The sequence below is a fragment of the Salvelinus sp. IW2-2015 genome, linkage group LG4q.2, assembly GCF_002910315.2.
Source record: "Salvelinus sp. IW2-2015 linkage group LG4q.2, ASM291031v2, whole genome shotgun sequence".
Taxonomy (NCBI): Eukaryota; Metazoa; Chordata; class Actinopteri; order Salmoniformes; family Salmonidae; genus Salvelinus; species Salvelinus sp. IW2-2015.
The window spans coordinates 27,770,341-27,842,429 of NC_036843.1; the positions used below are offsets into that span (position 1 = coordinate 27,770,341).

General features: G+C 43.8%; 2 protein-coding genes across 2 annotated transcripts; one reads left to right on the forward strand and one right to left on the reverse strand.

Annotated features, from left to right (window-relative positions):
• Positions 1-9,862: 9,862 nt before the first annotated feature.
• On the reverse strand, positions 9,863-17,115 carry LOC111963580 (thioredoxin-related transmembrane protein 1). Its single transcript, XM_023987123.2, has 8 exons — positions 16,730-17,115; positions 16,105-16,220; positions 15,637-15,682; positions 15,018-15,146; positions 13,858-13,903; positions 12,995-13,096; positions 12,558-12,624; positions 9,863-12,231 (listed from the first exon to the last, which is right to left on the reverse strand). The coding sequence occupies exons 1-8, from the start codon at positions 16,930-16,932 to the stop codon at positions 12,026-12,028; spliced, it is 915 nt and encodes a 304-aa protein (XP_023842891.1). The 5' UTR covers positions 16,933-17,115; the 3' UTR covers positions 9,863-12,025.
• Positions 17,116-18,139: 1,024 nt separating this feature from the next.
• On the forward strand, positions 18,140-38,413 carry cenpf (centromere protein F). The gene is given in 22 exon segments (XM_070443466.1): positions 18,140-18,223; positions 19,132-19,342; positions 19,461-19,657; positions 19,800-19,915; positions 20,320-20,411; positions 21,433-21,715; positions 22,420-22,622; positions 22,741-22,866; positions 23,034-23,162; positions 23,274-23,396; positions 23,648-23,783; positions 24,025-26,563; positions 26,566-26,965; positions 27,132-27,291; positions 27,426-27,857; positions 28,208-28,324; positions 28,525-30,032; positions 30,272-30,496; positions 30,643-30,799; positions 35,584-36,342; positions 36,533-36,663; positions 37,641-38,413. Coding segments are annotated over 21 exon segments (8,211 nt in total). The 5' UTR covers positions 18,140-18,223; positions 19,132-19,180; the 3' UTR covers positions 37,857-38,413.
• Positions 38,414-72,089: the final 33,676 nt, after the last annotated feature.

A 72,089-nucleotide genomic window follows, 5' to 3' on the forward strand; every position in this document is an offset into this window, starting at 1 on the left:
CTATGCAATGATATGGGCAGCGACCTTGTAGCGCTTTTACAGCGTGCGCTGGTTATCAAGGGGCAAAGAATTTACACGTTTTTTTGAATTGAGAGACGAGCTTAAAGTTTTCTTTACTGACCATAATTTTCACTTGTCTGACCGCTGGTATGATGATGAGTTTCTCACACGACTGGCCTATCTGGGTGATGTTTTTTCTCGCCTGAATGATCTGAATCTAGGATTACAGGGACTCTCCGCAACTATATTCAACGTGTGGGACAAAATTGAGGCTATGATTAAGAAGTTGGAGCTCTTCTCTGTCTGCATTAACAAGGACAACACACAGGTCTTTCCATCATTGTATGATTTTTTTGTGTGCAAATGAACTCAAGCTTACGGACAATGTCAAATGTGATACAGCGAAGCACCTGAGTAAGTTGGGTGCGCAATTACGCTGGTACTTTCCCGAAACGGATGAGACAAACAACTGGATTCCTTATCCCTTTCATGCCCTGCCTCCAGTCCACTTACTGATATCTGAACAAGAGAGCCTCATAGAAATTGCAACAAGCGGTTCTGTGAAAATGTAATTTAATCAGAAGCCACTGCCAGATTTCTGGATTGGGCTGCGCTCAAAGTATCCTGCCTTGGCAAATCGCCCTGTTAACACACTGATGCCCTTTGCAACCACGTACCTATGTGAGAGTAGATTCTCGGCCCTCACCAGCATGAAAACTAAATACTGGCACAGACTGTGTGTGGAAAAGGATTTTAGACTGAGACTCTCTCCAATACAACCCAACATTGCAGAGCTATGTACATCCTTTCAAGCACACCCTTCTCATTAACCTGTGGTGAGTTATTCACAATTTTCGATGAACAAATAAGGTTTTACATGTAAGATGGTTAAATAAAGAGCAAAATTATTAATTATTATTCTAATATTATTTGTGCCCTGGTCCTATAAGAGCTCTTTGTCACTTCCCACGAGCCGGATTGTGACAAAAACTCACACTCATTCTTATGTTTAATAAATGTAATGTATAGTGTGTGTGTGGCAGACTAACAATGATGACAAAAAACAACACTGACCCTGGTGCTAAAGGGGGTACGCAGCTGGAGGTTGAATGTTTGAACGGGTAAGGGGCTATAAAAAGTTTGGGAACCACTGGTCTAGGGCAATTCAGGAAGCTGATTGAGGAACTTATAACTGATGACTGTGTCTGGTTTTTGTTATGATTTTGACGTGTGTTTTTATGTAATTTATGTAATTCAGGGCTCATCTGTAAAATAGATATTGACCTCAGTATGACTCCCTGATAAAATAAAGGTTAAATAAGTCAAATGTATCTCTCTATTCTGCATACACACTGATTTGACGTATGAAGTTTGTTCTGCCTGCCTGTCATCTTACATGATCTATGCGCTCGTTGCTCTCACATGCCGTTCAATACAGTAATAGCTTTACCTCTGCAGACTGAGGTGAATTCAAAGTTACTGTGTCCTTAAATAGTAGCCTACTCCTTATACAGTGCAGGTCAAAGGTAGGGAGTAGGGTGCTATTTGGGAGGTGCCACTGTGCACAGGACAGTCCTAAAGGGCATAACAACCTGTCACTATCGGTTACAGGGAGCACTCAAATCAAATCACATTTTATTGTCACGTGTGACGAATACAACAGGTGTAGACCTTACCGTGAAATGTTTACTTACAAGCCCTTAACCAACAATGCAGTTAAGAAAAAAAATAAGTATTTACTAAAATAAACTAAAGTAAAAAAAAAAATGTTTTGACAAAAATGTAAAAATAAGAAAAATGACTAATAATTAAGGAGCAACAATAAAATAACATTAGCGAGGCTATATACAGGGGTTACCGGTACAGAGTCAATGTGTGGGGGCACCAGTTAGTCGAGGTAATTGAGGTAATATGTACATGTCGGTACACTTTGATGCCACATCTCACTGAGGGTGCTTCCCAAATGGCACCCTATTCCCTATATGGGCCTTGGTCAAACGTAGTGCACTATCAAGGGAATATGGTGGCATTCGGGCCGGAGCGCTGAGTAAAGGTAGCCCTAGAGCGCCAGGCTAACGCCAGTAGTAGTGCGCTAAATAGGGAATAGGGTTCCATTTGGGATGCAAGCCCAGCTGTTTGGCGAAGACCTCCGCACATCATTATCTCTGGGTCTGAATAAACATAAACCGCATTCCAACCAGAAACAACTATCTCTTTACATCCTGGTCACCACAACCCACCTCAAATCCCCAAGTTACGACTTACCTAGCAGGGTACCTCGATCACGAAGGAGGTTCCCCCAGGCCAAGGCTCGGGCCATTGATGACCCCTGCAAATTTCACAAACGTAGGAATCTCGACTGCATAATTAGTGGTAGTGGCGCACTGCGTCCACAACCTCCCCTGAGTAAAAAACAAAAACAAACAAACAAGGGTAGGCTTTACTATGGCGTCACTCAAAGAGCTGAGACATCTTCATAGGAAGTTCTGTCATTATAGAGTTTCTTTCCCCGTGTTTCCCACCTCCAGTTGTCTATTAGACCTGTGTGAAACCCAGCAGTTACATTTCCCTATCTGCGTCTCAGATGGCACCCTATTCCCTATATAGTGCACTACTTTTGACCATGGCTCTGGTCAAAAGTAGTGCACTATAAAGGGCGTAGGGTGCCATCTGGGATGCAACCCCTGTGTTTATTCTCACAGGAGCCCATACTGCTATTTTAGTCCAGTGTACATATACACAGAGAGACAGACGCATGGATGGAGACAGAAACAAGGGCATGATTTTCTCCCTAAAAATACTATCTGAGGTTTAACAGCCTGCACTTATAGAGAGAGGAGACCTGTTAGCAGAGTCCATTTCTCAACAACATGTATTCATGAAACAACGGAGTTTCACAAATTCATACCACAAACACACAATTACTCACAGACAGTCATGCTTATTGAGAAATGTTACTGTATACAAAAGGCATAAGCCCGAAAACACTATCCCCTGAAGGCAAACACCAGTCCAGACTTAACAAAACAAGTGATGCCTTGTCCGTCTCCTACACCCCTTGCACCTCGCACACACACACACACACACACACACACACACACACACACACACACACACACACACACACACACACACACACACACACACACACACACACACACACACACACACACACACACACACACACACACACACACACACACACACACACACGTAAGAGGCAGAAAATACTCCCTATGTACTGATGTCATCCAGCTCCTTAAACAGGGTAAGTGTAGCAGGAGAGAGTGAGGACAGCGTTAATGGGGACCATAGCTACTATTGGCTGTACCACATGCTCAGGTATTGTTTTCCACCTCCCTCTACGGAAGCCCCCTGAAAGCACAGTGTCACAGTACAGAATGACCATGCTGCTGGATGTGTTAGGCCAAGGCGGGGGGGCAGGAGGGGGGGGGGGTAGAAGGTGTATTGAGACTCGCTCCTCTTGTTGCCGGATGAGCTGTCATTCTACTCGGGAAGCACTTCCCTTTACATGGGTGGGGAGGAGGACATCTGTGAAACCACCCTGCATGGGTAGGAATGGGGGGGGAGCACCCTAACCCGAGTCACTGTTTCCACCCCAGTGGTGGTGTTGGTGAGAGCACCAGACCATTAAAGAAAACAGTGATTTTAGAGGTCCTGCTTTTCCCATCTTCTGCTCAATGGTTGGATATATTACATGGGCTGTTTCAGGGCTGCGTTTCAGAATACAACTTAGGAAGAAACCACATGGAATTAGTGGTAGGCAAGTTAGGTCCAAAAAACAGTTTTTTAACTGTAGTAACTGTAATTAATGTATTGTATTAAAGGTTTCATGATGCTTGTATCTAAACCAAAGTAGATATTTTTAAGATTGTTCTATACATCAGTTGGGGTCTCTAAAAGCTTTAATATGAGGTCATAAACCTAGCATGAAAGTGCATCCTTGTAGCTGTTTGGGCTAATATAGTCAAAATGTTTGCCTTGGGTAAGTTGAGCCGATGGCCATGGGGCCTGGCCTATGTTAAAAGAGTTTTTAAAAAGTACAAAGTAATTTGTTAGGTGTTAATTAGCCTGTGTTAAAATATGCTTAAAATGATTAAAATACAAAAAATGATTGTTAGAGCCGATTTGGACATATTTGTATAAAAGACTGAACATACTGAGCTCCATGTACATTTGTGTAAATATATTAAATGTTAATGTATATGATGAAATATTAGGTACGTACCTTTATGATTTATTTACCTGATTGAGATATATTCATTTGTTATTAGTGTAACTCAGTTTTTGGCCCCCCCTCTTGCCCATTCATTGTACTGTGTTAATTGTGTTAGTATAAAGGCAGGAAGTTGGGCCTTCGGGGGAAGGAGTCCTTGCTAGATGCGGGAGCGGTATAGTTTTTTGACCATACAGACATACATACAGAAATACAGACAGACAGACAGGTCATATTATATTATGTATTTGCATTTCAAGTAATCTCTGCTTTAAGTTGATTGGAGAATACCTTTTTGTTAGATAAGAAGAATAAACATTTTTTGTTGCACCATATCCCTGGATCTCATTGAATGTTTGGCCGTTTGGAAATGTTGAGTGTGGACTGTATGCGTCCGAAACAACCCCGCTTCAGGCTTGGGCAGTGGCTATGGTAAAGAGGAAAGGAAGCCACTACAATGATTATGATTGTGTTGAATTGTGTTTGGGAAATAAAGATAGACATGGTTTTAAAAACTTGGTAGTACAGTATATATGGTATAGTGTAGTATAATACGGTGTACTACAATATAATGTAGTAAAATATAGTGTAGTGTAGTATAATATAATGTAGTATAATATAGTGTAGTGTAGTATAATATAGTGTAGTGTAGTATAATATAATGTAGCATAATATAGTGTAGTATAATATAATGTAGTATTATATAGTGTAGTGTAGTATAATATAATGTAGTATAATATAGTGTAGTATAATGGTGAGTAGTGTAGTATAGTATAGTGTAGAATAATATAGTATAGCGTAGTATAATATAGTTTAGTGTAGTATAATATAGTATAGTGTTGTATAATATAATATAGTGTAGTGTAGTATAATATTATGTAGTATAGTTTAGATTCTGGGTTGGAGTCCAGGCTCTGTCACAGCCGGCCACGACCGGGAGGCCCATGGGGTGGCGCACAATTGGCCCAGCGTCGTTAGGGAGGGTTTGGCCGGCAGGGATATCCTTGTCTCATTGCGCACTAGCGACTCCTGTGGTGGGCCGGGTGCAGTGCACGCTGACACGGTCGCCAGTTGGACTGTGTTTCCTCCGACACATTGGTGCAGCTGGCTTCTGGGTTGGATGGGCAGTGCGGCTTGGTTGGGTTGTGTTTCGGAGGACGCATGGCTCTTGACCTTCGCCTCCCCGAGTCCGCACGGGAGTTGCAGCGATGAGACTAGACTGTAACTACTACCAATTGGATACCATGAAATTGGGGTAAAATAAATAAATAAATAAATATCTGACAAAAATATCTAGACACTGAAGCACCAAACTTTGTGAAAATGTATATTTGTGTCATTCTCAAAACTTTTGGCCATGACTGTAGTATAGTGTAGTATAATATAGTGTAGTGTGGTATAGTGCAGTACACTATAATATAGTGTAATATAATATAGTGTAGTATAACATAGTGTAGTGTCACAATAGATGTGTAGTACTGAGCTGTAGTGTTGTGTTAGGTCACCCCTGGTGCTTGTTTCCTGAGTGTCCCTCCTCATTAATCACACAGGAGGCAGAAGGGCACACACACAACCTCTCTGTGGTTGAGTCAGCCAGTGAGAGAGGCAGGATCATATAACACAAGGTTGTTTTTCAGTTTGAGGCAAACAACCCCGTCTGGTCTCTGGCCCAGGGGCTTCAAGTCAAACAGGCCTCTCTTCCCCACAACTTACCCCCCCTCTGGTCTCTGGCCCAGGGGCTTCAAGTCAAACAGGCCTCTTTCCCCACAACTTACCCCCCGTCTGGTCTCTGGCCAGTGGCTTCAAGTCAAACAGGCCTCTCTTCCCCACAACTTACCCCCCCTCTGGTCTCTGGCCCAGGGGCTTCAAGTCAAACAGGCCTCTCTTCCCCACAACTTACCCCCCTTCTGGTCTCTGGCCCAGGGGTTTCAAGTCAAACAGGCCTCTCTTCCCCACAACCAACTTAAATACATGTGTGCTGTGCTGTATAGAAGTCAAAAGGACTGGACTTCCAGAGTTCTCCCATGGATGTTGGGTAGTAGGGGAGAGTGGGGTACGTTGAGCCATGTTGTACATTCAGCATCACTCCATCAAGGGAAATAGGATATTCTTTCTAACAAAGACATCTACATACCGTATATTTCAGGATGTTGTGTGATCCTGTAAATAATGAGAATTTATGTAAACATTACAAATTTGAAAACATTACTGGTCCGAAATAAGTGGTCTCTTGGTACACTCATGATAACATACACACTGTACACACACATGATAACATACACACTGTACCCACACATAACATACACACACATGATAACATACATGATAACATACTCACTGTACACAAACATGATTACATACACACACATGATAACATACACACTGTACACACACATGATAACATACACACTGTACCCACACATAACATACACACACATGGTAACATACGCCCTATACACACAACATACACACTATACACACACATAACATACGCGCTATACACACATGATAACATAAAACCTTGTCTATCTTTGTTTCCCAAACACAATTCAATACAATTCAACAATCAGAATAATTTGTTGGTATTTTTAATAATTTTAAGCATCTTTTAACACACTTTTTCCATTATACTCTTGAGTCCTCTCTCTGCACCTTCACCAGCTCCAGTCTGAGTCCTCTCTCTGGACCTTCACCAGCTCCAGTCCCTGAGTCCTCTCTCTGCACCTTCACCAGCTCCAGTCTGAGTCCTCTCTCTGCACCTTCACCAGCTCCAGTCCCTGAGTCCTCTCTCTGCACCTTCACCAGCTCCAGTCCCTAAGTACTCTCTCTGCACCCTCCCTCAGCTCTAGTCAGTGACTATAACAAATGATTCCCTATATAGTGTACTACATTTAAGGGTAGTGCACTATATAGGGAATAGGGTGCCATTTGGGACGTACTAAAAGGTATCCCCCAGAGGCCAGAGAGCACAGCAAGCTTCAAGTTTTATTAGCCGTATGTATAGGATACGCATGGTATACATCATCCAACGAAATGTTAACTTGCAGGTTCCTTCTGAACAATGCAACAATAATAAGAAATAAGAAAAGATAAGAAAACCAACACAAAGTAAATGGCTCAGCAGAATAAACATTGTAATAACCCCACCCCCCAACAACAACAAAATCTAGTAAAAATCAACATGAGTAGGATTGCAATTTCCTGTTTCCAATTCCCATTTTTATTAAAGCTACTAACACATTGACCTAGCAAGTACCAGTATGCACTGAACATTTACAGTAGGGTTTTCGGCATTACTGAAAAGTATGCAGGATAAATAGCTACTATAGTAGCACAAATGCAATTGTTTCAAGACAGTGGAAAACATTGCCACCTATTGGACATTAGTAGTATTACAAAACTGCTATAACACTAAGCTGTACTGTAGGCCAACTCGGGCTCAAACCCTGTCATGAATACAGGAATTAAAAGCTTGGGGTCTGTCATTGTACAACTCTAAAGGTACATACATCTAGAAGAGTGGTCTCGCTCTCTCTCCCCTCGCGGAGGACCTGAGCCCTAGGACCATGCCTCAAGACTACCTGACCTGATGACTCCTGGCTGTACCCCATTCCACCTGGTTGTATGGCTGCTCTGCCTGCAGCTATGGAACCCTGACCTTGTCCCGGACCTGCTATTTCAACTCCCTCTGTCTCTATTTCGCTCTCTCACCTGCTGTCTCGACCTCTGAATGCTCAGCTACAAAAAGCCAACTGACTTTTACTCCTGACCTGTTGCACCCTCTATAACCACTGGTACTATTATCTGACCCTGCTGGTCATCTATGAATGTTTGAACATCTTGAAGAATTATCTGGCCTTAACGGCCACATACTCTTATAATCTCCACCCGGCACAGCTAGAAGAGGACTGGCCACCTCTCAGAGCCTGGTTCCTCTCTAGATTTCTTCCTAGGTTCCTGCATTTTCTAGGGAGTTTTTCCCAGCCACCGTGCTTCTGCCTCTGCATTGCTTGCTCTTTGGGGTTTTCAGCTGTGTATCTGTAAAGCACTTTGTGACAAATTATGATGTAAAAAGGGCATTATAGAATACATTTGATTGAGTTCATCAATACGCAATTTCTAGAAGTTATTGTAAAACCTCACAGTATTTAACTCACTGTGAGTCACATAATAAAAAAATGGACATTGCAGTCACACAGAGTGCTAAGTACAGATCGATTCAAACATGAGTTGATTCTTTATTGAAAGAGCGCTCGTTGGACACAGGTAAGAACATAGTTGTCTCAGTGTCCTACGTGCATCTCTCTATGACTCAAACGGCACCCTATTCCCTATATAAATGCACTACTATTGACCTGCACTCTATAAGGAGCCATTTAGGATAAGCCCTGCAGCTGAAGCGAGGAAAGCTAGAAGCCACAGTTAGATTTCAAACCAAATGAATCCATGTTAAATGTCCAGGTGAGCGTATTTTGATGTGGTACCCTTGTCACAACATGAGGAAATAGCTTGTAGGAAAGAAATAATAGCATTTAAAAAAAAGAGAAGTCAAAAGAAAAGTCATTGCTAAAAATGTGGAACGTCAACACAGGTCATAGGTCATAGGCCTAAACCGGTCTGTTATACAAAGCTGAAATACATAAACAGGTTTTTGTGAGCATCTGTCAGTTTTGACAGATAATGAAATGTCAGTAAAATACTCGTCCCGGTTACAATGCCACTTCTACTGCCCACTCAGAAAATGTAAAACTACATGTCCTATACGCACAACACTATTTTATGAACGATGCACAGTACAGTCACAAAGTCATTCTTGTTTGACGTCCTGTTCTTCTGAAAGAACAAGACCAAACTATATCCATAAAGCGTCTCAGAGTAGGAGTGCTGATCTAGGATCAGTTGCCCCATCTTATTCATATGATTCAAAAGGTAAAACTGATCTCAGATCAGCACTCCTACTCAGACGCTTTACGGGCCCTGGCTTTGACCATTGGTATTCTGCATCGACTGCCCTGGGGATTTACTTTAGCCTCTTTTCAAACCATGAAAATAGGTTAACGACCTTGAGTTCAAACTCTTAGGGGACAGTTTCCTGGACACCAATTAAGCATAGTCCTGAAGAATGTACATTGAAATAGCATTTAAATCCAGGATTAGGCTTAAAATCGGCATCCAGGAAATTTCAGTTAAACTTCAAAAAACACTCTCTCTCTCTCACACACACACACACACCTCTACCCCCATCCCCCTTCTCTCTCCACCCCATCCCCCTTCTCTCTCCACCCCATCCCCCTTCTCTCTCCACCCCCCTCCCCCCACTCTCTCTACCCCCCTCCCCCCACTCTCTCTACCCCCCTCCCCCCACTCTCTCACACAGAGTAAAGCAGGAGCCAGAAGACTAAGGAGCAGAAGTAGGGTTAAAATAACATCACCTCTCACACATCCCAAATGGCTCCCTGTTCCCTATATAATGCACTACTTTTGACCAGACCTATATGGGTCTTGGTCAACAGTAGTTAACTATATAGGGGATAGAGTGCCATTTGTGACCAGGATATTGAAGAACCCCCATAATAATTGTAAAGACGGCATGCATTGTGTCTGACGACTGACAGCACATTAATAAACTATTTTCTGATTTATATGGAAGAACTTCTCACACAGAGATGAACACAACATAAGATACAAATCTCATGTTGTCATGCTGCCAGCTTTACAAAGGGGCCTTACAGCAGAGATCAACAAAACAAGGTTATTAAACATTTTAACACCACAATATCTTCGTATCATGCTGGGGTTGTGAACGCACCCCTGTGCAGCCCTGTTCTAGCAAAACAAGGGGCGTCTTCGCCACTCCAAAACAGTTAAATCCTTAATGATCCATACTGACCAATATCCACCTCCAGGGAGGTTTAGTAAGCACCACGATATTTGTATAAAGTGGAGTGAGACTTCATCAAAACCAGGCAGGTAGCAAATAGCAGTTCCCTTCCACCAGAGATGAAAGCAACAACTGTACAACATCTTGGTGTCGACCAAACAGAAACATATGAAGGACCCCGAAGAGATTTGATCTTAGTTGCCTGTAGAAAAGCATGCAAACTGCACTGCGTTCACTAAAGCATTATGAAGTTCAATGGTGGGCGGATACAAGGTCTGTCAAGGAAGACTTGGATGAAAACAAACAATAGGCTTTGAGGTAAAAAATAATAATAAAGTGGAAAAGGAGAAACAGAAATATACATCAGATGGAAGATATACACTGAGTGGACAAAACATTAAGAACACCTGCTCTTTCCATGACAGACTGACCATGTCACTTATTAAATCCACTTCATTCAGTGTAGATGAAGGGACGAAGACAGGTTAAAGAAGGATGTTTAAGCCTCGAGACAATTGAGACATGGATTGTGTATGTGTGCCATTCAGAGGGTGAATGGGCAAGACAAAAGATTTAAGTGTCTTCGAAAGGGGTATGGTAGTAGGTGCCAGGCCGCTGGCGCACCGGTTTGTGTCAAGAACTGCACCGCTGCTGGGTTTTTCACACTCAACAGTTTCCTGTGTATCAAGAATGGTCCACCACCCAAAGGACATCCAGCCAACTTGACACAACTGTAGGAAGCATTGGAGTCAACATGGGCCAGCATCCCTGTGGAACGCTTTCAACGCCTTGAAGAGTCCATGCCTCAACGAATTGAGGCTGTTCTGAGGTCAAAAGGGGGTGAAACTCTATATTAGGAAGGTGTTCCTAATGTTTTGGACACACAGTGTACAATGAAATAATGCTCAAAAGCTGTATATAATTTGTTAAAACAGGGATTAATGTAGAATACAAAAAAAAAAAAAAAAATGCATAACACACAAAGCGGTAAAATTATCCTGTTCCAGTGCACTCCATACCTTCAGGTAAACTCAACCCAAACACAATCCTTTGGTATTTGTTTCATTAGTCCATTGTTGACATAAGCAAAACATTTTGTGACTGTCAGCACTCAAGTTTTCAAGATTTGCAACTTTCAAAATACAGAAATCATCCCCGCATGACGCAGTTTGTATCATATGATGCAAAAAAGTAGCCTCATATGAGGCTAAATGCATCACACGGGGATGATTTCTGTATTTTGAAAGTTACATATCTTTTGGGACTATGTCAACAATGGACTAATAAAACAAAAAACAAAATATTTTTGGGTGGAATTTTCCTTGAAACCTCAACCACCCAATCGATCAGTTTCAAAAGAAATAGGATGAACAGCTTTGTGTTCATTAGGGACAACAATTTTTTTTAGTTTACCAACGGAAAATGAAAAAGGAGCATTTCATATTGGACATGGATAAACCCTTCCTGTTCCTGTCTGTTTCCTTCATTTGATGCCTAAAGAACATGATAATGGTGTTGGGAGTCTGCAGTAGCACCTCCAATCCAGGGGAGGGTGCTGGTGGTGAGAGCAGAGCGGTCAGAATACGGGGCACTCCCGGTGAAGCTGAAGGGAGAAGAAGCAAGGCGTTGCTGAGGCCTTGCCAGCGCGTTGCTAGGGCTCTGTAAGCCGTCTGCTGTAAACTACTGCTGCTCAGGACCAGGTCCCGTATTCATAGAGCACCTCAGAGTAGGAGTACTGATCTAGGATCAGTTCCACCTGTCCATGTCATCTTAGTTATCATGATCAAAAAATCCTAGATCAGTACTCCTATTCTGAGGCACTTTATAAAAACAAGCTTAGGCCCCAAACCAGGCCCCCTCCCCTTCCTCGCTGTTTGAAGGGGCATCTTCAATTCCCCTCCAGGCCTCTAGGAGTCCTCATCCTGGTCCTCACGGTTGCCCACCACCCTCTTTCGCAGCACCTCCTCTGGACGCCCCTCGGGAGATGCTCTCCTCCTCCTCCAGACATCTTCCTGTTCTCCATCTTCATCGTCCTCATCATCCTCTTCTCCGTCCGCCTCCTGCTCCTCCTCCAGCTGCTGAATCAGCCTGGCTTGTTCCATCGTCTGTTTCTCTGGAATGGGACAATAAAGACTATATGAATAACAGGCCAATAAGAATAACAGGATAAAGACTATATGAATAACAGGACAATAAAGACTATATGAATAACAGTACAGGACAATAACAAAGTCATTATATTACATACTGCACCCTCCATGCCACTGCTCCTACACTAAAAACAGAACTGTCCACAACTTAAGAATACAAAAAAGTCTGTTCTCTGTAAAGACAAACGATAAAAGACTACCATAATCCTCTACTACTATATCCGCTCCAAGAGTTCAGCACATAACACAGAGTTACATTTGCATGGATTCTCTGTCATCTCGTACTCACTCTGGTAGTAGTTTGGGGAGTTAAATCGTCGTGATGGGAAGACAAAATCTGCAATGAACACCAGTATCTGGAAGAGAAGGCACAAGAGAAGTTGTCTCGATTGGTGAGGAGAGCAGAGTTGATGTTACTGGAAGATATTGACATCTCTCTTTGTTTGCCTCCAATAACTTCCACAGCCTGTCATTTTTCCAACAAAATATAAAATGGGATGCATTTGCTCCATTGTTTACATGTGTCTTGGTGGTCCACTATGTGAGGGCACGCACATAATACTAACTAATAACAACACTTTATATGACCAGACGCCTTTCAGGACACCTTACATTAAAAAGTACATTAAAATCAAAAGTGCAAGATAAATCAAATCCTAGCTCAATTAAAATCAAACAAAGACACATCACATAGGGATTGAATATCGAGGAGTATGACTAACGTACCAGTCCCAGGACGAGGCCAGAGAAGAGAGTGGCCAGTCCAAAGATGACATATGAGCCCCACACTGGAATCCCCAAATGCTCTATCAGGTAGTTATGGCAATGCTGGAGGGGACAGAACAACGAGAAGTCAACTGTCAGTTACAACTTGGCAATGTCTTTGCAAACAGGCGAAGGATAAAATATGCTTCAAATGAAGACTGAGATGACGGCATTAAGAGATAAATAGTGTAACTACAATATAGGCTTTTCACACTCAACAGTTTCCTGTGTATCAAGAATGGTCCACCACCCAAAGGACATCCAGCTAACTTGACACAACTGTGGGAAGCATTGGAGTCAACATGGGCCAGCATCCCTGTGGAACACTTTCGACACCTTGTAGAGTCCATGTCCCGACGAATTGAGGCTGTTCTGAGGGCAAAGGTTAAGGTGGGATTTGAATGGAGAAACCTGATCTGAGAGCAGCACTGCCTTTCGTTCCATTCTATCAGTATCAACACATGCCTCAACGACACACTTATGGAACGTTCTCTCCGCATGGTGTTCTGGGAAATATGTTACATCTTTGGCGTTGTAGGAAAGATGCATCGTTAAAAAACACTCTGTAAGCCTAAATTCCATCGCTATCGGGAAACCGGGCCCTGGTCAAAGGTCAAAGGTGGTGCACTACATAGGGAGCCATTTGGGATGCAGCCATAGTGTTGGTGTGGTGTTGTGTTGGTGTTGGTGTGGTGTTGGTGTGGTGTGGGTGTGGTGTTGGTGTGGTGTGGTGTGGGTGTGGGTGTGGTGTGGGTGTGGTGTGGGTGTGGTGTTGGTGTGTGGCGTCTGACAGCTCACAGAGTGAAGGCAAAAGCAGCACTCACCCTAATGAACATTGACAGCTTGAAGAGAGCGGACATTGTGTTCATCCTTCAGGGGGAGAAAAGGGAGAAATACCTTTTAGACATTTTAATTTAGATAATTTAAGAATTACCAGCTAACCTGATTAAAGTGTCAAACTATCATGGTCCAAACACACCAAGAAAGTTGTGAAGAGGGCACGACAACGCATTTTCCCCCCTCAGGAGACTGAAAAGATACGGCATCGGCCCCAGATCCTCAAAAAGTTCTACATCTGCACCATTGAGAGCATCCTGACCGGTTGCATCACCACCTGGTATGGCAACTGCTCGGCATCCGACTGTAAGGCGCTACAGAGGGTAGTGCGTACAGCCCAGTACATCACTGGGAACAAGCATCCTGCCATCCAGGACCTATATACTAGGCTGTGTCAGAGGAAGGCCCAAAAAATTGCAAAAGACTCAGGTCACCCAGGTCATAGACTGTTCGCTCTGCTACCGCACGGAAAGCAGTACCGGAGCGCCAAGTCTAGGTCTAAAAGACTCCTTAACAGCTTCTACCCCCAAACCATAAGACTGCTGAACAACTAATCAAGTCGCCAACCAGACTATTGCATTGACCCCCCCCTTTGTTTTTACTCTGCTGCTACTCACTGTTTATTATCTATGCAGTCACTTTACCCCTACCTACATGTACAAATTACCTCTAACCTGTACCTCCGCACATTGATTCGGTACCGGTACCCCCTGTATATAGCTGCATTATAGTTTATTTATTGTGTTACTTTTTAAAACTTTATTTAGTAAATATTTTCTTAACTCCATTTTCTTAAAACTGCATTGTTGGTTATCTTCTATAGTTAACTATATAACATTTCTATATATATATATAGGTCTCAACTTACTGTTAAGAGTTAGAATAGTAGAATACACAAGGTGCAATTTCAAAATATGGTTGTGCGTCAGCAGTTTTGCCCTTAAAGCCCATGTCAGCAAAATGTCAGGAGGGAGGGAGGGCTCTGACTGCATGTGTGGGTATGGATGTGGGAACGCAGACCCGCGAGCGGGACCTTTTCATGCATTACATTTCAGTATTTTTCCCCCTCCAGTTTCACACATTAAGGCCCCGTAATGAGAGGAGACTCACATCAATCACTCAATCAATTAATCATGAATCCACTCACATGAAGGAAGATGGTCCAAACCAGGAAGACACAGGCTCAATGCCCTGCCACTTCTTCTCATCAATAAAGCTTAGCAAGTCATCTTTGGTGCGAGCCCCCTGGTACCTCCTGAACAAACCATCCTTACAGCTGACACACACACACACACACACACACACACACACACACACACACACACACAGTGTCATCATAGAGATCTACCACAATTAAAGCCAATATTGTGGCATTAAGCACAATAAAGAAACAGTCAGATTATTTGCCCATTGTGCCACATAGTAAGTACCTTATAGTAAGGTCATATATTTACAGTTCTTCTACCATTGACAGACAACATTTTATAGCAACATATAAGGCTAGTGTGTAAACTGGGTCTAGAATCATAACAGTAGCAACAACAACAAAAAGAACATGTTAGAAAGACACTTCCTCTTCCCGACAAAGTCTGAAGCTAAAGTATATAACAGCATCTCACATTCCAGTGAGGGTTATTGGTTAAAATGTGGTTGTAAGATTTTCACATTTCCTGATTAGTCTAAATAGGATGATGGGTGGTGGTTGAGTTTTGTTGGCCTGCGTCTGTGAGAGGAACAGGATGTGAGACATTGCTTGAGGCACTTACTGGTAGACGGTCGGAAGTGAAGTGATGATGAATCGCCCGCTCAAACCTAAGGCGTGGGTGGTGGGGGCGGGAGGAGAGAGCAGAATATTAGTGAATATGACTAAATATCTCTCTGAATGAGTCCAACACCATCTTGTTCTTGACTGATATTACAAAGGGCCTACAAAAACATGAGATAGACCTAACAAATTATATCAATGGTAATAGTGGACTATAGCTGGATCAGATTAGATGCATTGTCTCAACTACAAAACATAGTGGACCTCTCCCCTCCTCATTCCTCTGAAAGCAGTAGGGTGCAGCTGGCCCAAGAGACAGTGATCTTTGGTCTGTTTAGCATTTTACCCACTAAAGGTTAAGATTTGGATTGGAGAAGCTAGGATGATCTGTACCATGGGAAACTTCGTGAAACGTGAAGGGAAATTATTGATAGGCAGTCAGGAAGCCAGGGAGATATACATAACGTACCAGGCTGTTCAGTAACGTCCACCTTCGCTATGTTGACGCCCATGTCCTCACCCCAGTCGGCAAACTCATTCCACACCGGCTGGAGCTGTTGGCACGCCGGACACCACGGAGCAAAACTGCCGGGGACGAGTGAGGTGGGGCCAAACATTGGCATGACAATAACATTAACATTAGATACCGTTTTTCAACAACAGACATATCTGACACGGCTATCCAAGATTCAATGACAACAGGTGTCAACATGTTATGAGTGACAGGTCAACATGTCTTAACTACACCATACAACTAACGTTAGCTACCTAACAAAAACACTCAGTAGTCCAGCAGCCTAGCTCTATCTTTCCAACTCCACCATGCCATGGTCTGTCACATCATTTGAGATTAATCTGAAAGCATGGATTTTAGATTGTTAGCTGCAAGCCTATGAAACGATGTAACGTTAGCAAGCTATCTATCTAAGATAAACTATCTAGCTAGGTGTGCCCTCTCCGCGTGGCGTGGTAATCAACAAGTGCCGATTCAAGACTAGAAAACGACCTATTGCAAAGTAACGTTAGCTGTATGTATTGCCAGTTTAACTAAGCAGTTAGCTTATCATGCTTGCTACCTAGCTAGATGGACTTACAATTCAATCATCCATTCCCCTGCCAAGATGTCTTCCCAGTTTCCGTCAGTGATCTCTTTGAGGCTGCTCGGTTTGGCCAAGGCTGGATGCGACGTCAGGTAAATAAGCAAAAGGAGTGAACATGTCAAGAGATTCGATTTTGATCGCCAAGGTAAAGAAGATAACATAGCGTCGCCAATTTTGTGATCCAGCAAAGGCGCCATGTTTAGGTCTACCGTTTCTACTTCCGTTTACCTAGTTACCTCTGAAACCGCCCTTCTCAGCAGTTTTCTAAACAACTGTAAAATATACTGCTCACATTGACAGGTCTCTAATGTCACAGAAAAACACACAATGTGTGGTATTTTATTTTCTAGTTTAGCAATTTAGCAATGCTAAATATGTGTGTTTATTGCATCTTCCCTTGCCGCTTTTGGCACGCAAATGAAATGTTCCATTCAAGACCGCAACGTTTTGCAACGTCTTGAAAGAATCAGTTTCTGCTTTATGTTTACCACCAGAAAGTGGTACTGTGGCACATAAAGTGTTTGTGTGTGTGATGAGGTTTGAATAAAGAGGAAACAATGCATTAAAAATACCTAAATGTATCATTTTTTTGTTCATATCAATATCAATTCATATCAATAGGCTACATTAGGTGTTTCTTTCATTATTTTTTATCTGATGTTAGTGCGTCACCTATGCCTAAACTTTAGGGCATAACTGTACTTTAGCCAAATACATGCCAATTGCAAATGCTTTTTGGAACTTGGGCAGAACAATTTAGTCGATCCACTGAGGCAAAAAAGACAATGGGAAAGGGGGATGTTTATTATCTATCTCAGTTGGTTTGGCAATGTGAACATGTTTCCCATGTCAATAAAGCCCTTTGAATTGAATTTGATATTAAAGCCACGTTCACGTGTTAGTCGGAACTAGGAAACTCTGAAATGTTCTACTTGTTAACTGGTTGTAGTTATACACGTGCCGCGTTCAACCTGTAGCGAGTCGAAAAGGTTCGAGTTTCCTAGTTCCGAGTAGCACATGAATGCGGCATTAGCTATAATGAAACAACTGAATGCAAATTCCCATAAATGAAAACAATGCAAACCATAGTAGTTGTAATGTGCATAAACTGAGTTTAGGAAACGTTACAACAATCTACCAGTTGAGGGTGAGTAACTACAAACCAATACAGTACCAATACAATACACGATTTTCAAGACTGATCCCTCCCTCGGATACAATACACGATTTTCAAGACTGATCCCTCCCTCGGATCAACCCTTTAGTCCCTTGGCTAGTCATGTGACAAATAAACTGCCGCAATATTCTGGGGGCGGGGACTTGTTCAAATTCAAGCGTCCAATCAATGGTGGGTTTCTGACAAAATCACTATAATCATCCAATCAAACGCCATATCGGAGATTACTGGGCGCGTTGGGAGATTTTGAATTTTCAGCAGCATTTTGTCTTTCGGAGCGAAATCGCAAGAACAAGAATCAACGCTTTTAGGTGAGTTCGGATTTCTACCTAAAACTTTTTTTTTTGTTGCAACAAATTGGTAAAGCAGATAGTTAATTTGGACACAATATTGTTTTGAACAGTTTTGGAAGTTGCAAAAACTACTCTCTGTTCGTCCGCTGTGACTTTTACTTTGTTTACATTCGATATGAAAAGCGGTCTAGCTAGCGCTAAATTAGGCTAACGTTAGCTTGATTAGCTAGCGTTAGCTATCTAAGCTAAAGTGCATAAACGCAGAGAAATAATATATTTGATAAAAGGCAGTAGTTATGCCTCATTTATAACCAAGACATATGATTCAAAACGAGTCAGTAGCAGAGAGTTTGAGATTTCTTTTAGTTTTTGATAGTTCATGATTCTCCACTAACGAAAGTATGTGATACATTTGATAAAAAAATCTTGCTAAATATCACATCCATAAAAATATATTTATTTGTGGGGGAAACATCTTATTCAATATATTTTAAGGTGTACTTAAATAATGACTTTGCCACATTGAATAGTATGAATAAGGTATTGAAATCAATTGATACTGTTAATTAAGCTTTTCCCAAAAATGTTTTATGTAAATACCCTTTATGTGTTTTTGTCTTTATCTGTTTGATGTGGTGTAAAAACAATTTATAGATTTTTGTAACACATTCGAATTTGTAACCTTCAAAATGTCACTAGTAGCCCTATAAATATGACTAATTCCTGATAATTTTACATGCACTTTTACATTTGGATATTGTATATATATATATTTTTTAACATCAATCAAATAAATATCAGAATTGTGAAATTCAATATAAAACATTATGAATCTGGTGTACTATTTAGTGCCATGTCACTAGCACTGCCTCCATTCGAATATGCTTAGCTAGCTAACTTTAGTTTTGGTACTTCTCCCCTCCCAGGATATGCCGGTTGAGGCTTGACGTAGCTAGCTACAGATATTGAAGCAGTATGAGCTGGGTAGTGGAGGAGTGGAAGGATGGTCTTTCAGGTAAAGCCCTGCAGAAGATACAAGAGATTGAGGGACAGCTGGACAAGCTGAAGAAGGAGAGGACTCAGAAACAGTTCCAGCTCGACTCACTGGAGGCTGCTCTACAAAAACAGAAACAAAAGGTTGCTGACTTAAGTTATGGTGTTGAATTCCAAAACATTAACAATACTTTATCCTAGGGGAATTTCTGTTTTTACATTCAGTTTGTGTGTTTGACATTCAAAGTTGTGTGTTCTCCAGGTTGACAGTGAGAAGAGCGAGGCGTCTGCCATTAAGAGGGAGAACCAGGCCTTAGTAGAGTCATGTGACGCCGTGGAGAAGGCCCGTCAGAAGGCGACCCACGATCTGGGGGTCAAAGTGCAACAGGTCAGCAACCTGGAGGGTCAGCTCAGCACCAGCAAGAAGACCATAGAACGACTGGAGCAGGAACTCAGGAAGTGAGTCGCTTGCTCAGTACTACTGTACACTAGGGCTGTATGAGAAATCCGTTGGCTTTGTGCACATACTGGAGATGCTTAGCTAGCCTAGGAATCGGATGGTTACAACATAATAATAATAACACTGTATTCCTCTCTACAGATATAAGAATGAAAAGGACCGTTCGCAGCCCTCTCACTCCTCTGATCTACAGTCCTACAGCACTCCTCAGAAGACCTTTGCCACTCCTGCTGCTACTCCCAGTTACAGGCAGCATGGTAGAGTACCACAATATGGCCCACTTACATTCTGTGCAATTGGCTCATTCACCCTCGCCCCCGTAACTGGTCGTTGCTGTAAATGAGAATGTGTTCTCAGTCAACTTACCTGGTAAAAATGTGTCACGGTGCAGTTGTAGCCATGGTTGGAGTCCATTCCATTTAAATTCAGAAAGTAAACCAAATTCTGTTTTGGCTGATGTAAAAAGGGCTTTATAAATACATTTGATTCCAATTCCAAATATTACTAATTGAAAAAAATTGGAGGGAATTTTAGTGTACTTCCTGAATCGACTGGAATTTAAAGGAAATTGACCCGAACCCTGGTAGAGGCCTCCATAACTAGTATCATCTGTCTATTTTAAGTGCATGGTTGTGGTGTGAACAGTTCCTCTCCCTCCCAGACTCCAGACTGGAGGATCTTCAGGAGAGATACAACCAGGAGGTGGAAGAGAGGAAGAGACTGGAAGCCGAACTGAAAATCACACAGGTCAAAGTGAGTTGAAATGCTCAGTAGCACAACCACACAGTCAGATGCAGTGCAGGGACTACAATTGGAGTGGTTTTGTTAGCATGATAATCCTTTATGACACTCTGGAACTGAAAGGTCCCTGTTTCAAATACCAGAGTCTTTTGATGTGCCTTTGAGCAAGGCACTTAACCCTAATTTGATCCAGGGGCGCCGTACTACTATTGCTGACCCTGTAAAACAACACATTTCACTGCACCTATCCGGTGTATGTGACAATAAAACATCTATACCTGTTGAACTAGTCATACAAATCAAAGCGTTGTTGTTGCTTTGAAGTAGCATAACATAGATGCGGTCAACAGTATTGGCACCCTTGCATAATTCACAATTTCTTCTAAAATAGTTTGAAATGGAAAACACTGTTGGTGTTTACAGATGTAATTGTTTGATTTCCAACTGCACAGGAGCAAGAAGAACAAATCGAAACTGACACTGTTATTTTTCACTTTAAAGTTAAAACATTTTTTGCCTGGACTAAATTATTCTAAGTTATAGTTAGTTTGGTTGGAGGCTGATTCTCGTTTATTGTGTAATTTAATTCACCTGTAGTGCAGGTGCCTGTATGTAAAAATAGCAATTAAACATGTTTTTTTTTTTATATAAGATTGCAGCGTTGACAATACCAGCCCCTCCAGGATGTACTGCGTTTTTCTGTTATATTTGTGGGCAGACATGTTTTATTTTGCTATTGCAGCTCTTAGACTTTGCATGGCAATTTACTATGATTTTTATCCAATTGTCCCAAAACTCCGCTGACTCATTTTATGTGGTTAAAGTGCAGCGATAAGCTAAAATTGCGAGCCCTCATTTTGTAATGCGGTTTTATGTTGTTTTATGCTGTAATATTGCAGTGATTTTTCCCATTTGCAAGCCCTCGTAATATGCAGGGATTGTTGATTTTGCACACAGAAGAGTTGCAATTGCAAAATCCTGGAGGGACTTTAATACGATGCATACTGATGCATGGTTCTGTCTCGTCTTCTAGCTGTTGAACCAGTCGTCCGTCAGTCATAAGGACATTGCCACCCGGCAACAAGCAGGCTCCTCCATATTCCCATGGCAACAGCAGGACAAGAACCGCCAGTCCCAGGGCACCATTGAAACACCCCTGGCTAGGCGGGCAGGGGGCGGGACATCCGCTGGCGGCTTCCTGTGGAACACGGAGGATACACCAATCAAATCCATCCAGCGAATCAGCACATCTGTATCCCAGTTTGATTCTGATGGCTCCTCCCAGCAGATGGAACAGCTGAGGATGCTGAATCAAGGTTAGGCCACTCCCTGTTATACTAATGCTATCCTTTAGGCCACGCCCTGTTATACTAATGCTATCCTTTAGGCCACACCCTGTTATACTAATGCTATCCTTTAGGACACATCCTGTTATACTAATGCTATCCTTTAGGCCACAGCCCTGTTATACTAATGCTATCCTTTAGCCACACCTGTTATACTAATGCTATCCTTTAGACCACACCCTGTTATACTAATGCTATCCTTTAGACCACACCCTGTTATATCTAATGCTAATCCTTTAGGCCACCCCTGTTATACTAATGCTATCCTTTAGGCACGTCCTGTAACTAATTGCTATCCTTTAGGCCACGTCCTGTTATACTAATGCTATCCTTTAGGCCACACCCCGTTATACTAATATTATCCTTTAGGCCACGTCCTGTTATACTAATGCTATCCTTTAGGCCACACCCTGTTATACTAATACTATCCTTTAGGCCACACCCTGTTATACTAATGCTATCCTTTAGGCCACACCCTGTTATACTAATACTATCCTTTAGGCCACACCCTGTTATACTAATACTATCTTTACAAACCCTGTCAGTAGGCACATTTGTGAGAAAACGCGTTGTAACGGAAAAACAAAATGTTCTGACTGGGAAAACCCCGGTGGTGTATTCGCGTCTCCTTGTTTCTCAATGTTTGGTCCTGTTTTTTTTTAATGTCCTGTCAGAGCTGAAGAGTAAAGTGTCTGAGCTGGAGCAGCGTCTGCAGTCACAGGAGAAGGACGCGAGGATGCAGAGCGGAAGGCTCCAGGAGCTCCAAGGCCAGCTGGACCAGGCTAGGAGAGACCTGACCGACAGAGACAGGACCCTGGGCAAGAGCATAGATGATCTTAGCAAGGCTACCACTCAGCACGAACAAGCTGTCGCCAAGGTAGGGGATATATGGAGTATTAAAAAATGTAATAATTTGCTAATGCATTCCTGTTGTGTTTTTGAGGGCTGTTTTGACCACAAGAAAATGTATGAATCATTACTGTGCCTCCTCCCAGTGTGTGTCAATGGAGCAGAAATTGAAACAGGTCTCTGAGGAGATGTCCTGCCAGAGGCACAACGCTGAGAGCTGCAGACGAGCTCTGGAACAGAAGGTCAAGGACCAGGAGAAGGAGAGCCAGAAGGTCTGCTCCATTTGTCCTCTGTTCTTTCAGACTTTGTAGTTACAATTAATACTGTGAATCCACCTGTGGCAACTTCAATCTCTGTTACCCATGTTTTTATTTTTTTGTGGAACAGCTGTTGCTGAAGGGAGGTGTATAAATGTATGTTTTCTTGTGTTTGTGTGTAGGAGCTGTCCCACCTCCAGAGCAGCCACCACGCCTTAGAGCAGCAGTTTAACCAGACCAAGACCAAGCTGAACCAGGAGATACAGCAAGCCAAGAAAGACCACAACATCCTGCAGGCTGAGATGGACAAGGTAATGTAAAACGTTGTGATTATGGGCCGGAGTTATTCATTTCTACACGTCACTGACAACCACTCAAAGTTCACTTCCTGTTACCAAGTATGTCACTTCCCTCTCTGCCAGGTGTCATGCCAGAGGAGCCAGCTGGAGAGAGACCAGGAGGAGCAGAAACAGAAGCTGCTGAGGTCAGAACAGAGCCAACAGGCCAGCCAAAACAAGGAGCAGGACCTCAGGAAGAAATTTGAGGTGGGCCATGATTCATGGAATTTCTCTTTAAACCTATTATGTATTCTTCTGTAACGTGTTAATTTGTGGGGAAATGTGCTGGACAAATTTTTTTTTTAAACACAATGAAACCACACACACCAAAAAAAATAAACTATTTTAATATACGCACACAATGTTTCACCCCTAGCCTGGGTGGTCATTAAGGACATTGGATGTCCTCTATCTTGGAACCAGAGGTAATCTGACTGTTGTGTTTTTAACTTGTCCAGGAGCTGCAGAGAGAGAAGAACATTGTGAGCGCCCAGCTGGACCAAGGTAGCAAGAGGCTGTCTCAGCTGGAGGAGGAGAGGAAGACCTCCGAGCAGAACCTCAAACGCACCCAGAGCATGCTGGATGACTTCAGAGGTAGGTTGTTGGTTTTGTTTAACATTTATTTATCCAGGTACTCATTGATATAAAATCTCTTGTTTAAGGGAGACTTTGTGCATGGTTTCCAAACCTATCGATTATGATTTAGCAATGTAAAAGTAATGTTTTAAATCCTGTTTGATGTGGAATGAGCTCATTTTCATTCCATGCCTTGTCATTTCTATGGTTTTGGCTTCCCCACATTAGATGTTGTTTCTTTGTGTCTGTTGTTCAACAGCCAAAAATGAAGGTCAGTCCGAAGAGCTGAAAGGACTTGTCACTAAACTTGAAAGCCAGACCAGATCGTCAGCCCAAGATCTAGAGAACCTAAAGAAAACGCTCGCAGACGCAGAGACCAAGAATGACAAGACTCAGAGTGAACTGAATACCCAAAAACAGGAAGTGGAACAGATCACAAACAAACACAGAGCTCTGGAGAAGGAGATCCAGGAACTGAAGACAACCCTGACCACCACTCAGAGCGAGTTTGTGCAGCTGAAGAAGGAGTACGAGACACTTCAGGGATGGAAAACGGAGAAGGAGACGCTCGTTAACGAGACTGAGGCTGTGCAGCAAGGCTTTGCCGACAAAATCACTGAGCTGGAGAAGAGTCTGGGCTCGTTGAACGACGATAACAGAGGTCTAAAGGAGCAGCTGAAGACTCTGGAGGCTGAGAAGGCTTGTCTATCGGGGCAGATTGACTCCCTGAAGGGAGAACTCCTCAACAAGTGTACCGACCTGGAGGAGAAGGGCTGCATGTACGAAGAGCTTCAGAAACAGCTGGTGGAGTCTGACCAGAAACACTCAAAAAACCTGGAAAACGTTGGTTTGCAGGTGACCCAGCTCGAGGGACAAGTGAAGGACATGGAGTCCAGGCTGCAGGTGGAGACTGGCAGGGCGAAGCGGGCCGAAATGTTTCACACTGAGCTCCAGGAGCAGTACCAGGCGGCCTGCGACCTGGCCCGGTCCAAAGATGCTCTGGTAGAGTTAGGCCAGAGCGAAGCAGCCCAGCTCAGGGAGAGCCTGGCTCAGACCACGGCCCTACAGGAGGAACAGCTGGCCAGGTTTACCCAGGAGAAGACCGCCCTCCTGAAGGAGTGTGAGGAAAGCGTAGCATCGAAGGCAGACGAGGTTGAGCAGGCCAAGCTGAGTCTGGTTAAGATTCAGCAGGAGCTGCCGTTCCTCCAGGACCAGGTGTCTTCACTGGAGTCCAACCTGAAGATCCAGAAAATTTTGGGTGTTAAACTACAGGCCAAGTATGACAACATTGTCAATACTAAAGAGGATCTTGTGCAGAAGCTTTCCGAGGCAGAAAAGAGAGGGGAAAGTCTTCAGGGTGAAGTCAATAGCCTCTCAGAGCAGGCGAAAACTGTTGGCTCTCTACAGGAGCGCTGTGATAATCTGACGGCTGCGGCACAGGAGTCCATAAGCGCTCTGCAGAACATGACCGAGACCCTGACCCAGACTGAGACAGAGCTGCAGAAACTGAGAGACGTAGTTGAGAAACTAGAGGCTCAGGTGAACGAAGCTGAGACCAAGGCCTCAGATCTTGAGAGGGAAAAGGCAGAGATGGCAGAGAAAGTAGAGAAAATCCAGAGGGAAGCTGAAGAGGTTTCTGTGAAGTATCAAAGCCTTCAGGACTCCCAGGAAGAGGAGAGGAAGGGTTTGCTGAAGCAGATCTCTACATTGAAGGACAGACTCGCTGAGAATAATGCTGCTTCCACCCAGCTGTCTTCTGACCTGAATAACTCCCTGGAAGCTCTGCAGAAGACCCACTCGGCTGCCGTGGAGCTCAACTCCAACCTGGAGAGCAGCCTGGTGGAGAAAACAAACCTAATCTCTTCTCAGGAGATGCAAGTCAAAGAGCTCTCAGAGAGACTCCGTAAGGAAGCCGAGAGCCATGTCACAGAGCTGGAGACTTACCTCCAGAAACAAAGAGGCCTGAAGGAGCAGCTTGAGATTGTAAAGAGCCAGCTGGAGAGTAAAAGCCAGGAGGCAGCCGAGGCTAAGGAGAAATGGGAGAAGGCCTCACTAGAACTGTCTAAGCTGAGAGAAGATTTGTCTTCTGCCAGAAACGGTGTCGATGAGAAAGACCGTAAGATTAAGAGTCTGAAAGAGAGGTTGAACCAGGCTGAGTCTGAACAAGACAAAGCTACCGACGCCCTGAAAGAGAAGGTCATCAGCATGAAGAAGATCAAGGTCCAGCTGGAGATGCTTCAGATGGACCTGGAGGACAACGAGGCCTGCATGAACACCTTTGACACCCAGATAGAGGAGCTTAAAGGAACTGTGGAGGAACTCAGAGGAACCGTGGCCTCTCTGAACGGGAGACTGGAGGAGAGCGTGACGCAAAGGGGCACCTTGGAGACCGAGCTGGGCTCTGTCAAAGAGCAGCTGTCTGAGAAGAGCTGTGAAGTCACCCAGATGACAGCAACTCTTGAAGACACTCGCCAGCAGATGCAGGCTGCCTTGTCCACAGCAGGTTTAGTGGAATCACTCCAGGCCACTGTTGATGGGCTGATGGAGACCCTGGAGGAGGAGGTTAGAAAACACGGCCAACTGGAGATGGACATCATTCAGCTCACTGTGGAGAAGGAGCAGTTGACTGTGGGGAGGGAGCAGTTGACCGTGGGGAGGGAGCAGTTGACCGTGGAGAGGGAGCAGTTGACCGTGGAGAGGGAGCAGTTGACCGTGGTGAGGGAGCAGTTGACCGTGGAGAGGGAGCAGTTGACCGTGGAGAGGGAGCAGTTGACCGTGGAGAGGAAAGCAGGTTGACCGTCGTGAGAGGAGCAGCTGTGACCGTGGAGAGGGAGCAGTTGACCGTGGAGAGGGAGCAGTTGACCGTGGAGAGGGAGCAGTTGACCGTGGAGAGGGAGCAGTTGACCGTGGAGAAGGAGCAACTTGAGGCTGACTTGCAGAGGCACAGTCTGAACGCTGGGGATGAGAGGGAAGCGGTCAAACAGGAGAACGAGTGTCTCCAGCGTACGCTACAGAGCCTGGCGGAGAACTACGAGGCTGTTCAGTCTGCGTTTGAGAGAGCGACCCGGCAGAGCGAGGACGAGGCCAGAGAGAGGATCGGAACGTTTGAGAGGGAACAAACCGAGCTCCAGCAGAGACTGAGCGGACTGCAGGGTGAACTAGCCCTGTTCAAGGAACACTATGACAGCCTGATGACTCAGGTAAATCGGAAAGTGGGAGAGCTAATTGTGTATGTAATTTGGGGATTTAGTTTTTAGTGTTTATTTTACAAGGCAGGTCAAATTCTTATTTACAACGATGGCCTGTATTGTATAGGTCCTTGGAAGTAAAATGTATTTTGTAAATGTATTATAATTATTATGACAGGCAAGCCAGCAGCAGTCTCTCATAGAGCAGCTTCAGACCAAGAGAGACCAGAAGGTCTCTACAGGAGAGGCGGACGGACCGACTTCCAGACAGACGTCAGGCTCTTTCTTCAACGTCAGCTTACCCGTAAAAGAAGATACCGTGGAGATGAAACCAACAGGTTTGTTGATGATGATGATATGATAAGACATTGAATTTCTAGTAGTTATGCTTTCCATTTACATAAATCTTGATGTTAATATAATATATGCTTCGGGTTCACAAGGATTTACTTTATTTCATTGATCTCATCAGCTGAGCAATCAGATGACCTCCACAACTCTGAGGTACCTCTACAGGCAGGAAGTGACGGCAACGAGGAGCCAGCTGTAGATTTCAGTGACTGCATGGATAAAGTCCCTGTAGAGCAGCAGATAGCGCTCAGTGAAAGCCTAGATAATGATGATGTGACCCTCAGCGGTGAACATCCAGCAGTCTCTGAAACTCTCCGTGACCAGGACCAGCTGGCCCAGAGCAGGGAGGCGCTCAGAAAGCTAGAGGAGGAGCTACAGACCCTCCACTCCCAGCTTGACCTCGCTACCTCTGAGATGACCCTCAGGAAGGAGCTGTGCTCTGAGCTGGAGGTCAAAGTTGAAGAGTTAGAGGTGAAGGTCCAACAGATGGAGGAGGAGAGGTGTGGTGCTGCAGAGAAGATTAGCGCTGCTATAGTGGAGAGACGGACGCTAGGTTGGTTTTTAACTAAACACTATCTCTCCTTTGTTGACCCACCCGCCCCCCTCCCTAATATAAACAAACAAACACCATACTGTTGTATTTGTCTTTCTTGCACTAACACTTACTAGCACTGATTTGGCTTATAGCTGCTTTTATGTGGAAGGTTTCTACTCTCAATAAAGTTGATACGTGATTGTCTTACTGCATTAAACTAAGGTTGGTAACTAAGTTCCTCTGGATAAGAGCCGACGTTAAATGACCAATATGTCAAAAAAAGGTTGCTGTCTCAGTCTTTTGTCCTGTGTATTATGTTTACTCTCAAGGGTGTTTTAATGATGACAATAACATGTATTTATTATCAGGTGACCAGATCTCAGAGTTGACAGAGGAGTCAGAGTCCCTGAGACTGGCGCTGCAGACCTCTAAATGTCAGCTGTCTGATGTCATGGAGATGCTGGAGACGCTGGAGCTGGCCAAAGGTAAGGACCAGAAACCCAAATTGTGGAACTCTGGAAATGACAAATTCTATTATCTAATTTTATCTTTGTAATATGCCTCATTTTAATAGTGCTAGCATCTAATTGGTTTAATTTTTAGTGCTTTAGGCAAATGTATAGAATGTGAAAAGCTTTTTATTTTATTTATGAATTAATGAAGATATGATTCTTCCATCCTGAAGGTGGTTGGAGCGAGAGGTTCTTCCAGGTGGAAAGCGAACTGAAGAGGGTTCGTTCTGAGAAGGCAAATCTGGAGAAACACATCCTCTCCATGGAGGCTGATTTGGAGTGCCTGACAGAGCAGAAGGTCACGCTGGAGAGGGAGATGGAGGCTAGCCGCAAAGCTAAATGTGACCTGGCCCAGCAGCTGGCCACCCTCACCTCAGAGAACGGACAACTCAGACAGGAGCTAGTGTCCTGCAGCGAAGATAGAGATGAGCTGGAACAGTCAGTGGCACAGTGGAAGGATAAGGCAGAGAGTCTGGAGAAGACAAACGTGGATACTAGAGAGGTTATTAAGATCTTAGAGGAAGATATCAGAAACGGGAAGAGGGAATCTGATGTGACGTCCGCTAACCTGGAGAGTCTGCAGAAGGAGAGAGGTCAGCTGGTGCTGCAGTGTCAGACGCTAGAGAAGACCATCACCCTGCAGAGCGGGGAAAAGGACAACCTGATTAACCAACTGAACAGCTTCAAAGATAACCAGAGCTCTGCGAGCAGAGACACTGAGTCCATGGCCTCTAAGATCCAGTCTCTGGAAGGGGAGATATCTAGACTAGCTCAGTCTCTGGAGTCTTCTCTACTAGAGAAAGGAGAGATAGCCTCACGCCTCAACTCAACCCAGGAGGAGGTGGCCCAAATGAGGTCGGGCATCGAGAGGCTCCAGGTCCGCATAGAGTCCGACGAGAGAAAGAAAAAACACATGAGCGAACTGCTGAATGCTGCCCGGAGGAAAGCTGATGCTCTTCAGGACCAGATTGACAAACAGGAGAGGGAGAGGGAAGACGCTGACCAAAACCTAGAGGAGGCTGTGCTTCAGGCCGAGACGGCCATGGCTCAACTGGAAGAGTTGGAGGAAGAGAAGAAGGAACTGGCCAGGAAGATTGAGGAGATGACCGCCGAACTGGACAGCCTGAGAAATGAGAAGGAGAGGCTTGAGGGAGCGCTCTCCCTGAAGAACGCAGAGATTGAGGAGCTGAAGGCAGCAAACCGAGCTGCCACTGAGGAACTGGAGAGAGGGATGAGAGAGGCGGAGGACAAACAGAGGGCAATGGTGGAAGAGTTACAGGCCCAGCTTGGCTCTGTGAGCTCTGAGCTGCAGAAATGCAGAGAAGACCTGGGGGGAGAGAAGGAGAGAAGGCGGTCTCTAACGGAGGAATGGGAGAAAGAGCGCGAGAGGCTGCAGTACTTAGTAGGTGAATGGAAGACTGAGGGGGAGAGGCTGGAGAAAGAGGTGGATCGCCTGCAGGCTTTGGAGGTCGAGCGGCAGAAGGAGAGAGAGATGCTGACTCTGAGACTGCAGGAGGACCTGGAGGCACAGCAGAACGAGATGGGGGACATCAGAGAGAACAACAACACCCTGCAGCAAGAGATGGAGAAGCTGCAGGCGCTACTGTCGGAGTGGGAGCAGAAAGAACAGGCTCGGTCTGCAGAGAGACTAGAACTACAGCAGCAGGCAGAAAGCTACAAGGTCAGTGGTTTTCTATAGTTCTATTGATATCATGTAGAATAGCCTATATTCTTAGTATTTGGGGTTTTCATTCATCCATACGAGACTGGAATGATCTTGGTACTTTGTACTTTTCAACCATGGTTAATGTGTTGGAAACAGAGACGTGTTCACCTGTGCCAGTCTTCTGGTTTAGCAATGCAGTGTGTCAGTCACACTATGTATGTCCTCTTTCTAACACACTACGGACTCCTCCCTAGTTATCCCTGGAGGAGGTTACCTCAGAGAAGGAGGTGCTGAAGGGACAGCAGGAGGAGGAGGTGGCAGCCCTTAGGGGTGAGCTGACCTCGGAGCAGGAGGTGCTGAGGGGACAGTTGGCTGCAGCGGAGGAGGAGGTCAGAGGTCATCTGTCAGAGCTGAGCAGCCTGAGAACCAGAATGGAGGAGCTCAGCACTACCATCACACAGCAGGACAGCAGCAAACAGGTATACAGCCCTTGTCACATTGTTGCTTTATGGCCTGGAAATTCATTGCATTAAATTAGGAGTGAAAACCCCTTGAAAATGTATTACTTTTTTCTGTGAGTGATTATTATGGTGACTAATATTATTTATCTGTGTCCTGTCTGGAGGTATCTGAGCTGAGCTCCAGAGTGGCCCGTCTGTCTAAGGAGAGGGACTCAGCCCTCAGTAAGGTTAACCTGTGGATGAACTCCTGTAAACAGCTGGAGAAGGAGTGGGAGGCTCTTGTACTGGAGACCCAGCAACTACAGGCCAGCCAGACACCAGGTACCATTATCTACTACATTATCATCAATAATAAATATCATTGATATATGAAAACAGTAGGTGCCGAAGAATTAAACCTTGGGGAACCCCACATGAATACTTACATTATTTGAAACAAGTGGTGGAAAATGTACCCAATATGTAATACTTGAGTAAAAGTAAAGATACCTTTAATAGAACATTTCTCAAGTGAAAGTCACCCAGTAAAACACTACTTGAGTAAAACTATTTGGTTTTAAATATACTTAAGTATCAAAAGTAAATGTAATTGCTAAAATATACTTAAGTATTGGAAGTAAATTGTAAATTGCAAACCAGGCGGCACCATGTATTTATTTATTTTATTTACGGATAGCCAGGTGCACACTCCAACACTCAGACATAATTTACAGTGCATTTGGCAGGGATACAAACATTTGCCGTTTTGAATCCAAAATAGGTGACCTACATGATTCGTGTCGATCCGATGAGAAAGTTGGGGGGGGGGGGGGGTGCTTTGAATCACTAAGGCTCAGCCAAACATTCACATAACAACAGAATGCAACGCGACTGAAGAGAAGAGATTCTCTAGTTACAGCATCAGCTTTGTAAAGTCGAGAGTATAAAGGCAGTTTGGCAGTTAACAGCAGCGCGTCCCCTGAACCATAACCAAGAGGTAACGTTAGGTGAGAAGCCTGACCACGGAGACCAGGGGTAAGAAGGTGATGAAAGCGTACTTCATGAGCTGTAACCGAAAAACAACTGGCATTTGGAAAGTTTGAGGTGAGGGAGAAAGTGTGGTGGAACAAGTATTGTTAGCATTGTTAAGTAACGTTATCCTGCCAGCTTGATCGAATTATCTGTTAGCTAGCCAGAGAAATGTTGAACAACATTAGCCAACTTAACTGAACAAATAATTTAGTTTATGGTGTGACAATTCCAGGCTAATAACGTCAGACAGCTAACGCCAGCTAGCTAACGTTACAACATCAGATGAGCTAACGTTGTAAACCAAACCAATTCGCTATAGTATTAACTGGTCTACGACTCCTTGCCGTTTCTCACTTGCGTTAGTTTCTTACTGGACTTGGTAATCTGGTGTGAAATGTTAACTAGCTAACAAACTAACTAATATCTGTGAACTAATGTTTTCCCTCTACAGTATGTGGTTAATTTTCAGAATGAGAGAGTTAGGTGAAAATAAGGCGTTTGTTGTTAAAACTTCTTGACGCACGGATCCCTTTAGCGGGATCATTTTCGTAAACAACCGCTGAATTGCAGAGCGCCAAATCCCCAAAAATACAAAAAATATTTATTTCCATGAAATCACAAGTGAAATATACCAAAACACAGCTTAGCTTGTTGTTAATCCCCTGTCGCGTCAGATTTTGAAAATATGCTTACAGCGAAAGCAATCCAAGCGTTTGAGTTTTTCGATCACTAGACAAAAACAGTAAGAACACCTAGCAGCCATGTAGAATGGTCACGAAAGCCAGAAAAGCAATCAAATTAATCGCTTACCTTTGATGATCTTCGGATGTTTGRARTCACGAGACTCCCAGTTACACAATAAATGTTKRTTTTGTTCGATAAAGATTTTTTTTWTATCAAAATACRTCCATTTGTTTGGCGRGTTATGTTCAGTATTCCACAGRCTTAGGCAAGTCATCAAGGCTTGACGAAAATTCCATATAGTATCCGTAAAGGTCGTAAAAACATGTCAAACGTTTTTAATAATCAATCCTCAGGTTGTTTTTAACATCAATAATCGATAATATTTCAACCGGACTGTAAACTATTCAATACTGAAGAGAAAGAAAATGTCGAGCAACGAGTGTCTGGCGCAACAACTAATGGAGGGACATCCGCCTATCCACTGACGCGTTTTGATAAATCTCGCTCATTTTATTTAAAAATATATATATATAAAAAAGCTTGAAACTATGTCTAAAGACTGTTCACACCCTGAGGAAAACATAGGAAAATGAATCTGGTTGATATCCCTTTAAATGGACGAAAGGCAGGCAATGGAACTTTTTTTAAATAGAAGTCACTTCCGGGTTGGATTTTCTCAGGTTTTCGCCTGCAAAATCAGTTCTGTTATACTCACAGACAATATTTTGACAGTTTTGGAAACTTTAGAGTGTTTTCTATCCTACTCTGTCAATTATATGCATATTCTAGCATCTGGACCTGAGAAATAGGCAGCTTACAATGGGAACGTTATTTTTCAAAACATAAAAATTCTGCCCCCTAGCTTCAAGAGGTTAATTAAACAAGTGTATTTAGGGATCAAGTGGAGCTGGGCTTGGCTTAAGCTGGATGCCACTATAGAGGTGAAAGGAACACCACACACTTTCCCCTTTTCTCACTTGTTCAATATTGTGGATAAAAAGGGCTATGCCAGGTGTACTCTGCCTGAAAGAGATGAATTATGTCAACAAAGAGTATCATGCTCTGCTGGCACATTGTAGAACAGATGTCCACAGGCAGAAAGTGTAATAATGTGCAGTGTAGTCCAAAGACATTGCTTTTGTTGTGTTGAACTTGACAGTTACACGTGTGAGTGAAGGGGGATTATAAAATGATTTACTCAGTGAACGTTATTTTTGCACACATGTAGCCTTGTGCACTTGATCGTCGTCTACTATAGTGGCCAGTATAATAGAGCAACAGTAGAATGCCTGTTTGTTTTATTATATTTCTACTTTAAGATTGTTTTTTTTCTTTCCCAAGTACAATATTTAGATGTGTGTGTGTGTGTGGTCACAAGCGTTCTATTATAAAGGCTGTCGTGGGTAACTGTTATATTAGTGTATCGTTCTCATTTGCAGTAAAGTCAAGGCAACAAATAACCTTGGATTGCTTTCTTTACATTTTTTGAAGTTAAGCCTTGAGTTTGAGCCTTGAGTTAGGTTCACATTAGCCACTTTTTCTTTTACACACACAGACTGATCATGTAGATCGTATTCGTTGTTGTTTAATTAGTTAAAACCTGCATTTCCCCCTAGCAGGGATTTGTTGCATGTTTCACCTTTTTGGGCCTTCAGCCGTTTGCATCCCTGATTTGGAAAGTGTTCAAACCACTTTACTTTTTTCACATTTTGTTACGTTACAGCCATATTCTAAAATGGATTAAATGAATAAAAAATTATTACGAGGAAAAAATATAAATAACAGATACCTTGATTACATAAGTATTCAGACCCTTTGCTATGAGACTCTAAATTGACCTCTGGTGCATCCTGTTTCCATTGATCATCCTTGAGATGTTTCTACAACTTGATTGGAGTCCTCCTGTGGTAATTCAATTGATTGGACATGATTTGGAAAAGAACACACCTGTCTATGTAAGGTCCCACAGTTGACAGTATGTCAGAGCAAAACCCAATCCATGAGGTTGACAAAATTGTCCGTAGAGCTTCGAGACAGGATTGTGTCGAGGCACATCTAGGGAAGGTTACCAACAAGAACACAGTGGCCTCAATCATTCTGAAATGGAAGAAGTTTGGAACCACCAAGACTCTTCTTAGAGCTGGCCGCCCGGCCAAACTGATCAATCAGGGGAGAAGAGCCTTGGTCAGGGAGGTGACCAAGAACCCGATGGTCACTCTGACAGAGCTCCTGAGTTCCTCTGTGAAGATGGGAGAACCTTCCAGAAGGACAACCATCTCTGCAGCACTTGCTTGAAGTTTGCAACCTAAAGGACTCTCAGACCATGATTAACAAGATTCTCTGGTCTGATGAAGCCAAGATTGAACTCTTTGGCCTGAATGCCAAGTGTCACGTCTGGAGGAAACCTGGCACCATCCCTACGGTGAAGCATGGTGGTGGCAACCTCATGCTGTAGGGATGTTTTTCAGAGGCAGGGACTGGGAGACTAGTCAGGATCGAGGCAAAGATAAACAGAGCAAAGTACAGACAGATCCTTGATGAAAACCTGCTCCAGAGTGCTCAGGTCCTCAGACTGGGGCGAAGGTTCACCTTCCAACAGGACAACGACCCTAAGCACACAGCCAAGACAACGCAGGAGTGGCTTCAGAACAGGTCTCTGAATGTGCTTGAGTGGCCCAGTCAAAGCCCGGACTTGAACCCAATCGAACATCTCTGGAGAGACCTGAAAATAGCTGTGCAGCGACTATCCCCAGTCAACCTGACAAAGCTTGAGAGGATCTGCAGAGAAGATTTGGAGAAACTCCTCAAATACAGGTGTGCCAAGCTTGTGCGTCATACTCGAGGCTGTAGTCGCTGCCAAAGGTGCGCCAACAAAGTACTGATGAGGAAAAATAACTATTTCACCCATTTTCAGAATAATGCTGTAACATAACAATGTGGAAAATGTCAAGGGGTCTGAATACTTTCTGAATTCACTGTACAAACTAAGCACTTGTGTTTAGTGAGTCCTCCAGACCAGAGACAATGGGGATGACCCATGACCCATTTTCCTGTCCCACTAGCCATACAAAATGCAAGGAGTACTTTTGGGTGTCAGCGAAAATGCATGGAGTAAAAAGTACATTATTTTCTTTAGGGATGTAGTGAAATAAAAGTAATTGGTCAAAAATATTAATAGTAAAGTACAGATACCCAAAAAAACTACTTAAGTAGTACTTTAAAGTATTTTTTCCTAAGTACTTTACACCGCTGTTTGAAACAAGTTCAGATTGTGGAACGTCATATTAGATGTAATTGACAGTATAATGCACATTAATCATAATTTCTGTAAATGTTGCTAAAACAGATTTAGATTTTTCTCCATGTAAGTCACAAACCCATTTTCATGTAAAATGTCCCTGTCGTTCCAGCTGGTGAAGAGAGCAGTGATGAGGCACAGAAGAGGAGCGTTGAGGAGGTGCAGACTGAACTCAAAGAGTTGAAGAAAGCTCTAGAGGAGAGGAGTGAGGAGGTACAGGTGCTCAGCAAGACTCTAGCAGAGAGAAGCAGGGAGTTGGAGGTGCAGAAGAGGAGCAGTGAGGCTGAACTGGAGGAGCTTACTGAAGCCTTGGAGGAGAGGAGCAGGGAGGCGGACGAGAGCATGGATAAATACTGCAGCATGATGGTCCGTGTCCACAAGCTGGAGGAGACCAACGACACGCTGAAAACACGCCTGGAGCGCTTTGTCACGCAAACCACTAGCAGCACGGCTAACAATGCTAGCATCACGGCTAACAATGCTAGCAACATTCCTAGCAACACGGCTAACAATGCTAGCAACACGGCTAGCAATACTAGCAACACGGCTAACAATGCTAGCAACAACACACCCAGGCGAAAGTTAGGCAGGAGGTCAGCCGCCAGGGCACAGGAAGCATTCATACCGTCGTGTCCCGCAAAGATGGACTCTGAGAACACAGTGCCTGCTGGTCAGGGTCAGGGTTCGTTGGGGAAGAGGGGTTGTGGTGCGCTAGCAGCTAGCGACAACAGCAACACTCCATTTAAAGCCCAGGAGGCCCTGCTGAACACTGCCAAGAGGATCAAAGCAACAGCAACCACACCCAAACCAGGAAGTAGACAGGAAGAGGAGGAGTTTAGGCCAGAGGGACTTCCTGAGCTGGTGCAGAGAGGTGAGACCAGGGAACATGGTGTATGGATGGATTCCAACAATAACTTTGTTCTTATTGAAGCATAATAACCTGAGCTACTACTATCAGCCTCATGTTCGATTTGTCTGATGTCTCAGGGTTTGCTGATATCCCTCTAGGAGAGGCCAGTCCCTTACTATCAGCCTCATGTTCGATTTGTCTGATGTCTCAGGGTTTGCTGATATCCCTGTAGGAGAGGCCAGTCCCTTCATCATGAGGAGAACAGCTGTGCAGCGCTGTAGCCCTCGTCTGGCCGCCGCACGACACACCGCCACCGCCCCCTCTGTAACCCCCCAACACAAGGTGAGTTTCACACACACACACAAGACGGAGCACCTGCAGATTGTCACATGCAGTCATAAACACGGCCCCCACACTGCACACGAGACACCCACAGGGGGCAGCAGAGTCCTGAAGGTGAGCCACACACTGCAGTTAAATTACAGTGTGTCATTGGTCAGCAGAGAGTGATATAAGCCAAGATAAGCCATGGGAGAGATGGAGGGTAGAGAAGAGACTTGTCACTAAGAGAAGGTGTGAGATGGTTGTATTCAGTCAGTCAGCCTAACCTGGGTCACATCTGCAATGGGGACCCTCTTTTCTTAGAAAATCACTCTTGACTACGGCTCACTGGAGACCTGATAACATACACATTCACTCACACACGTCAGTAGCTACATCAGTAGTCTCCATCCAATTGGCGACCATATTTTTGAAAGATGCTACCATGTCAAATGAACAATAGAATTATAGAATTGTACCGGCATTTCCCTGTTTCCATCAGCCGGTCGTGACTTTTTTTTCGCAAGACATTTGTGAGACGGCTTCCTCTCTCGGGACCATTTCAGGAATAGCACTTAAAACAACACCCTCTCCATAACTCCAGTCTAATGAAAGATCACATCCATATTGGGGGCATATTAACTTGTGGTGAAGCCTCCCTGTGGTAGTTGCAGAGCGCAGGAGGTTGGTGGCACCTTAATTGGGGAGAATGGGCTTGTGGTAATGAGTGGAATGGTATCAAATACATCAAACACTTGGTTTCCATGTGTTTGACGCCATTCCATTTGCTCTGTTCCAGACTATTATGATCCGTCCTCCCCTCAGCAGCCTCCAGTATTCCAGAGGAACTTTGTTATGCTGTAACTAGTTTGTCATACCACCAGGTACCTTAGAAGCTGGGGGGGGGGGTGGACCATTTAACTTTAGGAAGACAGGGAGAGTCCACTCATGTCTCTGTCCATAACATGACCATTTAAAACCCTTTCCTACTCTTGCAGGTGCTGGAGCCCCTGTCCCTTCAGAGCCCTGTCGGCATGGCAACTCTGTCTGACAGCCCTGGTGGGAAAGGCCTGTGTGTTAGTCCCGCCCCCAGTGGCGAGGAGAGGCGTGGCCGTCGGTCCCTGAGCACACGGAAGACTCCGGAACAGAGGGAGAAACGCAAAGAGGCCATGATGACATCATCACGCCAAGAGGAGAACTGCCAAGTGCAGTAACATAGCAACTAACTAACCTGTACAGTCATTACCAGCAGTAGATGCCAGTAACACCTCAGCCCAAACCAATGCGATGACAGAATACTGATGTCAGAATGTCTGAAATGGCAGACCTGTAAGCTGCATTACTAATGTAATGTATCTGTCTGCTGTCTGTGGTACAGATGGAATGTGATTCTCCAATGTGAGCTGTAGATATTAAATGTTTCTGTGTTTTGTTCTGAACCTGTTTTATACTTTCTATTCCTCCTGATTTACTACTACTGTTAATAGCACAACAATAAAACATTTAAAAATATTTTTTAGGCCTGGTTTTCCAGACCCAAATGAATCCTACTGGACTAGAAAGCATGCTCGATGGAGAATCTCCATGCCATTGGAACTTAATGTGTGTCTGTGGAAACTAGCCCATAAAGTCGTATAGGATAAACTCCCATTACCTAGTTCTGTAGCGTTACGGGTCTTTTCTGTGTCAATAACTAATAATTCCACTTCACTCCAGCTCATTGGTTGTTCATAATGATATAACTGCTGTTTTACTAAACATTGTGATCACATTTGCTTGACTGTGTCTCTTAACCTATGGTCTCACATCAGTGTACATATGATTTCATTTTGCTTTGTCTTACATGGTCTTTTCTCACTCCAAGAGTCAGACGGCGACTAGTCTGTCGACACACACACACCTCGACTCTCTCACACACACACACACATAGCTCAGGAAATCAATAATCCTGCTTTTTGAAGCCATAGGGAGACAGATCTCACTGCACAAAATACCCCTGTATCAAGATCTGATACACATTGAAATATGCTGTATCTGATTGTGTCCAACTCACACATGCCGTATCAAATGCTTCAGCCCACCTTGATGCATTCTGTCAATCACCACCAATCATATTCGTTGACACGTCCTAACATCTCAAGTATGCGTTTGATTCCTTGTTGACTAATTGTATGAAATTAATCTTACGGTGCTCATTGCTGTCACCATGAAAATATCCCCCCCCCCCCCCCCAAATAACAAAATGTTACAGACTTACAGACCAGGGCTTTTGATAATCAAACTTAATACTGGGGGTAAAAAGCATGAATGAAATGTTTCCCTGTGGGATCAGTATTATACAAACCATGAGAATGTACCATTTTTCTATTTAAACAGGGAAGTTTATACCTTAACTTCAAGTCTTGTCAGTCAAATTTCAAGATGTAACGTATAGCCCTACGGTACTTGATGCAGTCGACACTACAAAGAACCATCATTTATAGCCCAACAAATGTAATACGGTGATGGATTTTGTATTTGTTTACAGTAACAAAAACCACACGAACCAGTATAACTCCAGCACTCCCAAATAAAGAATGAAAAAGGTTTTTGTTAGTTTGACTTAAAGAATCTGTGCATGAAGCTATTCCTTCTGGGATTGAATTGAGTCTACCACAGACAGGAATAAAGTTTATAATGTTTAATCACAGTCCTGGCAGAGACTCTGCACTTTAAATGGCTGTTACTGTGCAGCAGCACTGTTAAAACGGGCCCCAGGAGCGGAGATAGACACGTTGAAATACAAGTTTAATATAAAAATGATGGGATGTTCAGGTTTTAAGCTTCATCTTCCATTCTAAAGGGTAATGTGAGTACCCATATTGTTTGTGTTTTGGAACCTAGACTAGTGCACCTCTAACTGTAAAATGTATAATTTAATGTAATCCACAGTGGAAATATATTTCAGTTACCAAATTGTAGAAATGGGACATTTGTGTGGAGGTGAAGGAGCATCTTTATTTTGATATCAGTGGAGGCTGCTGGAGCGAATGGAATGGTACCAAACCATGTGTTTGATGTATTTGATACCGTTCTACACATTCCGTTCCGGCCATTACCACGAGCCCGTCCTCCCTGATTAAGGTGCCACCAACCTCCTGTGCTGTGTAGTGTATGTTTGGGTATTATACATGTTAGATTCTTGCTTCTGCAGGGATCGCCTGAACGGTCCTTTCAGCTGTAAAAGAGAAATAATTGGTTGAGAGTATTGTGTGTGTGTGTACGTAGGCTATATCGGCATGTATGTTGGATGTGTGAGAGACCAATGGGAAAAAGAGAAGATGAGGACAGTTAATATTATAATATCTGATGGACAGACCACGTAAACATAGCATCTGACGTCGTAACCGACTTCAGTGGGCAAACACTCCCTTTTAATGTCCACTGGCACACTGGAGAAGTGTGCTCTTCACGGATGAATCCCGGTTTCAGCTGTACCGGGCAGATGGCAGAGTGTCCCATGGTGGCGGTGTGGTTATAGTATGGGCAGGCATAAGCTACGGACAACGAACACAATTGCATTTTATCAATGGCAGTTTGAATACACAGAGATACTGTGACGAGATCCTAAGGCCCAATGTCGTGCCATTCATCTGCCGCCATCACCTCAACATGATAATGCATAATGTCGCAAGGATCTGTACACAATTCCTGGAAGCTGAAAATGTCCCAGTTCTTCCATGGCCTGCATACTCACCAGACATGTCACCCATTGAGCATGTTTGGGATGCTGTGGATCGACGTGTACGCCAGCGTGTTCCAGTTCCAGCCAATATCCACCAACCTCACACAGGCATTGAAGGGGAGTTGGACAACATTCCACAGCCCACAATCAACCGCTTTATCAACTCTGCTAAGGAGATGTGTCTCTCTGCATGAGGCAAATGGTGGTCACACCAGATACTGACTGGCTTTATTTTCTCTGTCCCCTAACCTAATACATTATGAAACACTTGAGTAGTTGAATCGGGTGTGTTAGTGCTGGGCTGGAACAAAAGTGTGCAGTCCTATGGGTTGGATTTGTGGGTACCAGAAAGTGGGACATACCGTGCCCTCAGAAAGCATTCAGACCCCTTGACTTTTTCCAACTTTTTTTATGTTACAGCCTTGTTCTCAAATGGATTAAATAAATACAAATCCTCAGCAATCTATACACAATCCCTCATAATGACAAAGTGAAAACAGGTTTTTAGAATTTTTTGCAAATGGATAAATATGTATTTTTTAAATACCTTATTTACATAAATATAATGACTCTTTGCTATGAGGCTCGAAATTGAGCTCAGGTGCCTCCTGTTTCCATTGATCATACTTGAGATGTTTCTACAACTTGATTGGAGTCCACCTGTGGTAAATTCAATTGATTGGAATGATTTGGAAAGGCACACACCTGTCTTTATAAGGTCCCACAGTTGACAGTGCATGTCAGAGCAAAAACCAAGCCATGGGGTTGAAGGAATTGTCTGTAGAGCGCCGAGACAGGATTGTGTTTAGGCACAGATCTGGGGAAATGTACCAAAAAATGTCTGCAGCATTGAAGGTCCCCAAGAACACAGTGGCCTCCATCATTCTTAAATGGAAGAAATTTGTAACCACCAAGACTCTTCCTAGAGCTGGCCGCCCGGCTAAACTGATCAATCAGGGGAGAAGAGCCTTGGTCAGGGAGGTGACCAAGAATCCGACGCTCACTCTGACAGAGCTCTAGAGTTCCTCTGTGGAGATGGGAGAACCTCCCAGTAAAGGGCACGTGACAGCCTGCTTGGAGTTTTCCAAAAGGCACCTAAAGACTCTCAGACCATGAGAAACAAGATTATCTGGTCTGATGAAACCACGATGGAACTCTTTGGCCTGAATGCCAAGCGTCACGTCTGGAGGAAACCTGACACCATGGAAGCACGGTGGTGGCAGCATCATGCTGTGGGGATGTTTTTCAGCGGCAGGGACTTGGAGACTAGTCAGGATTGAGGGAAAGTACAGAGAGATCCTTGATGAAAACCTGCATTAGAGCACTCAGGACCTCAGACTGGGGCGAAGGTTCACCTTCCAACAGGACAACGACCCTAAGCACACAGCCAAGACAACGTAGCACCAGTGACTAGATCAATAACAAAGTGGTCAGATGACGCAGATGCTAAGCTACAGGACTGTTTTGCTAGCACAGACTGGAATATGTTCCGGGATTCCTCTAATGGCATTGAGGAGTACACGACATCTGTCATTGGCTTCATCAATAAGTCCATCGACGACGTCGTCCCCACAGTGACTGTAAGTACCCCAACCAGAAGCCATGGATTACAGGCAGCATCTGCACTGAGCTAAAGGCTAGAGCTGCTGCTTTGAAGGAGCGGGACTCTAACCCGGAAGCTTATAAGAAATCCCACTATGAGCATGCGCTGACCAACTAGCAAGTGTCTTCACTGACATTTTTAACCTCTCTCTGTCCGAGTCTGTAATACCAACATGTTTTAAGCAGAACACCATAGTGCCTGTGCCCAAGAACACTAAGGTAACCTGCCTAAACAATTGCCTTTAAATTGTTTATCTTGGGTCAAATGTTTCGGGTAGCCTTCCACAAGCTTCCCACGATAAGTTGGGTGAATTTTGGCCCATTCCTCCTGACAGAGCTGGTGTAACTGAGTCAGGTTTGTAGGCCTCCTTGCTCGCACACGCTTTTTCAGTTCTGCCCACACAATATCTATAGGATTGATGTCAGGGCCATCAAAGCCCTGACCTCAATCCTATAGATAATTTGTCTGGGTCTGATCAGTTCTAGCCTCGGGCTAGTGGGCTAGATCCTACGACCCCAGTCTGAACAGTTCTAGCCTCGGGCTAGTGGGCTAGATTCTATTAGCCCGGTCTGAACAGTTCTAGCCTCGGGCTAGATTCTATTAGCCTGGTCTGAACAGTTCTAGCCTCGGGCTAGCGGGCTAGATTAATATCCATATTATATCCCCCTCTGTTGTTGTTCTCTCTGACTACTGTGTTGTTCTGTTGTTCTCTCTGTCAAGTTTCAATCAAGTTTATTTTATATAGCCCTTCGTACATCAGCTAATATCTCGAAGTGCTGTACAGAAACCCAGCCTAAAACTCCAAACAGCAAGCAATGCAGGTGTAGAAGCACGGTGGCTAGGAAAAACTCCCTAGAAAGGCCAAAACCTAGGAAGAAACCTAGAGAGGAACCAGGCTATGAGGGGTGGCCAGTCCTCTTCTGGCTGTGCCGGGTGGAGATCATAACAGAACATGGCCAAGATGTTCAAAATGTTCATAAATGACAAGCATGGTCAAATAATAAATCGTAATAGATGTCAGTTGGCTTTTCATAGCGATAATTAAGAGTTGAAAACAGCAGGTCTGGGACAGGTAGGGGTTCCATAACCGCAGGCAGAACAGTTGAACTGGGACAGCAGCAAGGCCAGGTGGACTGGGGACAGCAAGGAGTCATCATGCCGGTAGTCCTGACGTATGGTCCTAGGGCTCAGGTCCTCCGAGAGAGAGAAAGAAGGAGAGAATTAGAGAGGGCCAAGATGTTCAAAATGTTCATTAATGACAAGCATGGTCAAATAATAATCAGGAATAAATTGTCAGTTGGCTTTTCTAAGCCGATCATTAAGAGTTGAAAACAGCAGGTCTGGGGACAGGGAGGGGTTCCATAACTGCAGGCAGAACAGTTGAAACTGGAACAGCAGCAAGGCCAGGTGGACTGGGGACACAAGGAGTCATCATGCCCGGTAGTCCTGACGTATGGTCCTAGGGCTCAGGTCCTCCGAGAGAGAAAGGAAGGAGAGAATTAGAGAGAGCATACTTAAATTCACACAGGACACTGGATAAGACAGGAGAAGTACTCCAGATATAACCAACTGGCCCTAGCCCCCCGACACAAACTACTGCAGTAAATACTGGAGCTGAGACAGGAGGGGTCAGAGACACTGTGGCCCCATCCGATGATACCCCCGGACAGGGCCAAACAGGAAGGATATAACCCCACCCACTTTGCCAAAGCACAGCCCCCGCACCACTAGAGGGATATCTTCAACCACCAACTTACAATCCTGAGACAGGCCGAGTATAGCCCACAAAGATCTCCACCACAGCACAAACCAAGGGGGGCGCCAACCCAGACAGGAAGATCACGTCAGTAACTCAACCCACTCAAGTGACGCCACCCCTCCTAGGGACGGCATGAAAGAGCACCAGTAAGCCAGTGACTCAGCCCCTGTAATAGGGTTAGAGGTAGAGAATCCCAGTGGAGGGGAACCGGCCAGGCAGTGAACAGCATGGGCGGTTCGTTGCTCCAGAGCCTTTCCGTTCACCTTCACACTCCTGGCCAGACTACACTCAATCATATGACCTAACTGAAGAGATAAGTCTTCAAGTAAGACTTAAAGGTGAGACCGAGTCTGCGTCTCTCACATGGGTAGGCAGACCATTCCATAAAATGGAGATCTATAGGAGAAAGCCCTGCCTCCAGCTGTTTGCTTAGAAATTCTAGGACAATTTAGGAGGCCTGCGTCTTGTGACCGTAGCGTACGTGTAGGTATGTACGGCAGACCAACTGTCCACTCGATTAGACAGTGAATTGATTCGTTCTACTGTAAATGGGGTTGGCTGTGCTGAAAACACATATTTAGCCCTGTGTGTGTGTTGTGTGTGTGCTCTCCATTTAACCTGGAGTGTCTTTACATGTATAAAGAAAAGCTGTATTCAGAGGGTTTATTGAAGTATTTGGTCCTATTGTTGATAATTCCCTCAAGTCAATGTATTGATCCCTAAACCTCCCAAGTCTAGCTTTTGTAAACAGAAACTACTGCTTTATAAGCAGAATTAATTCAGTTATGATTGAGTCCTATTGACCTAGATCCTGTCTTCCAGTCTAGGCTTATAAACAGACACCTCACAAGTCCTCTATAGGCAGCTTCATGAAATAGTACCCTGCAAACACCAGTCTCAACGTCAACAGTGAAGGATGCTGGCCTTCTATGCAGAGTTCTCCTGTCCAGTGTCTATATTCTTTTGCCATCTTAATCTTTTATTGGCCAGTCTGAGATATGGCTTTTCTTTGCAACTCTGCCTAGAAGGCCAGCATCTCGGAGTCGTCTCTTCACTGTTGATGTTGAGACTGGTGTTTTGCGGGTACTATTTAATGAAGCTGCCAGTTGAGGACTTGTGAGGCGTCTGTTTCTCAAACCAGACACTCTAATGTACTTGTCCTCTTGCTCAGTTGTGCACCGGCACCTCCCCACTCCTCTTTCTGTTCTGGTTAGAGCCAGTTTGCGCTCTTTCTGTGAAGGGAGTAGTACACAGCGTTGTACGAGATCTTCATTTCTTGGCAATTTCTCCACATGGAATAGCCTTCATTTCTCAGAACAAGAATAGACTGACGGTTTCAGAAGAAAGATCTTTGTTTCTGGCCATTTTGAGCCTTGTAATCGAACCCACAAATGCTGATGCTCCCAGATACTCAACTAGTCTAAAGAAGGCCAGTTTTATTGCTTCTTTAATCAGCACAAAAGTTTTCAGCTGTGCTAACATAATTGCAAAAGGGTTTTCTAATGATCAATTAGCCTTTTAAAATGATAAACTTGGATTAGCTAAACAAACGTGCCATTGGAACACAGGAGTGATGGTTGTGATAATGGGCCTCTGTACACCTATGTAGATATTCCATTAAAAAAACTGTTGTTTACAGCTACAATTCATTTACAACATTAACCATGTCTACACTGTATTTCTGATCAATTTGTTGTTATTTTAATGGACAAAAAAGTGCTTTTCTTTTAAAAACAAGGACATGTCTAATTGACTCAACTTTTGAACGGTAGTGTACATAAAAGTACAGTTGAAGTCGGAAGTTTACATACACCTTAGCCAAATACATTTAAACTCAGTTTTTCACAATTCCTGACATTTAATCCTAGTAAAAATTACCTATCTTAGGGTAGTTAGGACTAACCACTTTATTTGAAGAATGTGAAATGTCAGAATAATAGTAGAGAGAATGATTTATTTAGCTTTTATTTCTTTCATCACATTCCCAGTGGGTCAGAAGTTTAGTATTTGGTAGCATTGCATTAAATTGTTTAACTTGGGTCAATTGTTTCGGGTAGCCATCCACAAGCTTCCCACAATAAGTTGGGTGAATTTTGGCCCATCCCTCCTGACAGAGCTGTGTGTAACTGAGTAAGGTTTGTAGCCTCCTTGCTCGAAGATGCTTTTTCAGTTCTGCCCACACATTTCTATAGGATTGAGGTCAAGGCTTTGTGATGGGCACTCCAAAACCTTGACTTTGTTGTCCTTAAGCCATTTTGTCACAACTTTGGAAGTATGCTTGGGATCATTGTCCATTTGGAAGACCCATTTGCGACCAAGCTTTAACTTCCCTGACTGATGTCTTGAGATGTTGCTTCAATATATCCACATTATTTTCCGTCCTCATGATGCCATCTATTTGTGAAGTGCACCAGTTCTCCTGCAGCAAAGCACCCCACAACATGATGCTGCCACCCCCGTGCTTCACGGTTGGAATGCTGTTCTTCAGCTTGCAAGCCTCCCCCTTTTTCCTCCAAACATAACGATGGTCATATTGGCCAACAGTTCTATTTTTGTTTCATCAGACCAGAGGACATTTCTCCAAAAAGTATGATCTTTGTCCCCATGTGCAGTTTGCAAACCGTAGTCTGGCTTTTTTATGGCAGTTTTCGAGCTGTGGCTTCTTTCTTGCTGAGCGGCCTTTCAGGTAATGTCGACATAGAACTCGTTTTACTGTGCATATAGATACTTTTGTACCTGTTTCCTACAGCATCTTCACAAGGTCCTTTGCTGTTGTTCTGAGATTGATTTGCACTTTTCACACCAAAGTACGTTGATCTCTAGGAGACAGAACGCGTCTCCTTCCTGAGCGTTATGACTGAGTACTTGCGTACTATTGTTTGTACAGATGAACTTGTTACCTTCAGCGTTTGGAAATTACTCCAAGGATGAACCAGACTTGTGGAGGTCTACATTTTATTTTCTGAGTTCTTGGCTGATTTCTTTAGATTTTCCCATGTAAAGCAAAGAGGCACTGAGTTTAAAGGTAGGCCTTGAAATACATCCACAGGTACACCTCCAATTGACTCAAATGATGTCAACTAGCCTATCAGGAGCTTCTAAAGCCATGACATCATTTTCTGGAATTTTCCAAAGCTGTTTAAAGGCACAGTCAACTTAGTGTATGTAAACTTCTGACACACTGGAATTGTGATACAGGGAGTTATAAGTGAAATAATCTGTCTGTAAACAATTGTTGGGAAAATGACTTGTTTGTCATACACAAAGTAGATGTCCTAACTGACTTGTCAAAACTATAGATTTTTAACAAGAAATGTGTGGATTGGTTGAAAAATGAGTTTTAATGACACCAACAAGTATATGTAAACTTCCGACTTCAACTGTATGTGGACACACCTTCAAATTAGTGGATTCATCTATTTCAGCCACACCCGTTGCTGACAGGTGTATAAAATCGAGCACACAACCATGCAATCTCCATAGACAAACATTGGCAATAGAAAGGCCTTACTGAAGTGCTCAGTGACTTTCAATGTGGCACAGGATGCCACCTTTCCAAAAAGTTCAATTCGTCAAATCTCTGCCCTGCTACAGACACCCCGGTCAACTGTACGTGCTGTTATTGTGAAGTGGAAACCTCTAGGAGCAACAACGGCTTAGTCGCGAAGTGGTAGGCCACACAAGCTCACAGAACGGGAATGCTAAGTGCTGATGCTCGTAATGTGTAAAAATCGTCTTTCCCTGGTTGGAACACTCACTACCGAGCCTAACATCACCATGCACAATGCCAAGCAACGGCTGGAGTGGTGAAAAGCTCGCCGCCATTGGATTCTGGAGCAGTGGAAACGCGATCTCTGGAGGGATGGCTAGGCCCCTTAGTTCCAGTGAAGGGAAATCTTAATGCTACAGCATACAGTGACATTCTAGATGATTCTGTGCTTCCAACTTTGTGGCAACAGTTTTGGAAAGGTCCTTTCCTATTTTAGCATGACAATTCCACCATGCACAAAGCGAGGTCCATACAGAATTGGTTTGTCAAGATCAGTGTGGAAGAACTTGACTGTCCTGCACAGAGCCCTGACGTCAACCCCATCGAACACCTTTGGGATGAATTGCCGACTGTGAGCCAGGCCTAATCGCACAATATCAGTGCCCGACCTCACTAATGCTCTTGTGGCTGAATGGAAGCAAGTCCCTGAAGCAATGTTCCAACATCTAGTGGAAAGCCTTCCCAGAAGAGTGGAGGCTGTTACAGTATAGCAGCAAAGGGGGGACCAACTCCCTATTAATGCCCATGATTTTGGAATGAGATGTTCGAGGTGCAGGTGCCCACATACTTTTGATCATGTAGTGTATGTATGTATTAACACATGCGGCAAAATGCACAAGAATGGCTAAGAATATGTAAGAACAACAATCTATAATGTCTATTATCATTTATTGGCCTAATGTTGTTTTATGTGTCAAATATCCCCCATTTTAGTTAATGGAAAAATGGCATCTTTGTGAAAATATCTATATTTTTTGATACACTAGATATATGTCCTTGAACCGATTATTTTAAATCACACACGTACACACACTGGGATCCGATGTACAGAGCACTTTCTTTCTCCCTCTCTCCCTCTCTCCCAAAGCGAGCGGATGCAGTCCCGGAGTGCCGCACAGTGCTGTCCATGTTGCTGATCCTGTCTGTGGAAGTCAGCAGTAAAAGCTGAGCCAATAACAACTGGACCTGGGAGATGCGCTGGCACAGGATATGATGCGCTAGCTTGGCCAAGCAATGTTTTGACTGGCACTGAGATGAGTGTTTGAGTGGTGGGAATTGTGTGTTTTGACTGCCGCTGACACGAGTGTGTGTGTGTATGTTCTTTCGTTATGACTGATGTGTGTGTGTGTGTGTGTGTGTGTGTGTGTGCGGTGTTGGTGTATGCATGAGCTGCTCTATTTTATCCCCGGCAACGCTGTCTAAGCATCCTTCGATCCTCCGGGGACAACGCCTGGGCCAAGCCACGGCAGGAAGGTGAGACTGGTGAACGAGGGAGAGAGGGAGGAGATGGGGAACCAGGGATCCCGGGAGATGTTGTGGTACTTGGAGAGCAGGGACGTGTTTTGCCAGATTAAAAGAAGATTCCTAGCCAACTCCCCTGACACACATTCTGTCTTGAGTGTCTCTGTCCTTCCATCTTTCTCTCTCTCTCTCTAATTACTCTCTCTAATTACAAACAGAATGGTCAATTTAAAGCAAGACATAATTTCCTCTCTCACAGGAAGGCAAGCTCCAGTCTGAATCCATCAATAGACCTTGTCTTGAATCCATCAATAGTCTAGGTGTGTGGAGACACATTGTAGGCTACAATATGAGGAGGAAATGATAGTACTAAAAATGCTTTCCATCTACACTGACTCAACCATTGAAGCGCAGCTCGCTGGTTGGTGATGGCCGATGCGCTCGTACCAAAAAGCATATCTCTCTCTCTTGTTTTACTTTGTACTTTGTAAAACAATACTTGGAAGTTGATCTAATATGTTGGTAGCCTACAGCATAGTCTTATCCAACCTGTGTTTTCCCGCGATTGTATTTGAAATATTGCAAAAGACCAGTTTTGTCTACGTGCCGTTTGTTCACTGACAGATTAGCCGCGCGTTCCCGATTGTAGGCACATTTATTTCAATTTATCAGTTCCTTCAGAACCCTTCGTGCCAATGATTCTATAACAAAATAAACGATGAATGTCAACGCTGGAGAGATGAGTTGCAGGCTCATGTCTATCAGAGGAAAGAGGGAGAGAGATAGAAAAGTAATCTCATTCTCATAGGCGGAAATCCCAGGGGGGACGGGGGGGACACGACCCCCCCATCCTGGGAAAAATATGATTTGTCCCCCCCAATCTATCACTGTAAACATAACTATGTAATTTCAATAATATTAATAATACGCAATGAAAGCACTTGTGCTGATTATAGACACTTAATAGCGCGTTTTTAAGTTTCAAAAGATTGCGACCCCCCCCGCCCTTTGCCTCACAATGGTTTGATCCACTGCCCGTTTTTTAGCTGGCAAGGTAATAGAGGGTTCGTATTTACTGTCCGAAAGGCACTCAATGCACGTAATTAACGTGAGGTTAATCCAGTCAATCGCAACATAGCGATGTTTTATGTTGGCAGGATTCACACACACTATAGCTGAATTTGCAGAGCGAGCGCGCAAACTAAAGCAAACATTAACTATCAAGCTAGCTAGTACCTATTCCATTTATGTGGCTTCGTCAAAGATGGAATCTTTGCTATCGTCAGTTTATTCCAAGATCAGCATGCAGCTGTAGTGCTTCAAAGTCCCTGTGATAAGGTTAGCGATAAACTGAAGTCCAAACTGAACACTATATTTAATGGTCTCATTTCAAAAGCTAAATTGTCGCTAGTGAACTTTTTTTAAATTTTATTTTACCTTTATTTAACCAGGTAGCAAAGATTATAGCNGATGAGTGTTTGAGTGGTGGGAATTGTGTGTTTTGACTGCCGCTGACACGAGTGTGTGTGTGTATGTTCTTTCGTTATGACTGATGTGTGTGTGTGTGTGTGTGTGTGTGTGTGTGCGGTGTTGGTGTATGCATGAGCTGCTCTATTTTATCCCCGGCAACGCTGTCTAAGCATCCTTCGATCCTCCGGGGACAACGCCTGGGCCAAGCCACGGCAGGAAGGTGAGACTGGTGAACGAGGGAGAGAGGGAGGAGATGGGGAACCAGGGATCCCGGGAGATGTTGTGGTACTTGGAGAGCAGGGACGTGTTTTGCCAGATTAAAAGAAGATTCCTAGCCAACTCCCCTGACACACATTCTGTCTTGAGTGTCTCTGTCCTTCCATCTTTCTCTCTCTCTCTCTAATTACTCTCTCTAATTACAAACAGAATGGTCAATTTAAAGCAAGACATAATTTCCTCTCTCACAGGAAGGCAAGCTCCAGTCTGAATCCATCAATAGACCTTGTCTTGAATCCATCAATAGTCTAGGTGTGTGGAGACACATTGTAGGCTACAATATGAGGAGGAAATGATAGTACTAAAAATGCTTTCCATCTACACTGACTCAACCATTGAAGCGCAGCTCGCTGGTTGGTGATGGCCGATGCGCTCGTACCAAAAAGCATATCTCTCTCTCTTGTTTTACTTTGTACTTTGTAAAACAATACTTGGAAGTTGATCTAATATGTTGGTAGCCTACAGCATAGTCTTATCCAACCTGTGTTTTCCCGCGATTGTATTTGAAATATTGCAAAAGACCAGTTTTGTCTACGTGCCGTTTGTTCACTGACAGATTAGCCGCGCGTTCCCGATTGTAGGCACATTTATTTCAATTTATCAGTTCCTTCAGAACCCTTCGTGCCAATGATTCTATAACAAAATAAACGATGAATGTCAACGCTGGAGAGATGAGTTGCAGGCTCATGTCTATCAGAGGAAAGAGGGAGAGAGATAGAAAAGTAATCTCATTCTCATAGGCGGAAATCCCAGGGGGGACGGGGGGGACACGACCCCCCCATCCTGGGAAAAATATGATTTGTCCCCCCCAATCTATCACTGTAAACATAACTATGTAATTTCAATAATATTAATAATACGCAATGAAAGCACTTGTGCTGATTATAGACACTTAATAGCGCGTTTTTAAGTTTCAAAAGATTGCGACCCCCCCCGCCCTTTGCCTCACAATGGTTTGATCCACTGCCKGTTTTTTAGCTGGCAAGGTAATAGAGGGTTCGTATTTACTGTCCGAAAGGCACTCAATGCACGTAATTAACGTGAGGTTAATCCAGTCAATCGCABCATAGCGATGTTTTATGTTGGCAGGATTCACACACACTATAGCTGAATTTGCAGAGCGAGCGCGCAAACTAAAGCAAACATTAACTATCAAGCTAGCTAGTACCTATTCCATTTATGTGGCTTCGTCAAAGATGGAATCTTTGCTATCGTCAGTTTATTCCAAGATCAGCATGCAGCTGTAGTGCTTCAAAGTCCCTGTGATAAGGTTAGCGATAAACTMYAGTCCAAACTGAACACTATATTTAATGGTCTCATTTCAAAAGCTAAATTGTCGCTAGTGAACTTTTTTTAAATTTWATTTTACCTTTATTTAACCAGGTAGCAAAGAMTATAGCAAACACCACAGAAACGGAATTTGTGCTCGCTAGTTTTACAAATTCAGCTATTGTTGGAAGCCAGCCAATATGAAACAAACTATATTAAAAGTACAAAAGGTTGCAGCATATGTTGTGTAAATGTGTGTGTGTGCTGCTAATCGAGCACTTCAGCAAAGGCAAGGCTGTGCTGGGCCTCACACTTGCCTCTGCTGTTCTTGGAGAGCTTGAATGTCTAAACATTTCACTGCAGAAGAAAACTCAGACTGTCTCTGGTATGCAGGCTGCAGTCGAGTGTGTGCGGTCATCTCTTAGGGGCAAGAGAAATGACGAAAGCTACCTTGCACTGTATGAGAAAGCAACAACATTGATTGACTCCATTGAATCCATTGAGTCACACTCAAGACAATTTGCTGGCAAATCAGTGGATCACTATAGGGCAGAATTATTTTAAGTGTTGGATGGTGTAGAGGTTCAGTTTGGCGACCGTTTTGACCAGGATAGTCTAAACGTCCTGCAAAAGTTGGAAAGAGCGCTTCTCACGGGGGAGTTGGATGAGTCTCTAGATCAGTACCCAGAGGTGAACATAGAGAGGGATCTGCACTGAAAGAGAATCTTTCACAACAAATACCCCTGTAGCAGCAGTGGAGAGGCAGCAGAGYTCCTCAGGAGGCTTCCAGTGGAGGTGCAGGGGTTGGTTGACCAAGTTGAGGTGCTGATCAGAATTTTGTTTGTGGTGCCAGTGTCTTCATGTGAGGCTGAGAGGAGTTTCAATGCACTCCGCAGGTTAAAGACTTGGCTACGGGCTAGCATGGGCCAAGAGAGACTGAACTGCGTAGTTGTCTGTAATGTACATAAAGACAGGCTGGACAGTCTCAAGAGGGAAAATATCTGCCAGCATTTTGTTGGATCCATTGAAACCCGCAAACATATGTTCGGTTCTTTTGTTCAGTATTGTGTATAGCAGTGGTTCTCAACCTTTTTGGGTACTGGAACCCCTGCATATTTTGAGGCAAGGCAGGCAAGGTTTTGAGTGGTCCTCAGGGACCTCCACTCTATATTATATGTAAACTTACTGGAAACCCAATTAGTCCATGGACCCCTGTTTGAGAACCCCTGGTGTAATTGGTATTTGTTCTTTTGTTTAGTAGTTTTTAGTACATGACAGTACACTTACAAATTATTTATTTCCTGTTATTTTATTTAAAATTGCATACTTTGTGCGACATACTTGTCCATAGCTGCTGTTTGAAGAGTTGAGACACTGAAGGATATTTTGTTTGATTATTTGGGTTTTTCATTGAAGTAGTTATTTTGCTTTTAGAACTGTACTTATTTTAAGCTTTTTGTTATTGTAAAGCTATTGTAGTAGACTTAGGCCAGTGGCAGATATTTAATGACTATATAAATGTATCAGAAAAAGTCTAATTAAAAGGTCAATTCAATACGGAGACCAACTTTGTGATGGTTCTCAATGGAGATTCTTTTAGATGTGATCGCACCATGTTCATTGTATTTATGAAAACTACACCCATACAGTGTACAGTACCATTGTCACCTACTGGCCTTTCTTGATATTGCTGTTTGTAAGTACGAATACCTGCATACATACTGGACTGGTAAGGAGCACTGCTATAACTATTATTAGTAGTAGTATTATAATGATTTAAACATTTGAACAAGTTGGGAAAACCCTTCAGTTAACTACTGTACCTATCAATTATCCAGTAGTAGTGATTATGGTTCCTCAATATACATTTAACATATTACAACGTAGGCTATGTGTTATAGCACTACTTTTGATGTCCCCCTCAGGAATTGCTCTTGAGAAAATTTAATGTAATTGTCCCCTCCAAGGTTGATATCAGATTTTCGCCCCTGCTCATTCTAGCTATGTGAGAGATAGAGGCGCATGTCTCACAAAGCCACAGCCACCCGTTGGTCTCACACAGGTTACAATGTTGCGCAAACCATAAACCCGGGCCGCCGATCCCGAATCAACTCTTAGAATATATTAACCAGTAACCCGGCAGAAAATCGAATTTTTCACATTGCGTTTTTTTTGTTGGGGCAGGAGAATTAACGATGGGGCAACTCGAGTGAACTTTCAACTTTTTTATTTGAATTTTTACATTGAAAACATTTAAAATAAATGTTCATGCCACGAGAGTTACCAAATAGGTTCCAGAACAAAACAGTCCAAAACGGAGAGGTGCTGGATCCTGTTCCGGCAGCATCCGACTCAAATTAAGCAGTGGATAATTCACCCTCCAATTTACAAAATTACGTATTGGTTTCTTTACCCTGCAGGTAGTCTATGGATAAGCTATGACAGAAATCCATGCTTTGCTTTAGTTTCCACATGCAGGCTAACTGTTTCCACAGGCTAACGTTTTGGCAAGAGCGATCTGGCCTTATTTAATGGCCATGTACTCTTATCTCCACCCGGCACAGATAAGAAGACTGGCCACTCCTCTGAGCCTGGTTCCTCTCTAGGTTTTGTCTTAGGTTCCTGTCTTTTTAGGGTGTTTTTCCTAGCTACTGTGCTTCTAAATCTCTAATGCATGCTTTTGGGGATTTTAGTCTGCGTATCTATATAAGGCTCCCAAGTGGCGCAGCACTGCATCTCAGTGCTAAAGGCATCACTACAGACCCTGGTTCGATTCCAGGCTGTATCACAACCGGCTGTGATTGGGAGTCCAATAGGGCAGCGCACAATTGCCCCAGCATCGTCTGGGGTTGGCCGTCATTGTAAATAAGAATTTGTTCTTAACTGACCTGCCTAGTTAAATAAATAATAAATAAGCACTTTGTGACAACTGCTGATGTAAAAAGGGATTTCTTTCTGAAATACATTTGATTGATTTATTGATTGTTAGCATTTGTGGCACAAATCCCATTCAAGTCATGGAACCAATATCAGCATTTTTCACGCATCACATTCAAATCATCTATAAGTGACTTTTTTAGCTTCCTAATACATTTATGATAGTTCTGGATCATTTGGACATGATGCGCATTAAAATGCTAATATCAGGCCCATGACTTGAATGGGATTTGGGCCACGAATTGCTAAAACGTTAGCATTTGGAAACAGTACCAGGAAAACTAAACCAAAGCACGGACCGCTGTCGTTGAGAGAACATTACGTACAGTGGCGTCTGAGAACATTAGAACGTAGAGCAGCATCCCATACAGGGACATCCGAGAACACAGAACAGTAGTCAGTAATACATCCTGGTATTTCTAAGATTAATCCCAGTTTTACTGGAAACTACATCCTCTCCACTGCTTTCTGTGTCATGGCTTCTCTTCTTCCTGTGTCTTTCTGTGTCATGGCTTCTCTTCTTCCTGTGTCTTTCTGTATCATGATCTCTCTTCTTCCTGTGGTCTTTCTGTGTCATGGCTTCTCTTCTTCTGTGTCTTTCTGTATCATGATCTCTCTTCTTCCTGTGTCTTTCTGTGTCATGGCTTCTCTTCTTCCTGTGTCTTTCTGTATCATGATCTCTCTTCTTCCTGAGTCTTTCCACTACCGACCATTCAGATCCTTGACCCTCATCCTCCTGCTCCATATCATCAGAACTTTCAGCCATATTGATCGCATTCCAGCACAGCTGTTGCTTCTCTAACCTTTTTCTCCATTTCCTCCATACTACTCACCGCCATTTCCAACCATCCGCCATACGTTCCCTCACCCCCCATTGAGTAAGTCACCGCTCTCTCCTTGCTGTTATAATTGCCGGACAGTTTTTGTCCTTGGCTGCGTTTATTGTGGGTCCTAGAGCTGGCTGTTTTCTAGTCGGTGGTTGGGTTCTGGCTTGCTGCCTATAACTGTGGTGATCGTACAAACTGTGTGATTCAATCTAACTATCACCCTGTGCGGATTGATAGATTTTTTCTGATTCCTCACGAAGCTATTTTATTTGCGTGAATTTTAACAAGACTTTTTCTAAAAGGTGTCTACCAATATCTGCGGGGAAACTGACTTTTTCCAGATTGGCGACTACCACCTTCAGAGACATTACATTAAGCATTTAGCAGACGCCTTACAGAACGACTTACAAGTTGGTGCATTCACCTTATGATATCAGTGGAACAACCACTTTACATAGTGCATCTAACTCTTTTAAGGGGGGGGGGGGGGGGGGGGGGGTTAGAAGGATTACTTTATCCTATCCTAGGTATTCCTTAAAGAGGTGGGGTTTCAGGTGTTTCCGGAAGGTGGTGATTGACTCCGCTGACCTGGCGTCGTGGGGGAGTTTGTTCCACCATTGGGGTGCCAGAGCAGCGAACAGTTTTGACTGGGCTGAGCGGGAGCTGTACTTCCTCAGAGGTAGGGAGGCGAGCAGGCCAGAGGTGGATGAGATATTGCAATGTATCCTGGGTAGTTCCCATCCCTGACCCCCCCCTCCCCACACCCCATGGAGAATAATGGTGCAAGAATGCTTTATGAGGAGCTGGCCGACGCCACGGTTATCGATCCTGCATCCCAGTGGAGGCACGTCACACAGCGTAAGCCCAGCGCAAGGCAGCGGTCTTTGGTGAATGGGGCTGAAAGGGCTTTGGGGGAATCACATCCTGCTGACCAACAGTTTTGCCCATCTGATTCCAGAGGTTCCTGCTCCTTCATCCTCTACCCTGTCTCCTCAGGGTCCAGCTCAGGGGGTTTCTACCACATGCCGTACCCCCCGGGTGCACTCTCACATCAGGCCTCGAGGGTGTCTGAGGTTCCAGCCTCCCCTCTGGTCCTCCGTCCCCCATCTCCTGTCGGTCCTCAAGGAGGCACAGTAAAGGCTGGTCGTCCATGGCCACTCACCTTCCAGCCATCATCATTGGTAGCTCCATGGTGAGGCACACCTCAGTTCCTGGAGCAAAAACCCTGTGACACCCAGAGGCTACGGTGAAGGATATCACAGGATTTCTTCCATCTGCCAAGGGCCAGCATCCCAGAGTCGCCTCTTTGCTGTTGACATTGAGACTGGTGTTTTGCGGGTACTATTTAATGAAGGTGCCAGTTGACTTTAATGAAGCTGCCACTTCTTGCAAGTGGTTTGAAAAGTATCTGTCAGACAGGACTCAATGTGTGATCTCTGATGGTGTTAAGTCTAGTTTCCTGGATATTACAAAAGGTGTACCGCAGGGGTCGGTACTGGGACATGTTCTCATTACTATTTATATAAATAATATCTGTTAAAACTTGTAATATTCATCTGTATGCAGACAACACTGTTATGTATGCCATTGGCCTGTTGACCAGGCTATGTTAGAGCTGCAATCGGACCTTGTTACCTTACAGAAAGCCTTGGTTGGATTAAAACTTGTTCTCAATGCGGGCAAGTCTAAATACATGTGTCACGTCTACTCCCCTCTCCGTCCTCTAGGTCATCAGGCTGCTGATTATCCCGCACACCTGTCACCATCGTCTCGCGCACCTGCGCTTCATGACACTCACCTGGACTCCATCACCTCCTTGATTATCTTCCCTATATATGTCACTCCCCTTTGGTTCTTTCCTCAGGTGTTATTGACTCTGTTTTCATGTTGATGCGTTGTTTTGTGTTTTGTGTTTATTTTATTTATTAAAACACTCCCTGAACTTGCTTCCGGACTCTCAGCGCACGTCGTTACAATGAGTTGAAAGTCCGTGTTGCCCAGCAACAGCCCCAAAACATCACTGTTCTAGAGGAGATCTGCATGGAGGAATGGGCCAAAATACCAGCAACAGTGTGTGAAAACCTTGAAGTGTACTTATGATGAAAATTACAGGCCTCTCTCATCTTTTTAAGTGGGAGAACTTGCACAATTGGTGGCTGACTAAATACTTTTTTGCCCCACTGTATGTACTGAAAAATTCACAATAAGACATACCCCAAGAGACTTGCATCTGTAATTGCTGCAAACGGTGGCTCTACGAAGTATTGACTTTGGGGGGGTGAATAGTTATGCACGCTCAAGTTTTCAGTTTTTTTGTGTTATTTCTTGTTTGTTTCACAATAAAAAATATTTTGCATCTTCAAAGTGGTAGGCATGTTGTGTAAATCAAATGATACAAACCCCCCCAAAAATCTACTTTAATTCCAGGTTGTAAGGCAACAAAATAGGAAAAATGCTAAGGGGGGTGAATACTTTAATAAGCCACTGTATAGGTTGAAAATGGAAGATTTGGGCATTGATAAGCACCTAAATTTGAACGCAGTGGCTGTACAGTAACATGCTGTACATGGCATCAGACCATAGGCTCTGCGCTTCACAGCTTTGTATGGGTTTTGACTGACAACTGTTCTTGAGCACCACACGTGACAAGAATTTGCCCCCATCCTTCCCGCTAATTGAGAAACTTTTGCACATTTTTTTGTTGTCTGAGTGAGGGAAATGCTGTAAATGAAAGCTGCAATATGTAACCTTTTGGGCGACCTGACCAAATTTACATAGTAATAGATCTGTCATTCTCATTGAAAGCAAGTCTAAGAAGCGGTAGATCTGTTCTATGTACGTTATTTCTATGCTTCCCATTTCCAAGTTTTGTTTTTTGCGTCTTTTACTTTCGGTTTTGTACACCAGCTTCGAACAGCTGAAAATACAATATTTTTGGTTATGAAAAATATATTTAGCAGCGGTTTAGATGGTACAATGATTCTCTTACATTATCCTTGCTTATTTTGTCACATAACCGGAAATTATTTTAGCAACCAGGAAATGCCAGATTTTTACAAAGTGCATCTCTAAGAGGTTGGGGACTCCTCAGATAGCACATGAACACGTAATAAGCAATGGCAAGATGTGTAGAATTGCAGAAAAGTAGCTTTAAAGCAACTGTCCACCTGTATTTTAACTTAAGTACTTTACACCACTGCACTCAGGAACATTTAAGCTAGCCACCACCATGTTTGAAAATATGAAGAGTGGTACTCAGTGATGTCTTGTGTTGGATTTGCCCCAAACATAACGCTTTGTATTCAGGACATTTCACTCTGTCATTTAGGTTAGTATTGTGGAGTCATTACAATGTTGTTGATCCATCCTCAGTTTTCTCCAATCACAGCCAGCAAACTCTGTAACTGTTTTAAAGTCACCATTGGCCTCATGGTGAAATCTCTGAGCGGTTTCCTTCCTCTCCGGCAACTGAGTTAGGAATCACGCATGTATCTTTGTAGTGACTTGGTGTATTGATGCACCATCCAAAGTGTAATTAATAACTTCACCATGCTCAAAGGGATATTCAATGTCTGCTTTTTTTTGTTTTACCCATCTACCAATAAGTGCTCTTCTTTAGGCTTCCTATAACAAAGGGGTTGAATACTTATTGAATCAAGACATTTCAGCTTTTCATTTTTAATTAATTAGTAAACAATTCTAAAAACATGATTCCACTTTGATATTATGGGGTAGGCCAGTGACACAAAATCTCAATTTAATCAATTTTAAATTCAGGCTGTAACACAACAAAATGTGGAATAAGTCAAGGGGTGTGAATAATTTCTGAAGGCACTGTAAGGTTAAAAAGCAGCTTTTTTTCTGTGTTTTCTGTTTTGCAATGGTGACCATACCGGTCATTAAAAATATCAATGTGAGTAGAACACTGATTGGCCAGCTCATCCTCCTCAGGAGGATGACATCATCCTCTATGAGGAAATAGCAAGCATTTTTGAGATACAAGTTTGAGGTGGGTTTTGAAGTGTTTTCTTTTCTTCTCCAATTTATGCTTTGACCACAAAAACGAATATATGAGTTATGAGTTAACCGAATATTAACTTTAAGAAGTGCAATTTTCCCTTGACATTTATTTTAAAACTCTCAGCCTTATGGCAAAGTGTGTAGAGTAGCAGGAAATTAGCTTTTAAACTGCAAAATGTTCTCTCATACTCATAGCAAAATATGATGAATAGCAGAGATGAGCTATAAAAAAAAGCACATTTGTCTCTCTGCTGCATGGCAAAATGTGTAGAATAGTATAAAACAGCACGTGTTGAAATGCCCCCCCAAAAAAAGAATGCACAAACTTTAGCTAAGCGGGCTAAGACAGTCTTGTGGGGGGGTAGATGACAAACCCAGTGGATCACACCAGACTTGTCCACTCTCTTCCGCTGAGCTGTTTCTCCTTCCGCGGAACCTGACACATGGCTCCTTTCTATGTGCACCAAAATGACGACCCGGATCTCTGAATTGCCCTGTGAAAGCCGAACATTTTATAACTTAGCTAGTCATGTTAGCAATAGAACAAGCTGCCAAATGATGCCCACCTGACTCCGATTGTGATTTATAATAGGCAGTTTTTGGATTGCGTTAACAATAGTAATTGTGTGAGGGCGGGGATGCAGGGTTGTGTCCCAAACAAAACAACTACCAGTGTACTTGCTCTAGTTCCTCAACGGCACAGCTAGGAGAGATAAAAAAAAGCACCATATAGTTGAACACTCTTCTTTGAGTTAGAAAAGTGCATTGAAATTACTTAGGAACTGTGCACACTTTGGAGAGGTGTGTGGCCACTTGGAGATACCAGTTAGTCCTCTCACTCAAATCCTTGTCATTTTTTTGTCTTATGTTGCACCTACCCAACAAATGTCCAATAATACTCTTATCATATTACTGAATGTATCCAGAGTATTTTCAGATTTCGTTATCAACAAATGAATACAGTAAAGTACAGTAAATGTAAAATGCACATAAAATCAACAGTGTAATGTTTGGATTCAGTCTTGTCATTTGAACTGTTGTGTCCTCAACTTTGGTCTAATAATTTTCATATAATATCCAAATTGTTACCTTTCAATTGTTACAATGTTTATGCATATGCTTTTCATATTTCGTCTGTAAGAAACATTTCAATTTATCTCTATCCATATAGGCCAATTCCCACCGATGTAAAGGGTAATGGCTTCAGGTCAGACAGTAGTCTATTTATTTCCTGTCACATATGTACAGTTGAAGTCGGAAGTTTACATACACTTAGGTTGGAGTCATTAAAACTCGTTTTTCAACCACTCCACAAATTTCTTGTTAACAAACTATAGTTTTGGCAAGTCGGTTAGGACATCTACTTTGTGCATGACAAGTAATTTTCCCAACAATTGTTTACAGACAGATTATTTCACTTATAACTCCCTGTATCACAATTCCAGTGTGTCAGAAGTTTACATACACTAAGTTGACTGTGCCTTCAAACAGTTTGGAAAATTCCAGAAAATTATGTCATGGTTTTAGAAGCTTCTGCTAGGCTAATTGACATCATTTCAGTCAATTGTAGGTGTACCTGTGGATGTATTTCAAGACCTACCTTCAAACTCAGTGCCTCTTTGCTTGACATCATGGGAAAATCTAAAGAAATCAGCCAAGACCTCAGAAGTCTGGTTCATCCTTGGGAGAAATTTCCAAACGCCTGAAAGTACCACGTTCATCTGTACAAACAATAGTARGCAAGTATAAACACCATGGGACCACACAGCCGTCATACTGCTCAGGAAGGAGACGCGTTCTGTCACCTAGAGTTGAACGTACTTTGGTGCGAAAAGTGCAAATCAATCCCAGAACAACAGCAAAGGACCTTGTGAAGATGCTGGAGGAAACAGGTACAAAAGTATCTATATCCACAGTAAAACGAGTCCTATATCAACACCACCTGAAAGGCCGCTCAGCAAGGAAGAAGCCACTGCTCCAAAACCGCCATAAAAAAGCCAGACTACAGGTTGCAACTGCACATGGGGACGAAAATTGTACTTTTTGGGGAAATGTCCTCTGGTCTGATGAAACAAAAATATAACCTTTTGGCCATAAAGACCGTCGTTATGTTTGGAGGAAAAAGGGGGAGGCTTGCAAGCCGAAGAACACAATCTGTGAAGCACGGGTGTGCCAGCATCACGTTGTGGGGGTGATTTGCTACAGGAGCGACTGGTGCACTTCACAAAATAGATGGCATCATGAGGACGGAAAATTATGTGGATATATTGAAGCAACATCTCAAGACATCAGTCAGGAAATTAAAGCTTGGTCGCAGATAGGTCTTCCAAATGGACAATGACCCCAAGCATACTTCCAAAGTTGTGGCAAAATGGAATGCGATGAAATAAATAAAATCTGAAATAAATAATTCTCTCTACTATTATTCTGACATTTTACTTTCTTAAAATAAAGTGGTGATCCTAACTGACCTAAGACAGGGAATTTGTACTAGGATTAAATGTCATGAATTGTGAAGAACTGAGTTTAAATGTAGTTGACTAAAGTGTATGTAAACTTCCGACATCAACTGTAGGTTATAATAACTTTTCTACAAACAGATTCAGCCAGCTGAGTGATTGTTATGCAGTGATACCACTGTGGGAACTAGGTTGGTACAATAACATCCTCTGCTCTCTCACACTGCCATGCATATCTGTGCTGTATGATGTGCAGGGCTGGGGTCAATTTCATTTAAATTCCAGTCTATTCAGAAAGTAAACACTAATTCCAAAACGTTCCTCATTGAAAAGCATTGAAGATAATTGGAATTTCAGTGTACTTCCTGAATGGACTGGAATTCAAAATGGAATTGACCCTGATGCTCTGTGTGAATCCGTGCCTGCCTGTGTGTAGTAGGTTGATGGAATAATATCCATGGGCTGCTGTATCTGAAGCCTGGGACGGTAATATCTGTCTGCATACCGTCTGTCTGTCTGTTGACTTTGGCCACCCAGTCCAGCTTACATAACATCACCTCACACTCCAAATGGCCCGTTCTGAGGACAGTATGTCCCAACCAGAGACTTAGTTAGGGGTGTCTCTCCGCTCTCATCATCAGATTAAAGTGATAGTCCACCCCGAAACGAAACCCTGTCACAACTTATCATACCTCAAAAAATATGGTCTAGAGTCCATATCCCATGCTATCTGTTGTGTAGATACTGTAACAGGAGAATTATGCAGGCTTCATACCAATGAAGGGGAAAGTTGGGCAGGCACCATCTGATTCCATTATATTTTGAGGTGAACTATCGTTGTAAAATGATAATGAAGCAACCATGACATACTCATCCACATGAAACGTCAGTTATGTTGTCTAATTGACCAAAACCCCTGTCCAGTTGGACCACAAGTCATATCAATAGAAGTCATATGGCTGGCTGGTGAGTGTTTTTGAATGAGGCAGTAAACAGAAGAATTGAGAATAATGTATATTTTCAAGTCATTAGATATATCAAAAAGAAAGAAATCAGTTACATAGCGTATAGACATTTTTTTCAGAATGAACGTTTATCTCTGGATGACAAAGTCTGGGCCGAACAGCCAGAGCGCCAACAGCGTAGAATTGTCCCAAATAAAACAAACATTAACAATCATAAAAGACTTAACATATCTGGTGTTGTATTTGCAGAATACCGTCCATGCATTGAGTTAATAACAGTTCATACATGTTAATTAATAGCCATCAGTAACCCATGTTAGAGTCAACGCTAATGATACTGTAATAATAGCCAGACATGGGCCAAATACACATTTCATATGCGCTTGATTTAGCTTGTCTGGCCCTAGCCCAATAATGGACTATAAGGAGCCTAACGTTCCTCCTTATAGTCCAAGGACCTTTCATGTTCTGTTTAAAGGGCGAATTGGCTCTGGAAGCCAAAACAACCAAATACTTCATCTAAATGTGAATCGATTCTCAATTGCGGTACAGTTCAGGAAATAATAAAGCTACTTTCATATCACAACAAAATAATTTCACAAAAATGCTAAATATACACTTTTTGTAGAGTATTTTAACTGGTTTTAACACAGTTGCAGCCGACAGTATTTTTCATTGACAACACGTTTATGGTTTCTGTCTTCCTTTTAGACAAAGGTGTTCGGGGAAACAGATAGCTAATAAGCACAGGTAGTCAACTCTTTTTTTCTTCCATAAACAAGCGCTGTAACATGGATATAAGTGCGGGAACCCTATCCCTATAAAGGTGTGTAGTAATTTAACCTTTAGTTTTTGGCAATTATTTCTCGCTGTTATGAAAAATTCTTTACCTATGTTTCCAAAACCGTACCACAAGCAATTCATGTTAACGTTTAGAGCAAGTGTCGGGCCTCTTAACAAAACTCTTCCTGCCAGAAGATACTATCGGAAATAGGCGCTAAAGCTAGTTAGTGTCTCTGAAAGGGCTAGTCCAGCCCAATGGAACCAATGGAATAGTCCCAAGTGCAAACTCTGCGTGCTAGCCATGATAAATCAAATGCACCTCAAGTATTTGGAACAAAACAAATGCATATTGGACCCAGGCCTGAAAGTAACACAGACAGAGAAAAGGCAAAGACAGACAGACCAAGCCACTACTATGGCACTGCCGTGGACACAACAAGCAACACATCGTCAGGACCTGAATGACCTAAACGTTCCGTTGTACTTCTCCCCAGGCTTGTAAGACCATGGCTGTGTCCTAAATCTTGCCTACTACTTACTAAAACGACATACCGTGTACTAATACTAGTAGTACATACTATTAAGAACATGCTGTTTAGTAAAAACATATGCATTAAGCAACAAATAACATACCGAGACGACGTCATCTAATTCCTTGTTCCCCGCCATTTGTTCATTTATGTAGCGCGCGTCCTCTATTATTCTGATTATCAGCTGTGGTCAAACACACGTGAGTCGGGAAAATTCTATTCTCTTCCTCACTAATGTGCAGCGAATTCTACTTAATGAAAAGCACGAAATTAGTATGACACCCTGGCATTTATTAAAGCATACTCATTTTTCGAAATCTCAAATACTATAAAACGTTCTATTTCCTCATACCCAAAAAGCATACTACAGTATTTACAATGCAAGTATGGGTATTCAGACACGACCCATGTTATTACAGTACTTTATTGTTCTCTATCCCCCTAACCACTCTCCTATAGATGCACTCTCGATTTTACCCTGTGTAACGGATGTGAAATGGCTAGCTAGTTAGCGGTGGTGCGCGCTAATAGCGTTTCAATCGGTTGAAGTAGTGGTTCCCCTTGCTCTGCGAGGGCCGCGGCTTTTGTGGAGCAATGGGTAACGATGCTTCGTGGGTGACTGTTGTTGATGTGTGCAGAGGGTCCCTGGTTCGCGCCTGGGTCAGGGCGCGAGGGGACGGACTAAAGTTTAACTGTTACACCTGCTTCTCACAGCAGGAATTGGGAATTATGTGGATTACAATTAATGGACATTTTTGTAGGGATTGATACATTTTTCATTAGGGCAAATCAAGTCTGACATTTTACATTTACATTTACATTTAAGTCATTTAGCAGACGCTCTTATCCAGAGCGACTTACAAATTGGTGCATTCACCTTATGATATCCAGTGGAACAACCACTTTACAATAGTGCATCTAACTCTTTTAAGGGGGGGGGGGTTAGAAGGATTACTTTATCCTATCAGGTATTCCTTAGAGGGTGGGGTTTCAGGTGTCTCCGGAAGGTGGTGATTGACTCCGCTGACCTGGCGTCGTGAGGGAGTTTGTTCCACCATTGGGGTGCCAGAGCAGCGAACAGTTTTGACTGGGCTGAGCGGGAACTGTACTTCCTCAGAGGTAGGGAGGCGAGCAGGCCAGAGGTGGATGAACGCAGTGCCCTTGTTTGGGTGTAGGGCCTGATCAGGGCCTGAAGGTACGGAGGTGCCGTTCCCTCACAGCTCCGTAGGCAAGCACCATGGTCTTGTAACGGATGGAGCTTCAACTGGAAGCCAGTGGAGAGAGCGGAGGAGCGGGGTGACGTGAGAGACTTGGGAAGTTGAACACCAGACGGGCTGCGGCGTTCTGGATGAGTTGTAGGGTTTAATGGCACAGGCAGGGAGCCCAGCCAACAGCGAGTTGCAGTATCCAGACGGGAGATGACAAGTGCCTGGATTAGGACCTGCGCCGCTTCCTGCGTGAGGCAGGGTCGTACTCTGCGAATGTTGTAGAGCATGAACCTACAGGAACGGGTCACCGCTTGATGTTAGTTGAGACGACAGTGGTGTTGTCCAGGATCACGCCAAGGTTCTTAGCACTCTGGGAGGAGGACACAATGGAGTTGTCAACCGTGATGGCGAGATCATGGAACGGGCAGTCTTCCCCGGAGGAAGAGCAGCTCGTCTTGCCGAGGTTCAGCTTGAGGTGGTGTCCGTCATCCACACTGATATGTCTGCAGACATGCAGAGATGCGATTCACCACCTGGTTATCAGAGGGGGAAAGGAGAAGATTATTGTGTGCCGTCTGCATAGCAATGATAGGAGGACCATGTGAGGATATGACAGAGCCAAGTGACTTGGTGTATAGCGAGAATAGGAGAGGGCCTAGAACAGAGCCCTGGGGGACACCAGTGGTGAGAGCACGTGTGGGAGACAGATTCTCGCCACGCCACTGGTAGAGCGGGACCTGTCAGGTAGGACGAATCCAAGCGTGGGCGCGCCGGAGATGCCCCAGCTCGGAGAGGGTGGAGAGGAGGATCTGATGGTTCACAGTATCAAAGGCAGCCGATAGGTCTAGAAGGATGAGAGCAGAGAGAGAGGAGTTAGCTTTAGCAGTGCGGAGCGCCTCCGTGACACAGAGAAGAGCAGTCTCAGTTGAATGACTAGTCTTGAAACCTGACTGATTTGGATCAAGAAGGTCATTCTGAGAGAGATAGCAGGAGAGCTGGCAAAGGACGGCACGTTCAAGAGTTTTGGAGAGAAAAGAAAGAAGGATACTGGTCTGTTAGTTGTTGACATCGGAGGGATCGAGTGTAGTTTTTTCAGAAGGGGTGCAACTCTCGCTCTCTTGAAGACGAAGGGACGTAGCCAGCGGTCAAGGAGAGTTGATGAGCGAGGTGAGGTAAGGGAGAAGGTCTCCGGAATGGTCTGGAGAAGAGAGGAGGGGATAGGGTCAAGCGGGCAGGTTGTTGGGCGGCCGTCACAAGACGCGAGATTTCATCTGGAGAGAGGGGAGAAAGAGGTCAAAGCACAGGGTAGGGCAGTGTGAGCAGAACCAGCGGTGTCTTTGACTTAGCAAACGAGGATCGGATGTCGTCGACCTTCTTTTCAAAATGGTTGACGAAGTCATCAGCAGAGAGGAAGGAGGGGGGAGGAGGGGAGGAGGATCAGGAGGGAGGAGAAGGTGGCAAAGAGCTTCCTAGGGTTAGAGGCAGATGCTTGGAATTTAGAGTGGTAGAAATTGGCTTTAGCAGCAGAGACAGAAGAGGAGAATGTAGAGAGGAGGGAGTGAAGGATGCCAGGTCCGCAGGGAGGCGAGTTTTCCTCATTTCCGCTCGCTGCCCGGAGCCCTGTTCTGTGAGCTCGCAATGATGTCGAGCCACGGAGCAGGAGGGGAGGACCGAGCCGGCCTGGAGGATAGGGACATAGAGAGTCAAAGGATGCGAAAGGGAGGAGAGGAGGGTTGAGGAGGCAGAATCAGGAGATAGGTTGGAAGGTTTGGAGCAGAGGGAAGAGATGATAGGATGGAAGAGGAGAGAGTAGCGGGGGAGAGAGAGCGAAGGTTGGGACGGCGCGATACCATCCGAGTAGGGGCAGTGTGGAAGTGTTGGATGAGAGCGAGAGGGAAAAGGATACAAGGTAGTGTTCAGAGACTTGGAGGGAGTTGCAATGAGATTGTGGAAGACAAGCATCTAGTAAAGATGAGGTCAAGCGTATTGCTGCCTTGTGAGTAGGGGGGGAAGGTGAAGAGGGTGAGGTCAAAAGAGGAGAGATGGAAAGAAGGAGGCGAGGGAATGAGTCAAAGGTAGACGTGGGGAGGTTAAAGCACCAGAACTGTGAGAGGTGACATCCTCAGAAAGGAACTTATCAGGGCGTCAGCTCATTGATGAACTCTCCAAGGAACCTGGAGGGCGATAATGATAAGGATGTAAGCTTGAAAGGCTGGTAATGTGACAGCATGGAATTCAAAGGAGGCGATAGACAGATGGGTCAGGGGAGAAAGAGAGAATGTCACTTGGGAGAGATGAGGATCCAGTGCCACCACCGCTGCCAGAAGCTCTCGGGTGTGCGAGAACACGTGGGCAGACGAGGAAGAGCAGTGAAGTAGCAGTGTTATCAGTGGTAATCCATGTTTCCGTCAGTGCAAGAAGTCAGGGACTGGAGGGACATAGGCTGAGATGAACGCCTTGTTGGGCCGCAGATCGGCAGTTCCAGAGGCTGCTGAGACCTGGAACTCAACGTGGGTCGTGCGCGTGGACCACCAGGTTAGAGTAGCAGCGGCCACGCGGGTGAAGCGTTTGTATGGTCTGTGCAGAGAGGAGAGAACAGGGATAGCAGACACATAGTTGACAGGCTTACAGAAGAGGCTACGCTAATGCAAAGGAGATTGGAATGACAAGTGGACTACACGTCTCGAATGTTCAGAAAGTTAAGCTTACGTTGCAAAAAATACTTATTGACTAAAATGATATACGTCTGCTGGCTGGTGAAATAGGCTACTAGCAAGTGGCTGCGTTCGACTGTTGACTTTGTTTGAAAGTGTAGCTGGCTAGGTAACCTCTAACTGGCTAGGTAACCTCGACAATTACTCTAGACTACACAATTATCTTGGATACAAAGACGGCTATGTAGCCAGCTAAGATCAAACAAATCAAACTGTTGTACTGTAATGAAATGAAATGTAATACTACCTGTAATACTACCTGTGGAGCAAAGCGGAATGCAACTACTCGCTCCAAACCAAACCGGGAGTGCGTATCGTAGAGGGAGAGGCAATAGAAGTGTTGTTTCTTGTATTATTGTCTTTTGTGTCTTTAGAGGACTGCTTCACCTTATTTTAAAGTGGAAATTCCAAACTTTAGACCTTAAACCTTGAATACACTATAATTAGCATTTCCTGCTGCACAGGAAAATGATCAGCGACGTCAGACCAATCAAATTAAGATAGCAGGTCTGTATATCTCTCTAATACCTAATAACTAAATGGTGTTCAGTCAGAGATAGTAGCGCTCTCTGAAATGATAGTATTCGTGTCAGGGATTTCACATACAGGATCTGTTCCAATATCCACTTTAGCATCTAGCCTGCTACTTATTAAGCTTACATTCTAGGTGGGATGCAAGCGTGGACATTGGAACGGTAGCCGTGGTTTCACACTGGCGCTAATGAATACAACATGTCTGTGGACTGCGCGCCAGACAGGCAGCAGCATCGCTATGAAGAGAACAGTCACAGTTTATCTCCGCAGAACGACGATACGAAAGCCTTCATGGTGAAAGAGTTAGCTGTGAAAACAATAAAAATGTTGTAACTTTAAACACGGGCGGTAAAATAAAAGTGCATGTTGAATGGCAGGTGTACACAGGGTGTTGTGAGAGAGAACCCTCAGGTCTGTGTTTGTGAGTGTGCGTGTAATGCTGAATGATTTCATGTGTTGGTGTGTTTTGCCTGTAAAAAATTGTGTTTCATCAGCTCTTTGTCCGTTTGTAACGTTTCAAGTAACATTCAAAGTCATCTGGCCTGTGTATCCGTCTGCAACACATCCAATTCAATGTAACTGAGTTCATCCCTGTACGACTCAAACCCACAACAACACTTATGCACTCAGGTCAACAGTGTTACTGACAGAGCCAGAAGCCGACCAGCTTGTCTGCGAGCGACAGTTGACTAGATCTCCGGGCGGGTGACGTCACTGCACGATGGCTAGCTCTCACTAGCTAGGTCAAACCCCTCCTCCTCCTCCTCCTCCTCCTCCTCCTCCTTCTCAAATACCCCACTATGGTTTCAATCAAACATACCTTAGATTGAACATAAAACGGTCTGCTGTAAGATAATATATCATATGAAAAGACAGATAGTCATGTGATAACAAATAAATCGTAATTGAATATGCTGAGACGAGCGGTGGCTGAGAGCTAGCGGAGACATTGAACAGATTGATGAACCATGTGGATCTACTTCCCTCACCTCCTTACGGAGGAAGACATGATATAGAGATCTGATTTTACAGTCTGAACACAGCAGGTATCTTAACAGTCAACCGCCACACCCTCATCTTAGGGCGGCAGGTAGCCTTGCGGTTAGAGCGTTGAGCCAGTAACTGAAAAGTTGCTAGTTTGAATCCCAGAGCTGACTAGGTAATAAATCAGTTGACGTGACCTTGAGCAAGGCACTTAATCCTAATTGCTCAAGGGTTTCTGTTGATTATGGCAGACCCTGGCTGTTACCCCACTATCTGAGGCTGTCTCAGGAAAATATGCAAAAAACACATTTCCAATGAATATACACTTGTACATAGGACAACAAATATAAGCACCCACCAAATTCATTATCATTTTTATCTCCTTCAGATTTGGCATTTGCTCTGAATACGACAATATAATGTTGAACAGAACTGCCAATTTAGGAAATGTGTTGTGGCAAGGCAGACATTTTTTGTCATTATGGCGAGGGTGAGTTTTGGTTCACATTGATGTTGTATGTACTGTAGTAGGACATTTTGACAACGCAAATAATTGGCACTTATGTCTAAAGACATAAGCCTCGTTTTTTTCAATGTTAAAATGTCTGTCCTGAAACAGTCCTAGTGGAGTGGAGCATCCATTTGATGTTCCAAACTCCCAGCATCCCTAGAGCAGCTCGGAGGACTACAGCCACCTAGTTTTACAGACAAACTGTCTGGTTGTTTTAAATGACAAGAGTGAGCGTTATGATCGACAAGAGAAAGCATCGTCTGTTCATTCACATGGTAGAAAGGGACTAAGGCACCGCTGTGGTTCCTTCAGTAGAAAAAACCCCCTGAGCGGTCCGGTTCTGGTTAACAGTCAGGGAAAGGTTCCCTCTTGGAACCCTTTAGAACCCTTTAGAACCCTATAGAACCGAACCATACTCTGACTCAAGGCATAGAGACATACTAGTACTCACTAATATTCCTCATACATTGGCAACATAATAAATTGTATACATAAACTAAGGCTATATGTCCTAAATTATACCCTATTTCCTATATAGTTGACTGCTTTTGACCAGAACCCTATGAGGTTATGGCCATTAAGTAGAACACTATACAGGGAATAGGATGACAATTCAGATTTGCCCTGACCTTACTCCCCAAACGTGACTCTTCTATTCAGATACATTAAGATCTGTTCACAGTTCACAATTCATGTTGTTATTCGGCTGTAGTTCAAAATCAAAATGCTTCATAATTTATTCATAGTGTTATATTGTTATATAGTCCGTCATAAGGGCAGTTGTTTATCAATGACATCATCCACTTTGTGCTGAAAGATGGCTGCCATTGGTTGTTGTAACCAGGTGGGCGTGGCTTGTGCTGAAGCAGAGTCAGAGGTGAAAGGTTGTGACCTCTACTTGAGGTGTAATAGCAATGTCACCTCTCTTAGGGTCCACCCGCTTCCCATTTAGGATCGGACTTCCATTTTTGGTAACAGGCGGGGACACCGGCTCCTTCTCCCGATCCAATTCATTGGTGAAGTTGACGGACATCTTCCTTTTGGGTGGGGTGAGCTCGGGGTCAGAGTTTGGGCCCAGCTCGGATGACATTTTGCTTTTGATTGACGCGGCTCGCTGGAACTTGTCGTAGACCTCGACGCTGAGGCGACGCCTAGTCTCCTTGAACTCTGCCGAGACGTTAGCCGTCCACTCTGCTGCGTGAGCCCTGATCTCCCCTACCTAGAGACAGAAAGAAAGAGGATGGAGAGAGGAGGAGAGGGGGCAGACAGATGAGGAAGAGGGGGGAGAAGAGAGGGAGAGAGAGAGAGACGAGGGGGAGGGAGAGATGCTGTGAAAGACTGCTGTTCTCGACGTATCCTGGAAGTCACCTCAATTACATGTGTGTTCAATTACAGCAGCCTGGCCACACACACACCATGGCATTGTCAACATGTGTGATATCTTTAGTGGTTTAGAGGTTGTCAAACATAGAGAGTTATTGGGATGATAAAGTATTGATATAAAGATGCTCTCTGCGAACAAGACTTGAAAAAGAGAGCTGTGTAAGTGCAGAAGGTTCGAGCTCTGACAAATTCTACACACACATACACGTATTTAGACACACACTCTCTCTCTCTTTCTCTCTCTCTCTCTCTGTCACTCTCACTCTCTGTATACTGTGTTACTGTACACTGTTGGGTTGGAGAGTGTCACTGGAAAGTCTCACAGTCATGTTCATCAGAGGATATAGGTAGTTGATTTGATTAGGAACGTTGTATTTAATTGGAAAACATTCTTATCAAAGGAAAGAGGTAAGCCAGGGGAGAGACGTCTGCAGAAGGTAGGAGCTCTGACAAAATGTGTGGGTTTGGGTGGTAACTACC

What these genes read in the sequence shown, in the direction of transcription:
- LOC111963580 (XM_023987123.2), bottom strand. Translation starts at nt 16,932, where the DNA reads ATGGCGCCTTTGCTGGATCACAAAATTGGCGACGCTATGTTATCTTCT. An exon ending in TTTGGACCATCTTCCTTCAT is followed by an intron (nt 13,904 to 15,017) that starts GTGAGTGGATTC and finishes CTCCCCCTGAAG; the next exon opens with GATGAACACAATGTCCGCTC. An exon ending in CTCCCCAAACTACTACCAGA is followed by an intron (nt 12,232 to 12,557) that starts GTGAGTACGAGA and finishes GTCCCATTCCAG; the next exon opens with AGAAACAGACGATGGAACAA.